General features: G+C 42.7%; 3 protein-coding genes and 2 long non-coding RNA genes across 7 annotated transcripts; 4 read left to right on the top strand and 1 right to left on the bottom strand.

Annotated features, from left to right (window-relative positions):
- Window positions 1–543: 543 nt before the first annotated feature.
- fam219aa (family with sequence similarity 219 member Aa) lies at window positions 544–17,519 on the top strand. Of its 2 annotated transcripts, none has more exons than XM_047025605.1 (6): window positions 544–808; window positions 7,841–7,940; window positions 9,507–9,603; window positions 10,910–10,990; window positions 12,765–12,840; window positions 14,052–14,379. In XM_047025605.1, exons 1-6 carry the CDS (start codon window positions 749–751, stop codon window positions 14,208–14,210), a joined length of 573 nt encoding a protein of 190 aa, XP_046881561.1. In that variant the 5' UTR covers window positions 544–748; the 3' UTR covers window positions 14,211–14,379. The 2 variants fall into 2 exon arrangements, with proteins under 2 accessions (XP_046881561.1, XP_046881562.1); XM_047025606.1 differs by having other exon boundaries at window positions 547–808; window positions 12,765–12,819; window positions 14,052–17,519.
- A 489-nt stretch (window positions 17,520–18,008) lies between these two features.
- zgc:109965 (Nicalin-1-like) lies at window positions 18,009–26,198 on the top strand. The gene is made up of 16 exons (XM_047025604.1): window positions 18,009–18,057; window positions 18,556–18,734; window positions 18,945–19,135; window positions 19,427–19,571; window positions 19,896–19,993; window positions 20,173–20,250; window positions 22,475–22,578; window positions 22,728–22,816; window positions 23,018–23,157; window positions 23,358–23,536; window positions 23,939–24,026; window positions 24,495–24,533; window positions 24,735–24,907; window positions 25,347–25,400; window positions 25,496–25,574; window positions 25,778–26,198. The coding sequence occupies exons 2-16, from the start codon at window positions 18,590–18,592 to the stop codon at window positions 25,832–25,834; spliced, it is 1,659 nt and encodes a 552-aa protein (XP_046881560.1). The 5' UTR covers window positions 18,009–18,057; window positions 18,556–18,589; the 3' UTR covers window positions 25,835–26,198.
- On the bottom strand, window positions 19,035–28,483 carry LOC124471202. Its single transcript, XR_006956497.1, has 5 exons — window positions 28,398–28,483; window positions 28,060–28,185; window positions 19,884–19,987; window positions 19,273–19,561; window positions 19,035–19,121 (listed from the first exon to the last, which is right to left on the bottom strand). It is a non-coding gene; the product is annotated as an uncharacterized LOC124471202 (long non-coding RNA).
- Window positions 28,421–29,416, top strand: LOC124471201. The gene is made up of 3 exons (XR_006956496.1): window positions 28,421–28,778; window positions 28,946–29,044; window positions 29,289–29,416. It is a non-coding gene; the product is annotated as an uncharacterized LOC124471201 (long non-coding RNA).
- Window positions 29,417–29,723: 307 nt separating this feature from the next.
- On the top strand, window positions 29,724–37,788 carry myorg (myogenesis regulating glycosidase (putative)). Of its 2 annotated transcripts, none has more exons than XM_047025100.1 (3): window positions 29,724–29,851; window positions 31,945–32,470; window positions 33,616–37,788. In XM_047025100.1, exons 2-3 carry the CDS (start codon window positions 32,205–32,207, stop codon window positions 35,411–35,413), a joined length of 2,064 nt encoding a protein of 687 aa, XP_046881056.1. In that variant the 5' UTR covers window positions 29,724–29,851; window positions 31,945–32,204; the 3' UTR covers window positions 35,414–37,788. The 2 variants fall into 2 exon arrangements, with proteins under 2 accessions (XP_046881056.1, XP_046881057.1); XM_047025101.1 differs by lacking the exon at window positions 29,724–29,851 and adding an exon at window positions 30,142–30,217.
- Window positions 37,789–71,396: the final 33,608 nt, after the last annotated feature.

Consider the following 71,396-nt stretch of genomic DNA (forward strand, 5'->3'; position numbering starts at 1 on the left):
CCTGGGCCTGCTGTTTCAACGAGGCAACAAAAACCTGTTTGTGTCACCTGCTTTTGGTGCACTTTTACCCTTTCTTTTCTGTGAAACTACCAAATTGCTCGCTTATTTCAATAGGCCTACATACAAATGTACTCATATTCAGCCCCTGCAAGACGCACATTGAGAGTTTGTTTACAGAAATTGTACTGGTTGGATTGTTTTAAAAAACAAATTATGTTGTGGGTCCATCAGACCCTTGAACATTGGATGAATAAACAAAAATCGACATTACAGGAGGGTGAAGGTCAACCTATGGGTGAACCTATTCTTCAAATGTGCAGTATGAGATTGATGTTCAGAGCTCATTTCTATATAATTTATATTCTATTGATCACTGACATAAAACAATGTACCAAAATAGATTCCAGTGATGTGGTGGAACGTAGAAAGGGGAATTGAAGAATCTGCTAACGATGCTCAGAGCAAGCATTGTCTAATATTTTGTCGATGTTGTCCCATGACCTTCATTTTGAAATTCTTTGGATGAAATAAACCGGAAATGAGATTACTGATTGAGGCTGGTTTGTGGCTTCACCCTGCACTGTTGAGTCACCTCTCTAGCGAGTGGATTTAAGCAAACTGAGATCATGCAAAATAGCAGAGTACGGTCTCAGCAAACTACCTAGTTGTTAATTAACCAGTTTGTAGTGTTAATTTATCCATAACTGTTGCGCAGGACTGGCGACCGTCAAGATAGCGCTTTGCCAATATGATGGAGGAAATTGACAGATTCCAAGTACCTCCAGTCAACGGAGAGACGCAGCCTTTGGTAAGAAATGTTGTTCATGAAATTATTTGATTTGATGTCAGCCAGTTTAAAAGACTGAATTGTATTAGCTATGTAGCATTAGTCGAGCCGAAATAATGTATGCTGGACAATATTCCCTGTCATAAACCTTATCACGAATTGTCATATTTTGGAGACCAGCCTATCCTACTTCTCGCTCATCCAATAGAGAAAAAGTGCCACGACGTTATATTTGACATTTTTGTCAAGGCTCACTCCCATCAATTCCATCAGTCTATTTCAGTAATAGCTTGATTACATTCTGTCTTCAAAATATTGATTGGGTTTTGTTAACCTAATGGGTGACGTGTTTTTTCATGTGACTTGATGTGGAGGACCGATCACCTATCGGCCTAAATAATCCTGCTTGTGTGAACAAACAAGCGCTGTGGCCCAGTTGATGCTGCATACCCAGTGGTTGAAAATGGGTGAGGGAATTACTTTTAACCGGTGTCTGCCACAATCCACTCGTAATGCGATGCGTTTAAAATTAAATATGAAGGTAGCACATGGCCTATCTATTTGTTCTTGTTATTTTGTGCACTCCATCACTGACACCCTTGAATCATTTAGCTCAATTCGGCAGTTCCTGTTGGAGCTGCGGGGTTCCACTTAATATGAGCTAGGATGGGAGGATATCCATATTGATATCAGCTAATGCTTTAACATATTGACTTGGGCTGCTGTACTTCCACACAGAGTTATCTGTTTAGCAGTTTTAAGACAAAATGGCAGCATTGCTAAAACATTTTTCCCTAAAGCTTTTTTTCCTAAAACCTTTCTGTCTGATAAGTCATTATGCATGCTTGGTTTTGAAAGAAATACATTGTTGCAAACATGTCTCACTTTTTTATGCAACCTTTTAATAGCAAGGGCACAGCTCTTCATGCAGAGTAGACCATTGACTCCAAATCTATGATTCATGTTTGCCCATCTTCACATTGTCCCAGTCATTTGAGCTCATACTTGGCTATTTGGATTTCTTAAAGCTTTTAGTCCATTGTCTAATGTTACAACTAAGCATGAGCACTGGTGTTGATATGATGCTATTAACTGGTCATTTGAGTGAAATGCAGGCCCATTGGAGCATTAGTGCTGCCGGTATATGTAATTGGAGAATAAATGTGTGATTATCTCAAATGACCAACTGTTTCTTTTGAATCCAGTCATAAATTTGGACTTATCTTTATGCCTAAACAAAATAAAGTGATCTCCCAAGTCTTTATAATAACATTAACATCTGCAAACGTCTTGCTAAGCTTGCATAACAGCCTGCCATTACAGTGAGATTGAGTATTGTCCAAATCATGCATGTTTGAAATTCATGGTCTGGTACTTCAAGTTGTCTGATGTTTATATTTACTATCCTTATTCAACCCATATCAGACAGTCTAACGGGCCAGCTGTTCTATTGCACAGGGCGCTATGCAAATGCTCTTTCATAATGCTTCGCTTCAAGGTCTAATTTCTCAGTAATCTGTGTTCTTCTAAAGGCCACTTTGTCTAAGCATGCATAATGAGGTTCTGATTGTATTGGGGAGGCTTACACTTCATCTTGAGGTACATGGCCTAAATATAGCGTGAAGGACTGTTGAATGATCTCCAGATATTTTCTTTACCCTCAGGAATGCCTTTACTTAACTACAGCCATAGAAAACATGGTGATCCAGCTGTTTCAGGTGACCTGGAGTCTCAGCCTTAACTGAGTAAAAAAATGAAGGTCACTCATCATTCTGAAATGGAGATCGCTGCAAACCAGCTGTTCACATGATTAATCTCTGTTTAACCAACCCCTCTGTCTGCCCAGAATGACCACATGCTGATTGCTGTAAGTCACAGCATTATATAAGGATACACTTCACTTTTGACACTTTTACTGCCATGCCCATCTACAACTCTTGGACACATCATTGGTCCCTCGGTCACCTGATCAATCAACCTTGCTTGCCATTGGTCCATCGTGAGCCGAGATGAATAAGCCTACCAATCCTCTCACGGATGTGCTGCATCAGCAAACCCGTGTCGTGGCTCTCCATCATCACAGGCATTAAAACCACTGCTCAGAGAGGAGACGAGTTCCTTGAGAACGAGACATGGAGAGGTCGCAGTTTTGATTAAAGGGTCATTGAGTGAAGGTGTGGATGTTTGCTGGTGAGGTCAGGGTTGTTCTTGTAAAACACACACCCGCTGACAGTAGAAGAAAATTGAAACATGTCCTTGAAGATATTCAGTTAGGATAAATGTCTGCAATCATGATTCAAAGTGGCATTAAATGCTATTTTAATAAGCACTAAGAATAATATTCCAACTACAGTAGCCTAAAATCTCACTGAGGAGTACAATATTGTTGAATACTTTCTCCTTTGAAACAAGTATGGTATCAATGACAATATTACCAGCAGTACAGTTTTCCTTTTTTTTTATAAAGGATATTCTTTGAAACTTGTAAAGGTGCTTCGGATAACAAAATAGACACTTTATTGACCCATAAGCTTTGTCATTTCTTAAAAACCATATCACCGGTGGAGTAGATGTATTGAGATGAGCAATAACACAGCTGGAAAATCATGTGCATATTTTAGTCCCAGAGACCCCTGAATTCGGTTCAAAGCTCCAACTGAGTGAGCACCCTGATTTGCATTACTCATTCTATCCTTTGAAAAGCACAGAATGGAAAATTACATTTTGGATTAATTTGATTTGCATCTGCCCAGGTGGTATTTTTGACTTGGAGATGGCTGCCGTGTGCAGAGTTCAGTCATTTTCAGCTGGCTCCCATCTGCTCTGTACAGAGGTTTTCCTTCTTTATTTCCCCTTTATAAGATATGAGCTGAATTAATATTTTTACCAAGCCATTTCGTTTTCTCATCCATTCGATGTTATGTTTTTTGCACGCAAAACCTCAAAACAGATAAGAAATGCTGTGTTATTTTCTTATTGAGGTACATGGAAAATGAATTCAAGAAGAAATGCTGTAGAATAACTAAGAAGTAGGCTAGTCTAGAGTCGTTTATTCCCTGGAATATAAAGAAAATGGATGCCACGTGATGAAACGCTGCATGACTATTTACCCCCAAATGTCAAAGGTGCTGATGTAGCGCAAACATGTTGTCTAGGCTATGCCATCTACTTAAATCAAGTATCAACTAGCCTACATTCTTAAAAGGTTTGGAACTTGCACCTTGGAACATGCAGTTGTATTGATTATTGCATAGCCTATATTTTCACCTTCCAACATTTAAGTTAGAAAGGTTTCTTAAAAAAATAAAATAAACAGACTAAATTATTGAACAGTACTACATCTCAGTTTTCATTAGAGGCTTGTATAAGAGTGAAGTGACTTTGGCAGCCTCAGTGATTATTCACAGTTTGGGTAATAGTGAGAGAACATTTGAAGGAAGCCACATTTAAGCTCAGAAAACTTGAATGTTCTAGAGGCTATTTGTAGTACATCACAGAACATAACCTAGACTCACAGTAAAAACACTTCAAATACACAAAACAACAATCATCCAAGATCATTCTGTAGCAGTCACACATAATCACAGTCCAGGCAGGCACTAAAGATACATATCCATAACTGTATGCCAACAATTGTGCAAATACAAAATAAATAATGTGTAAACGACACATCCACAATGTACGTATTCCCTACTCCATATATTTCCCATCCCATATCCCATCCCATTCTTGCAAGAAACGGGTAAGCCATCTTGGCAGGCTTCACTGAGACAATCCCTCCCTGCATCCTCGTAGGGATGGGGCTACTTGAAAACCAGCAGAGGTGGAGGAACTGAGAACTTGAGTTGGAGCCTGACTATTGTTAGCAGACCAGGAAAGGGCTGCTCCCTCTAGGCAAGGACTGAGTCCTTGAATTTGATGCAGGCTAAGGGTGTGGAGGAAGGATGTTACTCGGGAGAATTTAAAGAAGTTTTAAACACCACAGGCTGTGTAACATGTTGGGTTTGGGAGGCAGGCAGCCAGGCCAGAAGGCTGATGCTGCAGTCATCGTTGCAATTGTGTAGCAGTGTGTCTCAGCTGTGATCCAAGTCTCTCAAACGTGTAGAAAGACTCAAATATGCTGTGGATTTGAAATTGTTAGATTTTTTTTTTTTCTTGACTGCTGACTGGCAGTTACTGGGCCCTCCAGCAATAACAACAATATGACTGTTCGAGCTTGTTGGGGAGACTAGCCTTAGATTGAATAGATTGCTGCTCTGGAATGGAGTATAAAACTTACAAGATTTAGATTACCATAAGCATGACATTACCAGAAATGGGTTCAAATGGTAGTAATATGGGGAGAACAGACTGGGGGTCTTGTGTTTGTGAAAGCTGTGGATGTGGTCAAAGAAGTTGCATCCATGTGTGGAAGCTGTGGATGTGGTCAAAGAAGTTGCATCCATGTGTGGAAGCTGTGGATGTGGTCAAAGAAGTTGCATCCATGTGTGGAAGCTGTGGATGTGGTCAAAGAAGTTGCATCCATGTGTGGAAGCTGTGGATGTGGTCAAAGAAGTTGCATCCATGTGTGGAAGCTGTGGATGTGGTCAAAGAAGTTGCATCCATGTGTGGAAGCTGTGGATGTGGTCAAAGAAGTTGCATCCATGTGTGGAAGCTGTGGATGTGGTCAAAGAAGTTGCATCCATGTGTGGAAGCTGTGGATGTGGTCAAAGAAGTTGCATCCATGTGTGGAAGCTGTGGATGTGGTCAAAGAAGTTGCATCCATGTGTGGAAGCTGTGGATGTGGTCAAAGAAGTTGCATCCATGTGTGGAAGCTGTGGATGTGGTCAAAGAAGTTGCATCTAGCATGTGGGAAACAACGAGCACTCAGTACGTGGGGAATCTACACTGAAACCAAAAATACTATACTAAACAGAACCTTGATTTAAAAAGTAACAATCAAGCCACCAAAATAGTTATGTCTGAGTGTTTTTGCACGTTGGATAATATGCCGAGGCTACATGCTTTCCTACATCAAGTTGCCTGGAAACCCATTCATCACGGGCTCCCTGGTTAATCATGAATTCATATTTTTTTATGCAAATTTGCTGAGATTTCTGTTAACAGCATTAAGTGCTGAACTTCTATCAATTCTTTTCAGGAATGAAGATTGAAATGTTCAAGGAGATTTGTTTTTGCTTCTCCCTTCTCATTACAATACAATGGCTGGGTGTTCTCAAGTGAACCGGGGGGTTTGAAAAGCACGTGTGTCACAGAACCACAGGCTGATGGTAGGAATACCTATTCTTTGCACTTTCCCGTCTTCCACAATATTGCTTGGTTAGCACGACTGTCAGCGTTGATTCATTGTCTTGGCCTCTATTCAAGAGTGAGCAAGAGAGATTTTCGACAGCCAAAAACTATAATCTCTGCTACATTAAGTTATTATCTTAAAACCTACAATCATATGTTTGTGCTTTTATATCTTGACCTGTTAAAACACAATATCATTAAAGCCTCTTAAGCCTCACGATTATTACAATATATAAACCCTTCGGTCAAAATGCAAGCTATGTATCAAAATATAAATGGATGTGCAGAGTAGATTCTTATTTTATAGCTTTGTGAAATATGACACGGGTGGAGCCATATGTGATTGGATATGATCTGTTGGCTTCATAAAGCCTCCTCCAAAAAGAAAACGATGAATACAAGTAAGTTTGTCTCAAATATAATCTGTTACAGGAAGTATTGTTAATTGGTTTTTAGTCTACATGAATCCAAAGTAAAGTCTCTAAAAACGTATCTTTGGTGCTTTAGCATGTCCTAGGCTATATTGTCCAAACAGAATGCTTAGGCTGGTACTGTAAGTTAGCCTAATTATGCATTTAGCCCCCCAGCACTTGACATACATTGACAGCTAGTTAGACTTTTCCGTATTAACAGACTTTCAGCTCCATTCAACTGCTTTCTGTCTGTTCGGTGAAATATTATGGAAACATGGCAGGACCCTGAACAAAATATTACACTTATTCAGCTCTCACTCCCAGCATCAGCTCATGGACTGTAAACCATCTCTTTTTAGCACTACTTGGCCGACTGTGACAAGGCTAAGCTTGTGGTTGGGTTGAACATAATGCAGGGCTCTGTCAGTAGACGAGGCCAGGACCTTGTCCCAGCTCTTTTTAGAACCATAGGGAGTAAAGGAGAGGGGGGGGGGGGTGACTCAAGCTCCAACAGGAAACCCCTCTGTTCTTCCACAGCAAGCCCCCCAGGATGGTGTCATACAGACTCATACTCGCACACTTACACAAATGTGTCATTCACGCACTCGCTCACATACAAACATGCACATTCACACGGACAGAAAAAACCTGCACTTGTGACGCGGAACACCACGGACAACCCCCATTTGCACAGTCCTCTGCTTATCAAATAAAAACTGACAGGGAAATGCACTCAAGGCAATAAATCTAGCCACAAAAGTGTAATGTGGGACTAATGAAGATTAGTTGCTTATCTATTGGAAAGATCTCATAAAATGGAAGCCAGTTGGAAAAGTTGAGGCCAGCTGTTTGAGGCTCAGGATCATATAAATCTTCATCACAAAGTAAGCATACATGTTCACAGCTCCGCTAAGTCCGTACAGTTTCACGTCCTCAAATTCCCCCCCCCAATTTTTTTTTTGGCTTAGCCAGAAAGCTCGAAGTTGGCTACAGTGCCAAAGAAACATGAACAACATGGTTTCAAGAGATACTTGGGTAGATCTTTTCTGAAGGCCAAAAAAGTATGCCTACACAGAACTTTGAAACCTTGTCTTCCGGATTCAAGAAAGTGGGCACTTTTCATAAGGCACTGAAGGTATTCAAAAATTGTCAGTCATAAACGTTTTCCAGGGAAATGGTTAGCAATCACCTACTGGAAAAATAACCAGGCTTCGTTTTTTTTTCTTCTTCTTCCATCTGGCCCACTTCATACCCGCAGTAAAAGTACTACTTAATCTAGCATGTATACATTTGAATGTCACATCATGACAGAACACTTGTAGACTTCAGTGTTTTGTTTGTTTTGAAGGACCCAGCAGCCTCTTCCACCACAGAAGCCGACTCTGACACAAGAGAAGACGAGACTGTGGCCATGAACTACAAGCCCTCGCCACTCCAAGTGAAAATAGGTAGGTGCTTATCTGCTATAGAGCTATTGTCCATAAGGGAAACGATTCCCTAAGGCAGGTAAAGTAAAGATAGAACTTCGATCAATATGGTCTGTCTTCCTACTGTAAGCAAGACATTTGACGTGTGATGGCCTGTTCGATAGTCCATGCTGTGTGAGCAAGACCAGGTTACTGCGTTTCTTAGAAATGGACAAAAAAGGCAGAACAATCATGATCAAAAATATGTTTGCAAACAAATCTTTTAAGAGAACCTTTACAATCCATGAATAATAGATGACGGTTTACAATTGGCTAATTCTAAATCATTGTGGTGAAAAAAGTGACCGTACTCTGAAAGCATTCAAAAGATTTTCCGTAAGACCACTGCGTTTACCTGTGCTATTTAATACATTGTCTTTACTTGTGGTGTCTAAGATTGACAGGATATTCTGAAAGAGAGGCACTAACACAGGTAAACATGAAGTGGTCTTCTGAAACATGAAATAAGAAGAAAAATGAATAGTGAATAAAAACTGACTTAGAATCTTTCTCTAATTCCAGTGGTGGAATATTTTGATTTGATTGATGTGAGAATCTAACAAATGCTGTTGGGGAGACTGTCAGGAGAGAAAGATTGAAAACCACCTACTATTATGTAGTTGATAGTGCTCGGCCGGCTAACAAGAAAGTCCTGCGATTGCTTTTAAGGCCTTAAGCCTTTAAACCTTGATACTTCAGCTAAATTGACGCGTTCTTCAGATGATTAAATTATCATCCAATATATAAATTATCAAGCAATAAACCACAGGAGGGTATGGTATATAAATAAATAACCTATGGGTCGTGCAGGGGGCGGATCCATGCTAACGGAACTTGGCCCATGCGTGTCGGTCCTGACTGCATCACTGTTGTGCCAGTAATTGACGGTAAATCACACCCGTGTGATATCGCTTAAGTGGCCGACAGGCTGTTGCAGCCATACTTATTAGAAGCTTACAATGGCACGGTAATATGAATGGCTGTTGGCTACCCTGGTCTCCTTTAGCCTGTGTAATGCAGTCGGGTGGCATAATAGCCTTCTACTCAGCCACCTGAAGCTAAGGTTAGTCGTGTAACGCCTCTAGCAACATTGAAAGTGATGAAGTCACAGCGTGTTGTTATTACTGAGAGATGGAATAATAACACATGCTGATATTGATTAGGCTCTACATTTCCCTTCCATACTTGGAACCTCTGCTATTTACCTAGGTGTGAAGACGTGTGTGTGTGTGTGTTACTACAACACAAAGCCACTGTGTAGTAGTCTCACAGTCGTCAAGGCTGAAGTTGAAAATGATCAACAACAGTCTTAGTACTTTCTGTATGTGGTCCTTACATTTTGTCAAGCAGATATATACTATTTGCTATAGTTTAAATGTCATTAGTTGTACGATAGTGCTAAGTCAATGATGGGTTTGAAATAGTACAAAGGAAATGCTTTCCACAGAGAATACGATTAATCTGTCAGTATTTTAGTTTTTTGGAAGTGGTTGGGGTGATTTAAGTTGTTTGTTTCTAACTGATGACATCATATCCTGTTCTTGGCAGAGAAACAGAGGGAGCTCGCCAGGAAGGGATCAGTGAAGAATGGCACTGTGGGAAGTCCTGTCAACCAGCAGCCCAAGAAGAACATGGCTCGAACACGGTACTCTATAGTTGTTTTATTGTTTCAACCAAAAAGTATAATGTATTACTTAGTACCACATATAAGGTGTGCAGAGGTGTCTGTCTTCATGGATCCCTTATGTAAAAAAACTCAATTGGAACTGGAAAAAAACACCTGCTGTCTGCTCACATAAGACATAGCTTTGATTTTATATTGGCTTAATGTTCCGAAAATAAACAATATTATCGAACTGAAGAATAGTTTTTATTGGTAATGACATCTTGCCCTAATAGTTATTTGCAATACACACATTTTCCATTTTCCATAAAGAATCAGAAGTTCTTTGTACTTTGTTATTTTGGCCCAGAATTAGTTAATTAGTCTGTCTGGGGTATTGGCTGGCTCTGTGCTCTGTGCTTGCTTCATGTATTATCTCCATGCACATTTCCAGGGAAAACAGCGGCCAGGGTTTCTATAAACATTCATTAACCAGAATTCAAGAGGATTGGCACAGTATTGTGCATGCCATCTGATTTACAAATGTTAAAACCACAAAAAAAGACAGTCTGTAACAAAAGCAAGGCTTTATTTCTGAAACCAGCCCGAACCCGCTTTGTTCTACAAATGGTAATACAGTCCTACTCTTTTGAAAACACTGGGCTCTAATAGGTGAAAAATGCATCCCTCAGCTGGGGGCCCTCATCTGCCAATCACCACATGTCCCCGGGTGGATTAGTTGAGATGTGAGAAGCCCTCTGCAGACGTGAGAGAACCTTGAGCCGGGGGGTGAGAGATTATCTGCAGGCCTCTCAGCCTGAGGCCCGGAGATTAGCTGAAACCTCTCTACCAGGCTATGAGAGTGGCACTGCCCCCTGTTGTGAGCTCCCCTGCTGGTGCCAACAAATCTGAATGTCCCTCATCTTTTTTTTTTATTACTTTCTATTTTTTTTTTTTTTTTTTTACTTTCTATTTTTTCTTTTTTTTTTGCCACAAATCCATTCCCTTTTGATAGATTAGAGAAGGGATTTATGAATGAGTCGGTTTCCCTTTTATGCGTTAATTTATAGTCTTCATTAATGAACTTCAAACTTTTTTAAACGATAAAAGACAACTCAGACAACCTAAAGGGCAAACTATAAGCTGATGGCCTTTTGAGGTGTCAATGAACCTGAATACAATTTCACTTTGAATTTGGCTTTGAAAGGGCCCTTTTTTGTATGCTATGTTTATACCTGACAACAATGATGGCTTTATAGCCACATCACAGAATGTTGACTGTGTTGGCTTTTTAAATTCAATGTAATGACTGTTATTAACAGGTCCATTTTTACCTATGTTGTTTTAGGTTGGTCGTGCCAAACAAAGGGTACTCTTCTTTAGACCAGAGCCCAGATGAGAAGCCGTTGGTAGCACTGGACACTGACAGGTAACATTAAACACTGGGTTAATGGTTGGTTTGTCTCTAAACATCCTATTTTCGTAAAATTTTCAATTTCGCAGTTTCATGATTTGTTGTATTTGCTTACCTTTTTGATATGAAGTTAATATTTAAGCTTAACAAGAACTTTGATTACTTTAATTATTATCAATCTAACAGTCAAAACCATGTTTATTAGGCTGCACAAAAGCTTAAACTGACTTTCACAGCCAATATACAAATAAAGAATGCTTTCTGTTAAAGTCAATGACTTTTATAGTTCAGAAACAAACTGGTTTTGTCCTTGTTTCACAGAAACCCCGTCTAACCCTCCCTACCAACTGAAAAGTCTATTTAATTTTTACGATACAAACCGATGATTCAAACCTCCAACTGTGTAGTGTAAAATACCTTTGTGCTTTTGAAATAAGTAGCCTATTGGGGAAGTGAAAACCTTTGGTTTATTCTGTTTTGTAATTATTCTGATGCAAATGGAATCATATCTTGCCAGAATATTAAACTGGCTGAACAGGCTTGTATTCTTTTCAAACTCACCACTGGCCCAGACACTAAGCAGAAGTCTTTCAATGCGCAACCACAGTTCATGACTTTGACACTAGGCAAACTCTTCCCAGGATTAGAGGGTGACCTGCCATGTACAAGGAGGAGGGGAGGGAGTGACTTTGCTCTCTGGCAGTTTAGGTCTCTTCCAACATAGGCATGATCCCTAAAGAGGGAACATTTATTCCTGGGTTACAGAATCAGGGGGAGGGGGTTGGGATTTGGACAGGGAACTGCAGATCAGTGTCCCTTCCCTTCCTCCCTGTCCATTGTGGGGGCATCAGACAAGCGGTTCTTGCACCCTGCGTTTTTAATTGCTCCGGCGTCGCTGGCTTGCCGCATGGTTAACTCTTTCTCATAAATTCTGCTCGTTGGCAGCAAGTCAAGATAACGTCAGGGGTGAAGTCATCAGTCTTTTCTGTGACACTCTCTGACATACACACGCACACACACACAGACCCCCCCACACACACTGGTTTGTTCTAGTTTCACTTTCATGTTACCTCCTTTCACATTCAACTCCTTTGTGTCTTCCTCACACACGTAAACAGACCTTCATTCACATGATGTGCATTCAAATACACTACTGTACACATTGGACGATTACAGTAGAACTATGGACACCTTGATTAGTTTTTATTGCGCACTGCTGTGTTAAATTGGCAGTTGTCTCTACACTCATGCCATTCAAAAGATCTTTGTTCGAAAATGCATTATAGAAGTTCAGCTCCATTAGTGAGATGCCCAGTAATTCTTATAGGAATCCATAGAGGGTTCCAGATTGTCTATTCTGGTTCGTATAACAAATCAATCTCTTTGGAATGTCAGCTCCTTATGGTGCCTAATTAGTTTCTTGGGAGATGTTTTAAGATGTATGGCTGCTGTTCCAGCATATCCTGAAAGAGGGTGGGGGGGTAAGTGCTTAACACACAACCATTTGGAATGTTTCCCAAAATGTTTACGGTATGTTCTGTCAGCAATCAAAATCTGTTGTGTGTGTTTTATAACCTTGGACTGAAAACAATCAAATGTATTCAAATGGATATCATGCTTGAGTAATGATTCATACAGCCGTTAGGAATAAAGCGAAGACTTTCTCTCTGGTTTTGGTCTTAAAGTTGCACCGAGGGCTCCCATGACCCCATGGCCATCTATTATAACTATCATATTATTGATTCGAGTTTTAATGGACATCATTTCCTTTCTCTATCTTTGTTTCCAGTGATGATGACTTTGACGTGTCGAGATATTCCTCGTCGGGATACTCCTCAGCCGAGGTGAGAGGTCTGAGGGACCAGGTATCTACGCACTACAGCTCCTGTCTCCTCACACCCCACTAGCTGGCATAAGCATCACATGGCACACTGTACGACTGACATATCCGTCTGTCTGTCATCATCACCCCCTCTACCTTCCCGCATATTTGAATCCTGCGATACAAAATTGCACTTATTTCGACGAGGCTGACGTGGTTGTAGGCCTGTCGCAGTTATGGTGGAACTGTTTGAGAGGAATGCAATTATTTTGCACACTTATTCCTAAGATGTTTTCATCCAAGGAAAGAGTTTTGGATAATTTTTGAAGAGTTGTAATAGTCCTTATACTTGTTCTATCAGTTTGATGTGTCCTATCAGTTTTCTATTCTGCAACTAATTTACTGTGCTTTGCTTCTTTAAACTCAGTTAAGAATAGTTGTGCAGTGCAAATTGGTCCACAAAGTTCTTTGGTCATGTCATATTTGCCACATTATTCATTATTGAACAAACACATTTCCTGCAACTAATTAACTGTCTTAAACCACAATTTTGTTCTGTTAGAGCTACACATTCATTTTAGAACAAGCTTAAAAATAATTAGACGGGCAGCAAAGCAAAAGCAATGTGCAAACTTTTGGATTTTTTGCTCTAATGCTTTATCTCGGTTTAGCAGTTGTTGAAATTAACAAAATTATTGTCAGATGCAGCGGCACCACGGTGGGAACATTTAGTGTTTCAAGCCAAGTGCAACAAGAAATTCCAAGAACGTGGAATGTTGGATTTGTAACAGAAGTGTTCCATTCAAAGGCGCTAATGTAATTCCACAAATAATAAAAGGGAAAAGCTAATCACAATTAACTCGTCAAGTTAATCACAATTAACACAATTACCATGTGTTACAATTACCATGTAATACTGTCATTGTGACAGTACTACATGGTAGATATGCAGATTACTTTTCAATTTGTGTTCTGATTAGTACAAATCTGCTCCTTTCCCTCATCAATACCATTTCACTCTCACCGTTTACTAATACCATCATGAACCATACTGCCTGTCCTTGTAGAGGTTTGTTGCAATTTGTACTTCACATTTGTACTTCACTACGTTGTTCAACATTACCTTTTTGTCCAAGTTATCTTTAGGTTTTGGTGTATAATTGTAATGCTTTTAGGATTAGTAGTTATTATTAATGATCATTAAGTTGTTCTCTTTCTCTGCTGTTTCTGATGCTCTTTGGGTGAACCCTGCAGCAAATTAACCAGGATCTCAACATCCAGCTGCTGAAAGATGGCTACCGTCTGGACGAAATCCCTGACGATGAAGATCTGGATTTGATCCCACCAAAGTCTGTCAACCCCACCTGCATGTGTTGCCAAGCCACTTCCTCTACAGCCTGCCAAATACAGTAGCCTTTCCTTAACCCACCACACACACGCGCACACACACACACAAACCCCCCCCACCACCACCACTTCCTCCAACACACACACACCCCAACCATCATTATGAGTGTAATTGTCGGAGACATTCAGCTGAAACGACATTGGCCGGGAAAAGGTAAAAGGATCAATGGAAATGAAAATGGAAAAAGTGTTTAAAGGTTCAAAAAAATTATACTCAGTTTCAATGACTCCTCCTATGGAAGGATACATCTTCTGTTTGTGTAGCATACTGGAGAGGATTTTGTCTGACGATGGTATCCGCATACAGCTCTTTCTGACTTATGTTGGAATGAAACACCGACAGCGAAAAGGAAGACTTTCAAATGCAGAACTTTTGTTTTCAAGATGGTTAATTGTGAAGGAGGGTTCTCCTTTGAAGGAACTTCTGTCGTCCCTAGTTTTTCTCATGGTACAATAGCAGTGGCAGTAGTGAGTGGCTACTGTATGTCAAAGAACAGCTATTGTATTGAAATGAATGACGTGTGTTGATTGTCTCTCGTCATATCTAGAATTTAAACCTCTGAAGGGAATAATAATATATTGATGCTTTCGCAAAGGAATCACAAATGTTTGGGAGATAGCTCTTGGATCTGGATGCCCTTCATTCTCTGTGGTGAATTTGCAGTGACATTGGTCTCCTCACTATTGTCATTTCTTTGTTTAGTTTTTTACTCATTTTACTGACGCATATAAACCTACAAGTTAAGTGTGCAGACCTCAAGAATTGTGGGTTTTGGTAAAGGTAGACTACTGCTTACTATAAAATATTGTGGGACAATTGTTTACGGTTGACTCAAAATTCTATGATGTACTGGTTATTTTGAGGTAAAAAGCAATGTTGCAACTGGAATGGGAATAGACTATTATTGCAATTTAAACCCAACCAGCATGGTTTATTGTGATTTGTAGAGCTGTAATGGTACAGTATATCCACAGTTCAGTATGTACTCAAATGTTTAGACAACTTTGTCCTTGGTACAGCACAATGAAATACAACTCAAGACTACTGATATAGCAGTGCATTTGAACATAAATATGAAGCCATTTGGTCCACTTAATTTAGGACCATTTGAAAGGGGTTGTACCGAACGGTTCAAAAGTCAGAGATTTCTCAAAGCAGTATTCCTAACACGCAACAGTTTAACTGTGCCAAAATCCCACCCTGCTGTTGAGGGGTTCACCTCGGCACTGAGATCCCTCTACACACTCTCAATGCTGCCGTTATATGTACAACACTTGTTAATGAGCTGTAACTTTGTAGTCGGTGTCAGGTGTCAAATCGCCAGGTTAGATGTGTTCAGCCCTTGACATGCGAGTTTGTTCCTTAAAAGTGTTTTCACTGTTTGGTCACCATGTCTGGGGTTTGGTAGTCTTAGTACAATTAGAGGACATCGACAGCAGGGCATGTTGGCTACTGCACATAATTTGTTCTCTTGTAAGAAAACAACATAGATTTGTTAAGTTCTTTTAATTTATTTTTCTTTCTTTTATGTTTCATGTTTGTTTGTTTATAACTTGTGGTCCCTGTTGCCCACAACCCCATGTTGTTGAGTACACTGTTTTCCTCAGAGGCAGCTTACTCTGGAGTAAACACTACGCTAAATGTTTGGTCCTAGCACTAGTAGTTGGGCACTAATTTCATTTGCACATATGTAACCCCTTCTTTCCTAAATCTCCCATCAACTTTTATGTTTTGTGTCTAGAGTTGATGTTCAGTCTGTTGTGCTTCCAACTTTTGGCAATAGTGCCATCTGTGCTTTACTCACTGCCATTACAACAATCACTGGCTACTCACCAGGATGTGTGATATTTGGAGAAACGTTCCAATGATTGGTACCTAAAGCATTGTTCACCATCCCGCATTGGATTTCAAAACATTAGATGAAAAATCATCTGGATACACAGTCCAGCCCATGCCCACATCAAGTATATGTTTTCAAACACTATCAAATATGCTGTGAAAGGCTGCGTTCACAAAGACACTTGTCACAGTATTTTTGTCTTGTTGAAGGGAAAGTCTGGACACTACCTGAAAAGGGATTATTAATGTAAACATTGAAACAATGTGCACACACTTTCATTACTGTACTACTTTTTACAAGCTTTGTAAATGAAAAGTTATCGACCCAATGTGCATCTACTTTAGGGAACAGTTTTCTCTTTCGCAGGGGTGTAACAGCTTTGTTTATCGAGGGCTAACGGTCCTGCTTCTGATTTCGGTCCATGTTTGTTTTCAAAGGACTGGTCATTTCTATCTAGGAACCATGTTTGTAGAGTCTATAGTAAATCAGCAACAAAAAAGAAAGTACCAGCAAAAACTATATCTGTACTGGAAAACCTGAGACGTGGAAGCGGTGCTTGTTTTTTGTTTGAATGCAAATTGGGGAACCCTTGTAAATCTGGGGATAGTTTCCCATCTGTTCTGTAGTGCGAATTGTTTGATTGGTTAAACCTGATGAATGATGAACAAGAGAATTCCTAGTGTCCTGTTTGCTGTGAATAAAAATCTTTATCTGTCAAACTTCTCAACTGACAGACTATGTACACTAGAGTATAACAGACCAGGGTCATATCTGAATTTATGTTACTGTCAAAATAACTTTTGCTCTTTTTTATTGTCACATCCATAAAGGAGGATTTCTGTGGGATGTTGGCTAACTAAATTCTTAACATTATAAGTAAATATACATTTTATTTTTTACCAACCCTGCAAATCTCAAGCCTGAGATTCACAAAAATGACTCCTGCAAGTGGATACACTACGAACTAATGGCATTCATTATGAAAATGTTATCCAATAACAAGTAGAAGTGTCTCGTTAAAAAGTGTATGGGAGCATAAATATAACCATTTTAGGTTTGATTGAAAAAAAATTATCCTCAGTTGTCCACTTTAACCCTGAATGCAATATGTACCTGACCTGCTTTGGTTGTGAGTTCTAAGCATTAGTTTCCTCTCCGCTGTTCCTCAACAGTTAACACAGGTTCCCTATCGAGTGCACCTTTTGTCTGTTGTTAGGATGCCATTTGGGACGGAGAATCCCTCACCTTTTGAGTTTACTAAAGTAGAGTATTAAATGCCTTAAAGAATTGTATTTTAGCGGGAGATATTTATCAGCAGCTGTTTGTGTTTAAGTTACTTGAAAAATGGGAAATTATGTTTTAACATAGTCACCTAATATTTTATTTTACAGATGCTTGTTATCAAGGTTTTGAAAACTGTAAACAATTTCCATTAGTGTATTTAACAATGCTATTGTTCTGTGTAGTGTAACATATCAAGAAATAAATATTACAACTGAAATATAGAAACAAAACCTTTTTTGGGTGAGTGTAATTACTTTGGAGTATAAAGAAACATGTATAAATACAATGTTGTTATTTACTATCTTAGTTACTCGGAATGTACTGTAACTTATTTGTAAATTGTCGATACACACTCAATTGAGTTTATTTTACATACATTTTCTCTGTAACAGTGATTCAATAGCAAATTTTAACCGGGGGGAAAAAAAAACTTCACACAAATTCAACCAGAAAACATCAATGGTCTGTGTCTGACCAATGGCTGTCAGACCCAGTACTAAGTGATTACCTGTCTGTAAAGGACCTAAGAGGTGTGTGTGTGCACGCGTGCGTGAAGAGGGAGTTATTAGCCTCCAATCCCTTGGGCCAGATGGCGTACGGCAGCTTAACAACAAGACATCTTCAGCCTGTTCCTCTGTGGAGCAAGTTCTTTTACACACTGCAAGGAGCGGGGAGTAAGCGGTCTCCTACCTTAAGGGACAAGGCCTGGGAGAAAGCCTGGTCGACAGGTGAGTTGAGTCAATCTTGTTGATGGGGTGTTTTGATGTTGACAAAGGCTGCATTAGTCTTCTTATGAAACCGTCAGATAAATGCAATTGGTTAGTCTAAACTATTTGGTTATGACAGACCTTGAGCACATGGGACTTTAAACTGTGGAATGAAGTACATGGACATCTTCACTCATTTTGACAGATGGGATATAGTCTTGCAGAAGTACATTTAGTAATTATTATTATTTTTTTACATTATTACATTATTGGCCCTCTTTGGTCATAAAATGTGTCATTACATACATTACAGTTCTATTTCTGCTTAGGCACCGTGTCTAAAGCCATGTGACACTGGACCTAACTGTGCTGGACCAATATGAGATTACTATTACTGTTACTCTAAATGATTCAAGATGAGAATGTCCTTTGAGTTATACAAAGCAAATTGAATATCGTGTGTGTCTTTCATTGAATTGCTTTAAATCTCAAACGGTCAATCCCAATGGTGCTCCACAGATAACTACTTTTCAGAAACTGAGGAAGTGACATCATGTGGTTGAGAGTGTGGCCTGCGGTGGCTTGTCTGCTACTGCTGTGTGTCCAGCCTCTACACGCGTCTGCACTGCTCGCAGTGTCCTCTTACGAGTTCACCGCTTACAGGATGCAGCAATTTGACCTGCAGCAGGAAAAACATGGTAAGGTCATGGGGACACCGTAGTCAATCTTGAACATATTTTATATTAATCTTTGCATTTTAGCTGGCTTGTCAAAAATAATAGGCTTGATAAGAAACACAAGATTGGATGAAAGTGTACTTTTAGTTCACGATCATGTTTTGACAAGACTCCGAAGGGGCGCACTAACTTGCCTCTGGTGACCTTTGACCCTTTTGTTGGACTGTTGAGGTTGTCGTGGAGCCATTGTGATTGCGGAGGCGCGTGCGGCGGACGACTCGAGCCTGACGCGGCGTTGCGTGATCATGAAGCTCCAAGACTTCACCACGGAGCAGTACGTCGAGGCGCAGAGGCAGAAAGCCGCCGCGGTGCTCATCCTGCTGCCTCAGAACATCTCCGCTGTGCCCCCTGATGTCATACAGGTAGCCATGTTCAGCATCAAGGTAGCGCTCGAAGCCACAAGTGTCTTCTAGGATTAATTATACTTTAAATGATGGACAGTGAGAAGTATAGCTCTGTGTATTTCCCATTTAAGTATGCTGTTTATGTGTTTATAAACCTGAAAGAAGATGTTTTCAATTCAACCGTATCTCTCTTTTGTCGTTCAAAAAAGCCCTGGCGACAGGAAAAAGGACATTGATGAATCTTGTAGTCTATTTCAACTTTACAAGCGAGCACTGTTTTCGAAAACTGTGACCTGCCTTCCCCTCCAGACGTTCATGGTGAGTGAGAGCAGAGCCTTACGCAAAGAGACCATCATGCCTGTGTACGTGGCCCCCGAAGACGAGCAGCTCCTCTGCATGTACGAGGAGGTGAAGCTGGTCGCCAGCACGCGCACCTCCTCAATCCTGGTGCGAGGTGAGGGGGGGGGAGGGGTAGAGGATAAGGGGGAACAGTCGGGGGGGGAGGGAGATTAGAATGTTTGGGGTGGGGGTGGAGGTCCGGAGAGGGGAGATTAGACAGCAGAGAAGGAAAAGCTGGATGCGTGGGGGGATGTTGCAAAGTGAGTCATGGAGTAAAGGAAAAAAGAATGGCAGAGGGATGGAGAAGGATGGATGTATCCGAAAGTTTATAGAAGAGATGTAAGGAAACTACGTATATATTTGATAGGTACGTACTGTGTGTGACAGTGTATTGAATGTGTGTTGAATTGTATTTTGCACTCCCCACTTTTCTTGCCAGTTCTTCGTAGCATGGTCCTGGCCACCGCCTTTCAGATTCTTGTGAGCAACAGCAACCCTGTCAAGACCATCACCGATAACTCCATAGTAACACTGGAGGTGAGAGAACAGACACATTGTCACATGAAGGGGTGCTGGTGTTGGCTTCTGAAGCACCACAACCAAAGAAAAGCACAGACCAAAAGCGGACCAACGCACAGCCATTGGGATGACACCATTTGAAAAAGAATCAAATCCTTTGTGAGATCATTCAATGTGATTGGTCATTGCACTTTCAGGGTGTGCTTCCTGGAGCAGGAGGAGATCCGCCCACCATTGTCATCACTGCCCATTATGACTCGTATGGACTTGCCCCTGTAAGTCTCATGGCAAACCCTTCCATATACAGTGCCCTCCAAAAGTATTGGAACAGTGAGGCCAATTCCTTTATTTTTGCTGTAGACTGAAAACATTTGGGCTTGACATCAAACGATGAATGTGAAACCAGAGATCAACGTTTCAGCTTTTATTTCCAGGTATTTACATCAGGATCTGATGCACAAATTAGAAAATATCACCTTTTTGTTCGAACCCACCCATTTGTCACGTGAGCAAAAGTATTGGAACATGTGACTGACAGGTGTGTTTTGTTGCCCAGGTGTGTCCTATTACATACATTATTCAATCAATAAATACCACTGAATGTCTACACTCAGGTTCAGATTGGGTAAGATAGGTTTTGTCTATGCAGACTGTATTCAGAGGTGAAAACAACATGAAAACCAGAGCGCTGTCTTTGGGTGAAAAACAAGCAATTGTGAGTCTTAGAGAAGATGGAAAATCAATCAGAGCCATTGCAGAAACATTGGCCATAGCCAGTACAACCATTTGGAATGTCCTGAAGAAGAAGAAAACTACTGGTGTACTAAGTAACAGACGTCGAACAGGTAGACCAAGGAAAACATCAGCAGTTGATGACAGAAACATTGTGAGAGCTGTAAAGAAAGACCCTAAAACAACTGTTAGTGAGATCAGCAACAACCTCCAGATGGCAGGAGTGAAGGTATCACTATCTACTGTTCGCAGAAGACTTCATGAACAAAAGTACAAGGGCTACACCAGAAGATGCAAACCACTCATTAGCAAGAAGAATAGGAAGGCCAGGCTGGAAATTGCCAAAAAGTACAGAGATGAACCTCAAAAATTCTGGGACAAAGTTTTATGGACTGATGAGACAAAGATTAACTTTTACCAAAGTGATGGAAAGGCTAAAGTTTGGAGAAAGAAAGGAACTGCTCATGATCCCAAACACACAAGCTCATCTGTGAAACACGGTGGAGGTAATGTCATGGCTTGGGCTTGCATGGCTTCTTGTGGGACGGGCTCATTAATCTTCATTGAGGATGTAACACATGATGGCAGCAGCAAAATGACCTCGGAAGTCTACAGAAACATTTTGTCTGCCAATTTAAGGAAAGATGCAACCAAACTGATTGGCAGAGCCTTCATCATGCAGCAAGATAACGACCCAAAACACACTGCCAAAACAACAAAGGAGTTCATCAGGGGCAAGAAATGGAAGGTATTAGACTGGCCAAGTCAATCTCCAGACTTAAACCCTATAGAGCATGCATTTTACCTGCTTAAGAGGAGACTGAAGGGAGGAACCCCACAAAACAAACAACAACTGAAAGAGGCTGCAGTGAAAGCCTGGGAAAGCATCAAAAAGGAAGAATGCAAAAGTTTGGTGACGTCAATGGGTCACAGACTTGCTGCAGTTATTGAAAGCAAAGGATTTGCAACTAAATATTAAGTCTTATTCACTTAAATATGTTTTAAGTATATCTGTTCCAATACTTTTGCTCACATGACAAATGGGTGGATTCAAACAAAATGTGATATTTTCTTAGTTGTGCATCAGATCCTGATGTAAATACCTGGAAATAAAAGCTGAAACGTTGATCTCTGGTCTCACGTTCATTATTTGATGTCAAGCCCAAATGTTTTCAGTCTACAGCAAAAATAAAGGAATTCGCCTCACTGTTCCAATACTTTTGGAGGGCACTGTATATGAGAACCGACAGCATTTCAGCACAATTCCAACATCCATTCCACACTGTGTCTCCTAACCTCAAACCAGCATCATAGATCAAAGTAAAATAGTTCCCGGTAGGAACCCTCATTATTGTAAGACGACGGTCTAAAAAAGCAGTTCAATATTAGAATTCCTCAATCTTGGGTTTCTAGTGTCACTCCCTAAGGAGCATGGTAAGGCTCATCTACTGACTTACTGCTTCCTGTATTTCAATCAGGGGACTTATAAAGACATGGTTGGGGATGTTACAGTATGGTATTAAATATGGTAATATATGACTAACACCACATCTCCTTCAAGCATGCTCTTTTAATACTATTGAACCCTTCTTTGTACTGTCATAATCCATCTGGTAGCCCCAACTCCATCTAAAATGAAATCCCTTAGATCCCTAAGAATCTATTGTATTTTGAAGGGTAGCGTATAGGGTATAGTCACAATTTTTCAGAAACATACATTGCTGTATTGTACTCTTTCATATGTTTTGATGTGTCAACGCCTGACAGTGGCTGGCCTACGGCGCTGACTCAAACGCAAGTGGGGTTACCATCCTGCTCGAACTGGTCCGACTCTTCAGCAAACTGTACAGCAACCCAGGCACCAGGCCCCAGTGAGTTACAAAAATATTTGTGACTTCACCCCTCCCCTTCCCCTCACCCAAAAAGAAAGAAAAATAGTCTTTGCATTCTTTTATGACTAAATCTTTCATTTTTCACAGATGGTGTATTATACCGTTTTCTTGTTTTCTTTACCCTTTAGTTACCACCTTCTGTTTTCCTTGACTGGTGGTGGGAAGTATAACTACATGGGGACAAAGAAGTGGGTGGAGGAGAACATGGACCATGCGGGTGTGTTTAGTTTGAAAACATCTTGTCTTTCTGTCTTTGTTTATGCCTACCTTTACAGGCACAAGGCGCTAGACCATTGTTGTTATATCCTTAACATCTCAATTCCATGTCATGTACTGTATAACTAGTTACAAGTTTGGAGAACGTTTGGGATAGAATTACGTATTCACACTGTATTTGTCATCCCTTGAAACCAATCAGAATCAAGTCTCCTTCATGACAACGTGGCATTTGTTCTGAGTCTGGACACACTGGCCAATGGGGATGAGCTTTACATGCATGTATCCCGCCCTCCTAAACCTGACACCCCCCAGCATACCTTTTTCCAGCAGTTGGAACAGGTAAGACCTAATCTTGAAAACATTTGATTTGAATAAACATGACAGGTATAAAGAATATATTGACAGTACAGTTAACTGTTTGAAATGTACAGTATGGTTCCTCAAATTGCTGAATGTGCATCCCTACCCAAAGGCTTTCCCCAAGCATGGCACATTGTTGTGGTGTGGCATGGGCTTAAACCATACTGACTTCATCACAGGTGATCTCTGCCCGCTTCCCGTGGGTGAGACTGGGCATGGTCCACAAGAGGATCCACCTGGGAGAGTCCACTGTGTCCTGGGAGCATGAGCGCTACGGGTTGCGCAGGATCCCAGGGTTCACCCTGTCACACCTGGAAGACCCCAAATCCGAAGTCAGAGGCTCCATCCTCGACACTATGTAAGTTAGATTTACATATCTAAGTCTATTTCAAGTATCGACTCTAGGTTGCGGGACTTGACGTATGATGTTGCAGTTACATACGACAGTAGGCCGACATATAAAGGTCAGGGTTTGATTCTCAGCCCTGACAGTTTCTGTTTTTACCTGTTTTTACCCTCTCTCCTTCCTCCTTTTCAATAACGTGAAACTTGACAAAAGGGTTGATTAATCAGCCTATTAAAGATCTACCTTTTTCTTTCAAGTTGGATTAGCAGTGAGGAATCTGTTTTACAGGATAACTCAAACACAACATTATATTGGTCTTATATAAATTGTTATTTAATGGCAGTGTTATATTACTATTGATCTATATCATCTCACTAGCATACTTTTTAATTCGTTTTTTCTTTTGCAATCTAGATCACAGGTGGATTTAAGAAAGTTCAAACGAAATGGCATCATCATAGCAGAATCTCTGGCACGTTTTATGTACAATCTGTCTGATAAGGTAAGAAAATAGCCTAGCATACAAAATATAGTGCTTACCCACTGACACTGGCATGTAAACCACAGTCTAGGTCCTAGACTGTGGTTTACATGCCAGTGTCAGTGGGTAAGCACTATATTTAGACTCTAGGACTTGTAGCCTAGTTGCTATATGTTTCCACTATAAGGAACAGCCTAAAAAACACCAACACAATAGGCAGTAGGTGTGTTCATTTAATCTTAATAAACATAAAGGTTTTGGTCGCTTGAGGTCACATTGCATCTCGTTCCATATTTGGTGAATTTCACAGACCCATTATCATTTTGTTTTGGGCAACATGAATAATGTGAACATCACTATAGAGTCAAAGTCGCTGAATGACCATGAATAGTGGAAACACATGACTCATTGGTGCTACCAGCCCCCCAAAAATGCTCCTTGTTTTTTTATCTTATATTCTTAAATTTCTCTCAATCTGTTTTTCTTTAGGGTTCTGCTAAAGACATTCAAATTTTCAAAGGCCAAATGGTGAGATATTTAATGTAAACTTGGATTAAGTACTACATTTTGGGGGAAAAACATGGCCTACCGTAAGCAAAGGATCTAGCAACTTAAAGAATCACAATGCTCTCTAATGTAAAATGTTTACAAGAACAACACACCCACACGCACGCACACATCAACTCCCATACCATACAAGTGGTTGTGTCTTTACGATTTCACTTGCAGGAGTTCTTGGACAGCCGTTTGTCCACCATGATGTCCTTCCTGACCTCCATCCCGCGGGCCGCCCAGCTGCTTGACAAGGAGCCCAAGCACACCCTGCTGGTGAACTCTCTGGAACAGGAGCTGAGGCACTACCTGCAGCAGGTCCACAGACACACCTTCCGCCAGGACAAACGGTAGGCACACACGTCTCTTCTAATGACCCCTACCATTCCAGAGTAGCACGGACACATACACAAAGCAGTTTATTAACTGAGTCGTAGTTCAGAGTTGAATGCAGTTGAATCTATTGACTCGATGGCCTACTCAAATGAAATGCCACCAAAGCTGTTAATTTTTACCGTCAATTGTTTTGCATGTTTGGTGCTATTTGGGAGTCAGGTGGCTGAGCGGTTAGGGAATCGGGCTAGTAATCTGAAGGTTGCCAGTTTGATTCCCGGCCATGCCAAATAACGTTGTGTCCTGGGGCAAGGCACTTCACCCTACTCGGTGTAATGTCCCTGTACTTACTGTAAGTCTCTGGATAAGCAGTGTCTACTAAATGTAAATGTATTTAGAATGGGTTAATCCTTCATGAAAGAAAAGATAATCACAACATGTTTTTTTTTTCGTCAGGGACCCTGACATCACCTTTTTTGATCAAATGCGCCAGCCAATGACGATGTACAGGTGGGAGAAGACAGGCCTTAAACATGATTAATTAAAATCAAATGTGTGTAGGCTGCTGTATCTGTTGGTCGTTCATAATATGTGTCTGTCCACAGAGTGAAACCTGCTGCCTTTGACCTCTTCCTCGGTGGCTGCATTGCGGCCTATCTAGGGATCGTTTACTATGCCATTCAGGTTTGTCAATATCCAGTCTTCCATTTTGTTCGGTACTAAACTCTTAGATTGGCTCTAAAGTGTTTAAAGCAGTGTCCTCTCCCAACCCCTGTATCTTGGACATACTGTGTTCCAGCTGCACCTTTTGAGCCCTACTGGTTGCACTTTCATGAACATAAAACACAATGAACAGATTATTATTTCTATTTTTTTGCCTTTGTCAGAACGGCGAATATCTCTACACCAAACTCAAAGCAGCAGTGAAATCCAAAAAGCATTGAGTGCTTTGATGCTTTGAAGAATGTTTCAGAAGGTGGATGAGTACCTGCATGAGTATTGTTTTGAAAAAATGGGAAGGCAATTACCTTGCAATTGGACTTGCTTCTCAGTGGACATCAAACCCAAGATGTATGGGTAAAATGTTACTTATACGAATGTGTCCTCAAATTGGGCACCGGATCATTTGTACACCATCTGTATTTTATGAATAAAATTCCTGAAACTCTTTATGATTCCATTCTTCTTCTTTGAAAATGTTACTTAACTTTAGCCAAACATAGCTCAACACATAGCTAGGTTAAGACGTGACCTACAAGTAAAGTTACTAATGCTATAATTGTTCAATGTTTGTCCATACAGTACTGAAAATACAGTCTATACCATTCTACCCTGATTTACCTGGCTTTGCCCCCTCACCTCCCTGCCTAGTGACAGCCTGTTCAACAGTCCATACATGCGAAGACTCAAATCTTCCGTTCACAAATGTACAGTAGTTCTGTCCAACGGAATGTACAAAATATGAAACAGTACATGGCTCAAAAGCATCATTCTATTCAAGTCAGGCCAGGCTTTTAGAATGTTGTTGCTTTACCTGAATACGAATGGGCTTTAATTGGCCGTGTGCAAGCCTGACGGGGATACTGATCAGTTCCTGCACCAGTACCACTAAGGGACTCTGCTGCCAGCCAGAGAATTATTGATGAATGTGACTCCAGGCAAAAAAGGACAAGAAAGGTGACCCAGGTTAGTCTCACTGTAGGGGGGCCTGTGTCGGTAATAAGGCCTGTGAGCTTCAGAGCGATGTCTGCTCAGATTGCAGTGAGAGAGAGACAGCGAATGAGTGTGAGTAGTGAAAGCCCATCTACTGTATGCGGTAGGGTGACCCGATTGTTCTACTGATTGAAATAACACTCCAAGTAAAATAAAGTGAGAGAGAGAGAGAGAGGGGGAGAGGGGGAGAGAGGGAGGGAGGGAGAGGGGAGATTTTATCCGTCATTCGAGGTGTAAGCTCGCAGTAGTGTGAGGACAGGTAGAAGGTGAAGGGGGGTGTTCACAAGATGTGATGGCTCCCCTATTGCTTAGCACGTACACGGAGGAGTTCAACTGTCCTGGCCGAAGAAAACCAGCCCAGCCCAGACCATCCTCAGCACACCGCCGGAACAACCCTCACCCCAGACCGGTAAGAGCCCCAACACTGTTGTTGCCTGATGACATATTCCGTACCCAGATACAAAAAGAAATGTGAGATCACTGTGTTCTCTATGTACATTTGTTGTTCTGTCTTATGGCTGTCACTGCACAGTACATGTAATGCTTTCAAAAATACTTCCCACTCATTTTTACATACTGTCACTACATTATGGAGATGTGACTTATTCTACTATTTTGATCCAATAGGCATTAGAAAAGCACTTAACATAATCAGTCAGTCAATAAAACAACAACAAACAAACCTCAATTATTTACAGCAGCACATTTTTTCCAATCCAATTTTGCAGCCCAAGCCCTTTAATGAACAAGAACAAAACACACCCCATTACCTCCATATTCATTCACTTCATTACTTCAGGAAAAGGCCAGGTACTCTTATGCTAATTGGAGTTTCATCGTTTGCATACATCTCCACAGGTTGAAAGCCATCTCATTCATTATTTAGCTTTTCTTTCCTCTCCCTCACCGCTGATGGGATTTAACAAGTAAACATGGAAGCTATAACCCACCCATCACCACCAGCACCACCCCCACCACCACCTTTCTCTGTCCGCTCAGTTCCTGAGCTTTGGTTGTACATGGGTTGAAAGCATGGTTAGGATTTAGGATGTTTCTTTCAAACATCACGGTAACTCTGTAAGTCTACTCCAGTAGCAGTGAAAGTTCCTTTTTTACCTTCATCATCTCTACAGGCAACAAGAAAAAGCTAAAAGGCAGCTAAAACCATGAACGATATCCTTTCGTCTGAAATTCAACGATGAGAGTATCATCCCTTAATTGAATGCTTGTAATCTTGAACTGATTTCCCCGACCATCTTGTCCCTTCCCTCCAGGAAGGAGAGGCTCAAATTGACATCAGCTACCATGCTCTCTGCATATTGCTGCCTCTATTCATTTTACATAGCCTCAAGGCATCACCTCGGCCTCCTTCCATCCATCTTTACCACCCTGGGAGAAAGAGAACAGGTGTCTAATTTCCTCTCTCCTTTCTTATCTACTCAGGACTTCCTCTTACCCAGGAAACTGCAGACAGGCCACAGGTCATCTCGCTCAGTGTTTCAGGCAAACGCAGATCCCGTGAACATCGGACGGTCTCTTTTCCCTCCCATTCGACACCTCTCCTTCCACAACCAAGGTACTGCTGCAAACTCAAGAACACAATAAAGTATATTTCTATTGAATGTGGAATCTTCATTTGTTTTACCTTTGTTTATGTAATAAATCGCTGCTGTTCTTTTTTCTTTACAGAACGTTTAGTGTTGTCAAATCTTTAACCCCAACCCATGCATTCTTTTCCCAAACTTCTTAGATGATACAGTAGAAATCTAGTAGAGTTTTTCTTCTCCAACTTACATTGAACTACAGCCATGTCTAGATGTATTTCATCCCAATTAGTGTAGTCTTCAGTGTGAATGCATTATTTGTATGGCAACCCTGTCTTGTGCAGGTCCTCCACCAGATGGCACAAGAGTACGCTCTCTCAGTGCAGCACATGTAGACAAAAGAACGAGGGAGCCATCCAGAGTACATTTGCTGCCCTCTGCAGGATGGATGCACAAAGTACAGATGACTGAACCTTCAGGGAGAGACAGCCGATTGCAACCTCCCTTGAGAAATACACAGAGGTAGAGCAGTGCACTGTTTTCATGCTTTTGAAACGTTTCCCTTCTACTTATTGTCTGTATTAATTCACTGATTTGACTGGACCCAAAGAAGTGAACCCATATGGATCTTGTGAGTTTCCAAAAAATTGGTTTTTCCATTGTCCCTATCAAAGTGAAAGTATTTTCGAAAACAATTTCCGCACATTGAACTGTTTTAACGCATTCATGTTACACAAAAGCTTTGAGTTGGTCATTTATCTGAACAGATATAAAGGTTGTAGTCCATGTTGTTTACAGTCAGAGGGAGTCCTTCAGATCCTCACAGCAGAGGCCAATCCGGTCAGACTCACAGCAATATCCTGCTGACCTTAGCTCCCGTTTATCATCAGGATCCAGGTGAGAGATTCTGTGTTTGACCTAATGGTAGTGTGAACATCTTTTTTTAAATCTACATTTTTGCATGAATGGATATTTGACAACATTGAGAATGTTTTGTTCATGAGAAAACGAACAAACATATTTATTGTTTTGCTAAAAAAGTTTGGTAACACAACTTGTGTGTTTGATTCCCTTGCCACTTATGCAAAATATCCATGTAGAGGCTACATCCGTATGAACACTGTACGTTCACTTTTCCCAGTGCTGGATACAGCTGTTTTCATGTAGTGAAACCGTACCAGGCTGGATCCTACATCATTCACCCGGAATTTGTTTCTGAGTCTCAACGCTAAAACAACCGATCAGTGTGTCTTCTTAAATAAAGGAATGTGTCTGATTATTTGAAATGTGAGTTTTGTTGTGAAATACTGTTGTGAAACAACAATAATATTTTAGTGGAAGCATAGGCTACATTCTAAAAAAGTATTGTTTAGAATAGAATTTCTAAGAATAGTCGAAACCTTTAGAAGAATCCTGAAGTTTTACATTTAAAATGTGAATTAATAAAACGTTCCTAATTTATTTTTCGACTTATGAAATATACCATTCATAATATTGCATTGGGTAGACTTATTTTGCGGTGTGTAATAGAGTAAACGTGAACCGGAACATAAACCACATTTGCCAAACATCTCTTCAAGGAATCTTGCCTGCATACGCTATGCAACAAGATACCTCTTCATGCGCGTTCTGCGCCCAGCGCAGTCACGAGCCAGCAAAGTTTTTGTATTGCAGATAGAAGATTGAAGTTTTGCTGCTCGATCGGTAAGTAAAGCTTATGAAGAAGGCCATTCTGTTTAAGTAACGTTTTAATATTTGTTTGTTTTTTTCACACAAAGGTCAGACTAAACAACCACCGACTTGAGCATAACATGACTCAACAGAGTTGTGTCCCACATGAACGCAAACCAGTTTAGGCAAATGTTGTTTACCACACTCGAGTTCATGTTGACTTGAAAATATTTATGCAAGTAAAACATGTGGTTATTAAACGATTTCCTTATTGATACTGTATACAATATCCTTGATTAGTCGTCTGAAATGCGGGTTTTGGGTTTTAACGTTAGCGATAGCCAGTGGTATATGTTTACATAAGCTTGATCTCGTGCATGGGGAGAAGCAACTACAGAGGTAGGCTATTGCTTCCATCTTTTTGTCTGAACTCGTTGTGTACAGAAGGGTTATACCCGAGTGTTCTCTGACTGACTCAAATACTATTAAACCAGTTTAGTTTACAGTTTCGACGCTAAGGTGAGTGTCACTCAAGTTACTGTCTGCAGATCAAAGTTTATGCAAACAAGCTGATAACAAATCAACGGATGCGGCAAAGGGCCATTCATGCCTTGATTTGACATGTTTTTTTTTCAATCTCAATATCTAAAGTTGACTCGAGCTCTCTTTGGTATGTGTGTCTGTGGAAGGGGGCGGGGCTAGGTAAATTAAAGCAAGACTGGTTAAACACAGTTACATTTATGCATTTAGCAGACGCTTTTATCCTAAGCGACTTCCAAGAGAGAGCTTTACAAAAGTGCTCAGGTCACTGATCATAACAACGAGCATTGCGGGTAGCCCAAACATGAAGCATACATTGTGAAAACCAAATAAGTCCCAAAGGGAAGAACCATAAGACCATGTAACAAGATATATCTAAAAAACATGAACCTCAAAAGTGCAAGGGTGTGCTTGTGGAAAAAAACAGAATTATACGATAAGGTTGCTAATTAACTACTGCGTTATTATCCCAGCCATGACGGACAATGTAAGGATAAAGGCCCAAATAAGCAGTTAGAAGCAGCACACCAGCACAAGCAACATTTGTGTGTGAGAGCGACAGCAGAACCTTGGTCCAATTCACCTTCAATCAAATTAATCTCGCTGTGCTTCAGTAGCTAACATCAGCCATACTTGTTTTTTTGTATCAGCAAGTACAGTTTGTCAGCAGCGTAAGATAAGTATGTGTGTGTTTGTGTGCATATTTTTAAGAGATGAGTCGGCAAATGGCCTTGTTCTGCCTTGTCCAGGCTTGATTATTCCACCTACCCCCTATAACTGAGTGGGCTTGTTGCTTGGGTTACAAAACTCTCTGAAGTTGCAGTGAAGTACACAAGGGTGCCACATTGGCCATTAGTTTGACTTGGAGGAACAGAGTGTTTTGTATATGTGCAATCTCCTCACTGTTGGCAGAACATCACAACTAAGGGTCCAGATGAGGCCTGAATACTCACTAGAGCTCAACTACAAACTATTTGTGTGCACTGCATACAAATTAGTCTGAGACAAGCTAATGTTTAAAATAGGATTGTTGCCATATCAACCTCTTAAAAGCACTCTGGGCTTTATTCAATTACGTCAAGAACCATGGATAGCCTACATTTATCCCCAAACAACATTTGTTTTTTATTTTTGAGTCTTACATCAAAACTAGGTATCCACCCACGTTCAAGTGTTATGAGTTAGCCCAAACTATGATAAGTGAGTCATCTCTGTCTCATGGATTGTTATGGCAATTCTGTCTCGCCTGTTCTCTCACAAAGATATTAAGAGATCTCAGTCTGGTTCACTGCTGAATTTTTGTCTGTAAATGTTCAAACATGCAATTTTCAAAAGCCTAGGTAGGCTACTATTTAGAACTATATCACTATCCAACCTTTCTGCCATATAGTGCCTTTTAATGGAGCTATTTTATGCTGAATATCTGTTTTGAGATGTTATTTTACAAGAAGCCTTTGGTTTATTTATTGTGGTGTCTAAGCAATGACTTACACTTGTAGGATGTTTGGGGCTGTCACTGTTGTTGAACTGACTTTGCTGTGCGGCCTTAAATCTAAGATCCTGTTATCTTATTTCTTCTCCAACAGGTAAAGAGATGAAACCATTCTGCTAGAGGGCAACATCGCATGAAAGAAGAAAAACAAAGAAGAATTCCTTTCGAACCATCTTCAAGGTCATGCCTCAGAGAAGTGCCAGCATACTGACAAAAGAACTGTGTATCACAGAGCTTTGTGGGTGATCTCTGGGAACTGCAAAAAAGGGTCTCTCCTGGCTGTACCCCAAGGATTGACATCAGTTAAAGGATTGTTGAAACCTTACTTTATTGGTCGACTCAACAAAAGCTGTCATGTACCAAGTGGTACCAGGAGGTGCAGGGGGCACTATTACCAATGTTACCCCCATTAAGCAGAAACTGACCCGGGAAACTCGTCCACTAGTGGGAGCTGGGGTACTGGGTGTGGTGCTGGTGATTGCTGCTGTGACCTCATGGTGTTACTACATTGCCTCGCTGCGCAAGGCTGAGCTGTTGAAGACTGAGTTGCTGGATCTTAACAAGGATGGCTACATCATCCGCAACCAGGCAGGATCTATTGTCTTCAAAATGGCCTTCAAGTATGTACTGTAGGCTTCCTTCTGGAATTGAGTTTAATGAGTTCACAAACGTTCTGGGTCTATATATATGTACCGTATTTTTCGGAAATAAAACCGCGGCTTGTACCCCGATTTTTCAGTTTTCTTGTGGTTGTACGGCTTCTATTTCGAAGCGGCGTATAGCCTGGTTTTAGAAAAAATAGTGGCTTTGTCACAAGATCTCTATGGACCGTGCAGCTAATTTAATGCTCAACACTGGATCGGGCGCTTATTGAAAGAGGAATTATTTACTGTGTCTTCTCAGTTACACTATCAGGTCTTGGAAATATAGTGATTTGCTAAAGTAGGCAGATGGCTAGTAGAACATAACATTTCATAATAGTTTGAGTAAATCAAACAGCTGCAAGACCCAGAGAAATGTTATATACAGCTAGCAAATCAACGTTAGCTAGCATCTCTAACGACATTGACTAATTCAAGTTTGGTAGGCTATCCTCAGGATTTGCAAGCTGGATAAACGTATACTATATCTAAAATAATTTTGTAGACAACAATGGATTTTGCCACGCATGGACATACTATCCACAACCGAAGTGTCAGGGAGTCAGGTGGCTGAGAGGTTAGGGAATCAGGCTAGTAATCAGAAGGTTGCCGGTTCGATTCCCAGCTGTGCCAAATGATGGTGTGTCCTTGGGCAAGGCACTTAACCCTACTTCCCTCGGGGGGAATGTCCCTTTACTTACTGTAAGTTGCTCTGGATAAGAGCGTCTGCTAAATGACTTAATGTAAATGTGTTACGGCATGCTATAAGATCGCATTGCTTGGTATCATTGTTCCTGTATAAAGTGGGCATATATATCAGTGCGGGTTAAAATCTGATTTACAAACACAAAGCTCCCATTCTGGTGGGGTGGGGGTTATAGAAAATGCGGCTTGTTTTCCGAAAAATACGGTAATCATAATTCAACTCACGTTCAGCCAAATCCTTTTAGTTGGTGTTTTATGAATGACCATAATGCAATTTAACATTATACAACACAAGGTTCAGAACTGGTTTCTGACCTAATTACAGCTTGTGATGCTACCTAAAGGTAAACTTAGTGGTGAATGTACAATTCAAATGTATCTAGAAATCAAAATAACAATTATTTTATGTTGAATTTTAGGTCTGGGACCCTGGATCTGGACTCATGTACCAAAGAAGGGGAGATTCTAAGATGTGGGCGCACAATTGATGGTAAACTCATTTTCTTCATCCAAACGGTACGTCCCAAAGACACAGTCCAATGCTACCGTGTGCGTTGGGAAGAACTGGTTCCTGATCGACCTGTGGAGCATGCAATGACTTACAACGATTCCCATTGGTATGGTGGTGCCGAAACAGCCAAACAGCATTGGCCTATCTCTATTGAAGGGCAACAGGCTCCAAAGCCTTTCGTCACCAGCGACATCTACTCCAATCGAAATGACTTTGGTGGAATCTTGGAGCGCTACTGGCTGTCTTCCAATGCCACAGCAATCAAGATCAACGACTCTGTGCCCTTTCACCTCGGCTGGAATGAAACGGAGAAGACCATGTACTTCCAGGCCCGGTACCATGACAGCCCATACAAGCCAATCCCAGGGCCGGGGGAGACGCAGTTTGCCGAACTCAGCTATAGAGTTTGTGTAGGATCAGATGTTACTTCCATCCACAAGTACATGGTGCGCAGATACTTCACCAAGCCAAACAAGGTACCCTCCAAAGCCATGTTTCGACATCCAATCTGGTCCACATGGGCACTCCATAAGAAAGACATTGACCAAGAGAAACTGCTGATGTACGCTGCCAACATCAACAAGCATGGCTTTAATTGTAGCCACCTGGAGTTGGATGATAGATACACCAACCGCTACGGCGAGTATGAGTTTGACACAACCAAGTTCCCGAATGCCTCAGCAATGTTTCAGAAGTTGAAAGCGGATGGTTTTCTAGTCTCCCTATGGACGCACCCCTTCGTCAACTATGAATCCGAGAACTTCCACACCTGTGTGGAAAAAGGACTTTTTGTCCGAGAGCCTACCGGCCTATTGCCCGCTTTGGTTCGATGGTGGAATGGTATTGGTGGCATCCTGGATTTCACTAATCCGGACGCCCGTGATTGGTTTGCGTCCCACTTGCGGTCCCTCCGCTCCAAATATGGGGTGTCATCCTTTAAACTGGATGCTGGCGAGACAAACTACTTGCCGTGGAAGTTCAGTACGAAGATTCCCCTTCGTGACCCAAGCACTTTCACACGACGATACACAGAAATGGCAATTCCCTACAACGAGCGTGCTGAACTCCGCATCGGCTATCAATCCCAGAACATCTCTTGCTTCTTCAGGCCCATCGACAGGGACTCGGTTTGGGGCTATGAGCTAGGTCTCAAATCCCTTATTCCTACAGTCCTCACCATTAGCATTCTTGGTTACCAGTTCATCCTACCGGACATGATTGGCGGGAATGCTTACCTAAACCGCACAGAGGGAGGGCAACGTTTACCAGACCGTGAACTCTACATTCGCTGGCTGGAGCTGGCCGCGTTCATGCCCTCCATGCAGTTCTCGATCCCTCCCTGGGAGTATGATAAGGAGGTGGTGGAGATTGCCCGGAAGTACACGGCTCTCCACGAGAGCCTCGTGGCCCCGCGTGTTTTGGAATTGGCGGGAGAGGTGCTGGACACGGGGGACCCCATCATACGCCCCCTGTGGTGGATCGCCACTGGGGACGAGAACGCTTACAAGATTGATTCTCAGTTCCTGATAGGGGACGACCTCATGGTTGCTCCAGTCCTTGAGCCTGGGAAGCAGGAGCGGGACATCTACCTCCCTGCTGGGCGTTGGCGTAGCTACAAGGGAGAGCGCTTTGATATTAAAGAGCCTCTGCACCTCACAGACTATCCCGTGGATCTCGACGAAATTGCTTACTTTGTCTGGGTTTAATGTGGTGTACGTCGTAGAGGAAACGGTTGTCCGTCTCCACTAAAACGTATGAGACAACAAGCTTATTGGAGAGGGTTAATGCACACCTCGGCAAGAACTGTGGTAATGGCAAAGTCTCTCTCCGAGGCATGAAGGTCAGAGGAAGGATTTTGTAGAGAATAGAGAAAGCAAAAATAACAGGGCCAACACGTGTTACCATATCAGGATTCCTGACTCCAGTACTCGTTTCCACCCAGTGCCTAGAAGGCTGCTGCTCAGCCTACAGAATGTGTTTTAGGCCTGACTACTGGTAGCAACTGTTCTAAAAAGGACTGTCCTTGATACATTATTTATTACAGTAGGTACACATTAATGACTACAAAGATAGAATGTATGAACAGATAATAAGGCAACAGGTGATCTTTTAATTGTAATCAACATAAGCACAGGAAATCCTTGATTTATCCCGCAACACAACAACAATATGGGTGACTCAAAATCAATATTAACAACAAAAAGCATGTTAGATTTGCTGAAGGACAAAACCAATCATTTGATTATGAGGTGATAATGTTTTCCATGCATGTGCCATAAATGTCAGCCTTGTTATATGGTGTTGTAGTAGGTAATAAGCTAAATGGGAAACACATTTTATTTGAACACCATACCTAATATTATGATATCCCCTCATCGCAAATGGTAATTGTCCTCCAATATGTCCCATTCAGAAGACATATTGGTGGTACCAGCATCTTTTAGAAAGACAGATACTCAAATTATCATATTCGTTTAATAAAGCTTTTACAATAACAAAAGTGTACAATACGTGATAAAAGGGATGATGAATACTGTGAATTTTGAACATTTTGATTGTTTTGTATTTTTGCTTTGCTAATTTGCATTTGACATGAGTCTATACTTAGCATTCATGCTCAGCGATGGCTTTCGAAGACCTATGTTTATATTGTATTTTAATGTAGGCCTCAATGTGTACCTCCACAGGCCTAGCTTTTGTAACCTGAGTTTGGGATTCGCTAAGGCATGGTACTTGATGGTGTCTTGTCTGAAGTAATTTTCTTCTTGACATGGCTTATTCATAGCAGATATGGGCTGAAGAGGTAGATATATGATTCCATCCTGATGGAGGAGTTTGCTGACCTTGTGATCTTTTGATTCAGTCAAAACAAAAATAAGAGTATGCTGACGAAGGGTTAAGCTTTAGTTTTTCCACATGAATGGACTTTTCCTACTGCTGAGAAGCCACACAATGTTATTTGATAAACACAGCCATAAACTGTAATGAGTGCAAAAACATAACCAGTATGCAGGGGAATGTGTTTATTTTACTGATGAAGCCAATACAAGGATAATATATTACTTTGTTTTGGAAGATCAAAAAGGACTAACTATAGACTTGATAATTTTACTTGGGGATCTAGAATGTTGATTTACTTGGAAAAGGGTGCAGCCATACCACCATATACTGTAAATGCAAGCTCAAGGTTGTTGTGAAATGTAATAACCTTGTATGCATTCAGTTGGTTGAGGAGATAATGCTTCTTCATGAGATTGTGTCGATAGTGACACTTCTTTGAATGAAGGGAGTTGGAGGACTGCTTTTATTATTTTTGTCAAAAGCCTAAAACACAAATATCAGGGATCAAGTGTGTATGTATCTTCGGCCAAATATTTTACAATAGTTGTTATACAATAGCTCATCTTAAATAGGTTTTGAGTGTTCATTTCTTCATTGTATAACCCAACAAAGCTCATGTTGAAAGTGTGTAGATATCTTAATATTTTGTCAGAATAGCGGATTTCACGTACAGTATGTCTCATTGAGCAATGGACGGAGTGTAGTCTCTAAAAATGAAACAGTAACTATGGTTACTACTATAGTGTTAAGTGAAGCTACTTAAAAATGTGATCTAACTGAGTTGAATGAGACCCTACTGCAATGTTCCTATATTTGTCCTGTCAGCATTATTTTTATTCGTAAAAGTACTGCTTGTTTGCCATGTAGATTTGTACACCACTAGATTTGTAAAGCATCGGCAGAATGTTTTTAATAGTCTTTACTAAACCTTTGGTAAGAAATTGACCTTTGGGCCACTTTACTTGGCATGTTTTGTATCTATGGATACAAAACTATTGTATCTATGGATACAAAACTATTGACAAAATGTCAGCAAATGTCAACAGCAGCTCTTCTAATATGCAGCAACTATTCAAGGTGTAAGGGTTAGTGTGGGGATATAATGTAGTGGTAAATGGTTGATTGTCTGATGAACAACATGCATCCACTGTTATTCGCTGTCCAAGCCCTCTGTACCCTAAAGGGAAACCGTTACCCATTGCAAAGAAATAACAATAAATCTGCATGCTATTGCCAACCATTTCTGTTGTGGACGTCTCTTTGCATTGCTATTATTGTCAAAGAGTTCATGGTGAGAAAAGGATTCAAGGTAAAGGTTTTCATTACCCATTTCTCAAAAGAGATGATCGTAAACATCAACAGCAGCCCTTTCTTATATATCCGAGTGTGTGACAGAAAGTTTTTCAAAGCTTTACTTACTTGCTGAACTGACAGGGAGAGTTCATGAGATGCCTCTGAACTTCAGGTCGACCAGATGCTCTCTGACCACAATCAACAGTCTTCTCACCTCCCTGCAACCTTGTCTGAATTAGCAATTTGAGAAAGCAAATTTATCTAGGGACACACTGTTGAATGAAACCCGCCTTAGGGAGAGAACTTCTGGCCTTTTGGGTGCTCGGCTCATCATTGGGTGATGATGGCAAAGTGATGAGGCAATACAACAGGTTACATGGAGGCTGCCCCGATCAATAAATCATTTGCTAGCCCGGGGCACAGGGGCAAGGGAGCATGTGATCAAGCTAGATGGCTAGGGTGACCACAACACTGAGCAAATGAAAGTGATAATCCTCTTGATAAATTAGAGAACAGAGAAAAGGTATTGTTGGCGAGGCCAAAGAGCGTTCACCATTCATGATGGCGGGGGGGGATCTTTCTCCAACTGATGACCGGGATGAATTCTTTGCAGCCAGCACTGCACACAATCATGCCGCAGAGCTGCTCCACTCTGTCTGTCAATGGCTTCTCTCTCTCGCTAACATTGATCTGGACTCACTGGGGGAGACACGCATGCATCGATTAGCTGTCTGTGCGTTCCAAGGAATCAATACAGTTTCTAAGTTTGCTTTGTACAATGATATTGTTTTGCCCAGTTCATCTTTTTAATTGTATGGATGATAGACAGGCAATATTATTTCTAAATAAGGGGGGAAGGGGAAATGTACCTTAAACAGGGTCTTTGTGTCGTGGATCCAGTTTTAAAATGAAGGCAATGGTATTCTGAGCAATGTATAATTGTGGCTTTCAGCTTTAGGGCTGTTGCTAAGTAGTTGCTACAGCTCAATGTTTCTGTGTTTACAGATCGTTCCATAGCCCACTACATGATTCAAGGGTAATTATAAATGAAACAACAGCAGATTTCTTAACAAGCCATACTGTACAACAATGGCATGCTTTTCATAATCATCCACAGTCCAAATAGTCAATATTATCTTACATTATAGCCGTCTTCAGTGTTAAAAAACAAAGATAAAGGCCCCAACATGTTTCGGTGACTTTGCATGTGCTGCTCTAGGGTACCACTGGAGTGCAGTGTAGAATCATGGCTGGAGTCTGGCTTCAGACAGACACCGTGGACCAAGGTCCAGATGTGACAAGCCGAGCAAACCCCCCCCCAAAAAAACACAACAAAACAAAAAAACACACACACACATTCATACACACACCAAGCAGCTCGGAGGACACAAACCTGGCAGAGCCCCCTACCCACCCTCCCCCCACCTGTGTGCCCACCTGTGTGCCCATCTGCGGAGGAGCGGCGCCAGTTGTTCTGGTCGTGTGCCAGTGTGTCTCAAGTACCAACCCAGAGACCTCCACACCCCCCTTTTTGGGTGGCTGTCTTTCTGACTGAATTTCATGGCTCATGCCCCTCGGCGCCCGGCTTCACATGGCAAGCTGTGGATGTATCCCACTCCAGAAAACGGCCTGTAAAAGTGATAACAATGTTCCGAGTACTGTTTTCTGTCTGGGAGTTAGGTTGTGGTCATTCTAAACATGTCAGATCGGTGTCCTTTTGCTTTCAAATCAGGAATGCAAAATTCATAGACCGTTCAAATGATGACTGACATATTATGTGAATACAATTTGGCTCAAAACTGACGACGTTTTGGCTTGGTATCATTTCATCTTCATTTGCACTTTAATGTTGTGAAACTCAATTACTGTCAATGATTGTAATTTAGACCACATTAAACATCAGTGGCTCATACCAAAGATTTATCTATAACATATTCTAACAAAAGTGTATATGAAACAGAGGGAATATTGCATAAACTTCTGGCCTGAAACACATTGATTTGCTCGCAGCAGGGTCTGGAAAGTCAGTCGAACTGCAAAGTCCGCCCTAATTCATGATAAACAGACCACTCATTTATCACTGATACGATAAGTGGAATAATTTTTCTGGAGCCCTCCTAGCTCACTAATATCCAAGTCACGCAGACTATAATTTCTAATCCCAGACTAAAGAGCCAAGTTAACGAGGCGTACACTCCCCTCTTTTCTCTTCCCGGGAAAAGCTCACTCCTTAGTTAATCTCAATCAAGATCTTAACTTAGAGCTCCAACTCTGTGAGTAATAGTAAAAAGGCCTTTGCAGAGATCGGTCGACCAAACGGAGTTGTAGGAGGCTCAGCATAGCCCTGTTCATATTTATTGGTATATGAGGTATGACTTGGGGCCTAAGGATCCAATCTCGTTCGCTTCATTTATAGCAAGACCCCCTGCACTGATATGAAAAGGCAGATAATGTATGATGATATAATGTGTGATAATGAAGATTATCGACACAGTAGGCCAGTCAGAATGATGGAATTGCTGCTGTAATGTTCAGATTAGCGCTGACTACGTATGTTTGCTCTCAGGACCAGATATTCATGAGGGATGATTTTGATGGCTCTTGACCTATTTTCTGTGAATCAGTAAATCATGAGTGACACACTAAGTATGCATGTGATTGAACACATTTTATAAATTCACATTGCGGCATGTTCAGTTAATGATAATTCATTCTCTCAAAAAACCTTTTATTTTATGTATTTTAATAGTAGTACAATAGTCCATGTGTGCAAAGCATGCACAGAATCAACTTTACATTACATATGAATGAGCCATATTTGTGAAATATCTGGTTATTACATTGAAGGTGGTTATGAATCTTCACATCAAGGCTGGCCATGTATGAAAGGCAAACTGGTTAACAATGACCTTTTACAAGTCAAAAAGAACCACCATTTGAGAGATATAAAATGATAAGGGAGATAAAGGTTTAAAATGTGTCAAAGCTAGCTTGGGTACCTTTGATTTCATGTGAGGAGTGGCGTTTTGTGAAAACCTCGGGGGAAATAAAGAACCTGTGGCCGCTGTTGTCGGGGGTTTTGAGGCGAGAGCGCTTAAATCCTTAACCCAAGGTTCTCACGCAGCGACTGGAGTGACCTCACATCTGGCGCTGCTGCTTTCCGTCTGAGGGGAATACATTCGTCCTCGCCAGGTAACAAATGAACCTGACACTCTGGAGACTGTCGGGCCCTCGCATCTGTTTATCTTTTTCACCCCCCTGCCTGTCTCTCTGCAGCACCAGACTGTCAAGCCCCACTCTCCAACCCCCCTTTTTCCATTCCGTGTAATGCCTATGGCCTCCGTGGATTTAAGGTGATGCCTTTTGGGCTTGGTGGTGTTTGCAGAAAAAGTGGACTGTCTACGCCGTCCGTGTCTTCCAAAGTCAGCTTTGCATGGCAGTTAAGCTTTGATTTGGCGTGGGGGGGGGGGGGGGGGGCGGTTGACGAAAGATGAGAGAAATTGGGAAAGAAACAAAAATGTGTGAAGAGGGTTATGAAAAGGATGAGTTGCTTTGGTTGATAAAAGATGCGCAATCTACCAACGGTGCCGAGGTTGGGGGTGGCAAGAGGTGGGACAAGGCTGTCTGTCTCCGAGGGAAAAGGGAGTATAATTGAAACATTGGATTGCTGCTAGGGGGCGTGCTTCGGTGGTGATTGATGCCGTTTTGGAATACCCCTGGCCTCTTGGGGTGCAGGGGTGGCTTACCTGGGGGATGAACGAGGGGTGGTGTGTGTATGCATGTGCGTCGGGTTGGGCGAAAGGAGGAGAAGGTGCTTAGGTGGCTTATCTAGGTTTGTGAGGAAAAATTGGTGCCATCCATCACGCGCAGCGTTTAACAAGCGGCAAACGCCGGGTGCTGCCCAACAAAGGATTCTTATTTAAGGCGGTGAACCGTCTAACACGTGAGGTGCGGGGGGACTGGCGAAGGTCTATCAATCAGCCAGTCAGCTCCTTTATTTAACAAGCAAGGGGCATGGACCCTGAGGGCGACTCTTCATATTCCGGCCTGTTGGGCTCGCCGTCGTCCTCCCTTGGAAGGAGGGGAAAAAAGGAGTTTGGAGAGGAGTGTGAAGGGAGGCAGACAGACAGGGATGGAGGGTAATAGGGGAAGGGGGAGAGGAGGAACACGAGGGGGAGATGTGTAAGGGCTTTGGTGGACGGCTTCCACTGGCGCTGCCGCTCTTCATCTTGCCGGACGCAAGGACCTGGAACTGTGGCTTGATGGGATTTTTCCCTGCCCCGTGGCCTCCACACTTTCTATCCGACCCCCCCACCCCCCACTGGAGACCTGCGGGGCGGCACAGCGGCTGGATTCTCGGTGACACGCCGACACGGTGTACAAAAACCCGGGCAGCGCTGCAGTCCGTCTCCCAGATTTGGAACTGGCTGCTCTGTGCTCAGTGGACGGGTGCACACCGAGGAGCACTTCTTCCCCCTGTAGGGGACACGCCACTGATCTGAGGTCTGCTGTGTGCTCAATGGAGGGGCGCAACGCCCCCAGCGTGGCAGCTCCCGTCCAATCACCAATTCTCTGAGAGACTGAAGTAGAACCGGGACCTAAGTATTCTGCAACCCTAATGATGTGGAGAGAGGGGAGGGGGAGGGGGGGGGGGGGAGGGTGCCCAGCCTGTGCTGAGAAGAAAACTGTGATGGAGAGGGAGAGGAAAAAGCCATGACTGTGGAGATAGATAGTTCATGTTCTTCTTCACCCAGCTTGACCGAAACCTCCCTCCCTCTCTCTGTCAAACTATTCAAAGTTGCTCAATGGTGTTTTTGTTTTCGAATTTATACTTTACTTACACACTCAAAATAGCTGTATCACTTCCTACTAACACACCAGATGCTATGGAGGGTATGTGCCGGATAGTAGTAAATAAACAGACCCAGATCCAATAAACTGCACAATTCACATCCAGAAAAACTTTATAAAGCACATTTAGATTTAGGCCGAGAGACCCAAAATTCATTGCCTACGTTATGCAGGTTCATGAATGTATTCAGAGGAGAAGGATGCTTCTTTTGTGAATGTAAATACCATCACCCTGCCAAGTTTGCCTTCACGGAAAGCGCATCTTCCCAGCTACCAGTAGTCCTGCAGCCTGAAAGCATAATTCACTGTGAAGCCCAGGATCAAGGTCTGCTTTCAATCCCCTTTAGCACGATACCCCTTTCATCCCCAGACTAAAGACTATTCCATTTCTCCTTCTATTTATTTATCATATGGATTTTTTACCATCCTGTGCTCCAATAAAACACCGCCCACATAGACACCGAGGAGTAAACAGCATTGGAAGTGGAGGGGGGGGGGGGGGGGGGGGGGGGGGGGACAGAGTGGCTGGGCCCGCTCAGACACCCAATCAATTCTGATCAATGTTTTATAACAGCAACATGCTCCTTTTTCCCAACCCGGAGAGAAGAGACGAGAGAAGCCGACGAGCTGTTCCTGTTCTGGGAGGAGGACACTCCACTGTCACCTTATCTTCGACGCCCCTCACGCGCGAGCATGACGAGCGTTGGAATCACCATGACCTGCCTGCCCGTGATAGATGTCGTGCTATAATCCGCTACATCCATAAAAACCGCAATTGAAACAAATCAATACTTACAAGCATAATTGTATCCTATTTCAACCATGCTCGTGGTCGAGGGAGCTCCACATGGCACGCTGCCCCTTTTCTGGCCACGCTGGGCTCCACTTACGGGCCATTGTCCTTTTGGTAGCTTACTTCTTTACCAACGCTAACGCTAACCATCTTAGCATATCTAAAATGACTGCCCATTTTAGCATTGGCAGTTATCTGAAAGCGTGCCGCAGTCCACCCACTCTGCCAGTATTCAAATCGAAAAATGCCATTTTGGGCATAATCGCTGAAATGAACATATGTTGCTAGGCATAACCCTCTCCACACCCTCTTTGCATCCATGTCGGTCTTTCCCCTTGTTCTTCTGTCTTTTCTACAGAGACTCGACCGTCGAAAACAAATGAGAAGAAGTTCAAACCAACTAGAATGGCTTTTCTCCCAAACTGGCTGAGCCCAGCCAGACAAACCCATTAGCATAGTCTGTTCTCTCTAGACGCCTCTAAATTTAACGGATGCGGCCCAGTAGTGGGCGAGGTGGGCAGACGGTCGACTGAATAAATAAACAGAAACCGTCTGAGGGTGACACAGGGGCCCCCACCTGCCCGCCATCAATCAATATTACAGCATTTCTCAGGCAGGCCAATTGCCCTTTTATGGGCATGTGAAATGATCAAACATCTGTTCATAACCATGCCTCATATAGATGCTCCGTACATACAATATCGAAGTCTAAATGATGATGTCAGTGGACGGTGTTTGGTTTTGAAACCTTGTTGCCGATATTACAATGCAGAGTTAGTTTTTCTGCAATCATGGATGCATGACATTATGCAGTTACAACATGGTGCTATCCGGTTTTTATCTCTGTGGCCCTGAGACAGTAATACCTCTCTCGACTGGTCTACCTCTATCTCTCACTACAGCCAGATGGAGTACCATTTTAGAACATGTACTTTACACATGATGGCACTGAGAATAGTACCATTCCATTCTGGTAATGGCATTTTCTGTGCTTTACTCTGCTCTGTCCTGACACTCAATGTTTTTCTGTGGCAAACCTTTGTCTGTGCATCCAAACAAAGTGTCTAACTGGAGATCTCTGGAAGAGGAGTATGATTAGAGCTGGGAATTTCAAAACCCCTGAGCTGTATTCCAAATTGAGCTCCTGTTAATAGGCGGATTGTCCCTCCTCCCGACCCACCCCACACACACATACACTCACTTGTGCACACACACACGCACACACACACACACACACACACAAACAGACACACATGCACACACATGGATACACACTCTTTCATTCCTCTTCCCTCGTGCTCGGTACACACAAAAACACACTTTCATTTTGTTTCGCTCACAACGACACACACACACACACAAACCCGGGCCCCTGCTGCTACCCCTGTCTGTGATGGGGCAAAGCCGATGGTTCTTCTTCTTCACCGTTGTCTTGGAAGCAGGCTCCCAACGCACTTCATTAAGCATCCTCTGGTACTTAAGCATGGATCTCATAAACAACAGCAACCAAGCGCACCAGCAGTGCCCAGGAGGGGAGCTGTCTAAGGGCCCTCCAAAATGTCTGGATCAATAGGCCTAAAATGGAAGCATGCATTCTTGATTAGATTTTTGTGCCTCGTTTTCCCTCGGTTCTCCTATTGTCTCAACGCCACAAAAGAGTTGTGTTGTTTTTCCTTGTACTTACGATTGTTCTCAATCCTCTGGATGGTTCTGTTGTGGAGCTAAGTGACGGGTGTAGCCTTATTTAATGTTGAGGCGACGCTTTGGAATCTCAAGTACAGACGGGCGACACAGCGACTTAACATGTTTACGGTGCTGGTGGCCAAAATGGATGAGGGCGGAGGCCATCAGCACGTTCAGAGAGTTGAGGGAAACCATTCCAGGTGTTTCAAGGTTAATGGCAGCGTGAAGCAAAATGGATTCCATGTCAGAGGTGGTCTGACAGGTGATTTGACTTGAGTGAATGCGGGCCATCAATCTCTAGCTGGCCTCTCTGACTCTTACCCCCCAGTGTTGGCAGCTAAGGGGCAACAGGTGCTAGGATGCTGTGACCTGCCCAGGTCCCTGGACGGCACTGCCGCTGTTTCACTCAATCCCCAACTTTATTCGGATTGTTCTAATAAAGATAACTTCTATCAGTCAAAGCTATGCCAGACCCGCTAAAGAGTGCTTTTTTCTGGATACTTCCCTGGTTAAAAGTTAAAAGTTCGTACGTTTGAAGATCAAGCCTTGGTGTGTGGATGCATGGGCATTGCTGTGTTGCAAATGTTAGTCTTCAAAAGCTCTTCAAAAGCTATGGAAAACAAAACTTTGGTGTCAAATTTATTTCACCAAAAGCTGAAACCCGAGTTGTTACAAAACAACTATGATTCTAACCCTGGTCTTTGGTACACCTTTTTGTAGTAGAGTTCAAAACCTTTGAAGATTTGCTGAACAGCTGATATGTGGAATATTTGAGCAAAGTCCAAACATTTTCATCTAAACTTCAAAGTTTACAAAAGAACAACAACTTTGCTAGCTCATCCTCGCTACCGTCTTTCTTGAAGATGGATTCAAACCGTCATCCTGACTCAAACAGTAGATAATGGGTCTCACGCCGAGTATAGTAGTGTGTCAGATTCTCTATTTAATGACACAATAGATTTCTCTCTGTCCTCAGTTGCTCCTTGTGCCCTTTGCTCCGACTCCAATCAATCACAACTGTTTAATGGGAGAGATAACAACACAACCTTACTCCTGCATCTTGCCAATGCATTTAAATTCACCTTAATCAATAAAACCATGTTGACTGTGGGAGCCAAGCGACTCCAGCGCACCTTAATCAAACATGCTATCTCTTGTACTTGAAAAGTGCTGGGTCACATGTAAGATAAAGTGGCTTCAATTTCACTTTGTCACAGGGAATTTCAATTGGGTTGATAACAGTTGTGTAATTAAAAGTAGCTATGGGTCAACTTAGCTTGTATTCTCCTTGGAATGTTCTTTAATTGCACGTGCAGTATACAGTAAGTCATTACATTTCGCATTACAGTCCAGCTGAATAATTAATTCATTTGCCAAGTAGCGGTTCTGGCAGATCTTCACATAGTTTCTAAGTCTGGGATGCAGACCTGGTTCAAAGCTACAAAGATAAACACATTAAATGTCTGTTCATTTCTGTGCTGTGATGTTGTATGGCATACTGTAACCTGTGGACAATCCCTGAATATTCTCCTATGCCATGCAAATGCCACAGGGTTATTTTGTAAGTATCAAAACATGTTTCTTGACACAGATTTGAAAAGAAAAGGCAAAAGATGAGTTCTCTGTGATATTGTACCTTCTGACTCAACCAACACTGAACATTTTAGGGAGTCCTGGTACTGTAGTTTATTGATGGGTCTTTACCTTGTAAAATGTTTTGTTGTACATGTGTGTTTATGCACTTACAAAAACCAATTACCTAAGTAGGATTTAAACAGTCAACTTCCCCCAACCTTCTTTCTGCAAAGTGTGTCAGGTTAGAAGAATTGGGTGTTTAGTTGTGTGCATAAGTGTGTGTGTGTGTACGTGGCGCATGTGTGATTGCCCCTCTTGTCTGAGCCTCAGCAGAATCCCTGGAGGGCTGTGCCTCTTGTTTAAACCTGACACAAATTCCCTGTCACAATGCTCAGGGCGACCACGCTTGTAGGCACAAAAGCAAATATTTCCTTTTCCGATCACAACCAATCCCTTCAAACCATCCCCTCCCAATTGTGACACCGACCACCCGCCCCCCCCCCCCCCCCCCCCCCCCCCCTTCCAAATCGCACTCCTCCAACGCACCTCTACCTCCCGACTGAACCCTCCCCACCACTGCAAGCAAGCCATTTGTCACAAAGTAATTATAGAATTATCGATTGGCAAGCAATTAACGCTTTTTTCACTTTTTATCCCCCCTCGCCACCACCACCACCCCCCCCCCCATCCTCCTCCACCTCCTTCCCTCCCCCTTCCCATCTTTTAATTTGCAGTCAGAGCAAGAAGAAGAAAAGGGAGGGGGGGGGGGGGTCTTTTTTTTCTTCTTTTGGACTAACACATTTAATCCCCTTGGCATTTCCTTATGTCCCTCAGATTAATGGAGGGACAGAGACAAAGGTGTTTTTTCCTTCCTTCCTCTGCTCCGTGTGTTCTCCTCCATGCCGAGCACATCTAGCAGTGTGGTGCTGTCGGCTAGGGGAAGGAGGGGAACTACATCCATGCGTCCTTAGTTTCCAAAAAAAACGTGCTTTTGTTTCAACCTAAACTTAACCCCAATTGAATCTAACCTTACCCTCTATCTTATTGTGTCTACCGGGAATGTTTGATGGAGCAATTGAAAATTCCGTTTCCTAGGCACATGCATTTATATCCAATAAATAGCCAATGGATAGACTGACACAATCTAGTGATTTTAGTTTCCAAAAATGGGTAATACAAACATATGTGAATGATTAATGTCTTATGAAATGTGCAGTTCCTAATTTAAATGGCAGTTGAATTCTGAACTAGAACTTCTGCAGCTTCTGATTCTTTTGGTCTCCCTTCCTCTCTCTCCCATTCTACAGATGCCAGTGTTAGTGGCCCAGATGGACAAGCAGGAAGACCAGCCCGAGCCACAGAAAAACGCAAGACGACCAGATGTCAAAAAATGGGATCGATGTCATGGAACATCACCTTGATAACATATGGCCACTGCTGGGGAAGTTGATTTCCCTTCTGGCGAGTTATATAACTCATCCTTTTCTCAGTTTTCATATTCTTTCAGTGTGTTTTGTCTCTCCTGTCTGTATAGACGCAGACACACAAAAGGGCACGCTCACGTGTCTAAGATGCTCTGCAAATGGATTAGATTGAGTTGGTTTTCCCACTTTGAGTGAAGAAACAATATCAGACCAATATTGCAATACTATCATTTGTTCCTAAATATGTGTGCGTTCTGGTGAGAAAGCGTGCCATTCTAAATGGCTGTTGTTGGTTGGTATGGCATTGAGATGGGGGAAATACCGATCAGTTGATTTACAGAGCTATTGAAATAGATCACACCGATGATAACAGTATAGGTGATATTGAGCGAAAAGATGATTATGATAGTTACAGCGCTTACTGAAAATATGACAGTGATTGATTCTCAGGTAGGAAAAAATTGGGTTTGGTCTGAAAAAGTTTCACTCAGAGACAGATAGACAGACACACACAAACACACACACACACATTCACATACTTAAAGATCAAAAAAGGCAACACTGGTGTGGATGCTATCCCTTTGTCAGCCATTTAGAGAACAATTTGAGACCTCGGAGACTCCCTCCCCATCCTCTGCGTATCGTTAATCAATATTTCGCTGCAGGATGTTATGCAAGCACACATACAGCAATAGAGATTCATGAAAGACTTGGCCCTATTGACCAGTTTTTCCCTCCCCTCCAGCGATTCTCATTTTCTCGGAGACAAAGTTCGGACCCAGGGAGAAACAGGGTTTCAGCCCTGTGGTCAAATCCACGGATGCTCTGTCAGGTAGGAAGTGATACAAACATTGTTAAAAGGTGTGAAAAAATCTCTTTGACAGGCTCTTCAATGGGGATTTTGTTGGCTGTTTGTCGTTTACCTTTTTAGCCTTCGAGGGCATTATTTCATGGTTTTGAATGTATTGTGCCTGGAGACAATTACTTAGATTTGATGGTGAGGTTGCTTTGTATTTCATTTTTAGGGGCTTTGTGGCCTTGGACTATCGCCCAGAGACTGGAGGGCTGAGAGGTCCAACCACAAGGAAGTTGCACCAGCCTCTTTAAAGATGTGACCCAATGCCTGTCTAAAGAAAAAAGCTGCATGGCCCTGCAACAAACTTCCGTCCTAACAATGATTTGCAACAGAATAGTTCCAATGGATTTCAAGTCAAAACGTCTGAATACGTTTCGCATCTCTTTTTAAGTTCATGACGTGTGACAGTTGTTCATATCTTTCCAACCTGTGTATCTGAGGTCGAGATGTGGCCATACATTCAAGTCAAAGTCGAAAAGGACAAAATCTTGACAAGGATTGGAGACTTCAACCGCCATCAACTCTCAACTAGATGGTGGACTGTGACCAGAGCAACAGGCACATAGCCTGAACAGGAAGCAGGGGGAGGTTGGCGTAGGGACGAGCACTTGGTGGTGGCACCGAGAGGGGGTGAAAGGGAACTGACCTGGCAGACGGGAGGGTCGCCACAGCGGTGGTCTTGTTCCCAGTCGGACCAGGACCTGTGAGCGCTGGGCGGACACCCCTCATCAGTCTCCGTCGCCTCCCCCACACTCCCCTTCCAAGTCCTCATTTTCTACATGATTAGGCCGCCACCTGTCCTTCGGCTGGCCCCGTGGCCTCCTGGCATCCCCCGCAACACGACGCCATTTAGCACGCCAAGTTTCTCGCCGAGTCACTCGTCAACTCAATATGGACAACTGGAGAAGCGAAAAAAAATCTGTCTTTGCAAAGGAAAGATTCATTGGTTTGGCGGTCGTTAATTCACATGTATCCGCGTCCAATCATGGCCGTAGCGAGTGAAGTGTGCAATCCACTTTTCTTTGAATATGTGCCCTCACTTTATGATGTGGATTGAAAGGAGAGAGGGAGGCTGGAGGGAGGAGGGAAGGGATCAGAAATAGCAGAGAGAGCCTGAGCCGGGTTCTCAGGAGAGCACGTTTGTTGGGAGATGGCAGCGTGACCGGTGACATGATGTTCTGCACACAGTCATTGTAATAAAACAGCAATATATTTTGGAATGTATTAACTGCTAATTATGATTTGTCATAACACTTTCTAGTTGTGCTGTGGGGAAATTGCACCCCGCAAAATCTCCCATGTCTTTTTCTCCTCACTGTCCAAAACACAGTGGATATTGTTATCTTATGTCTCATCAATAGGTCCTTTAAAGGTACAATAGATTTAAAAGAATTAAACGTTTTGTCCTCCATGATCATGTTGGGCAAGCTAATGAGGCCCTCTGAGAGTTGTTTAGCAACACAAACTGCTCAGTGCTAGTGCACTGTCAATTTCTAGTTTGGAATGGCTCGCTACTTTCCAGCCAGTCAGGTTCCAGAAATCATGTTTGAGCCAATCGCCTTTGGCGAGGCGGGCCTTTGTCCTCGGCTTATTTTGTGAAACCACTGTCAATAAAACTTAATCTGGAAAGTACAGAAGTTCGGACAACAATTGGGGGCGCTGTTTCTCATGTTGAATTTATTTTAAAATGTGCCTATTGCAGCTTTACATTAATGGACCATCACTGTTTTTAGTTACTTGCTAGTACCTGCAAAATTAGTATTGTAGACAGATGGACAGACAGACGTAAAGACAGACAGATAGACAGACAGATAGATATTTCCTTGGGAAGATTACATTGTTACAGCTGTGTATCAACCACAGTTGAACACAAATGACAGCATTTACACATTGTACCCAGCACTGTTTCGAAAACATCTATACCCAAAGAATGAAGGACAAGTACCACAATCAGGACAGGTACAACACAAGCAGGGAAATGAAAGCCATTACACGCCCCATTGACCTGTTTATAGTTTTGTCTGTGAAGAAAGTTGTGGTAAGAATATCTTATTTGTGATCAGAGAATAAGTAAAAGGCTATTTGAAGTCAGATTTGTGAATGATCTTTCACAACCTCCATTTTAAGTCAACTTGCTGGCAATAATGTAGTTTTCCTATGTGCCAACGGAGGGCGATGTTGACTACAGAATAACCGTGCGTCTGGCTGTGCCTTGAATGTCTCTGGAATGAAATAGAGCATTATACAGCTCACCTGCTGCAGCAGATGAATCAACAGATTACAGCCAAATGCGTTTCAGCTTACGGCTGTGGTCAAGGTCGGCACATGCATAAATGACTCATATCCTGCGCAGTTTTCTGTCCCAAGGAGGAGCCTGGCTAAAGACAGGTGGGACAGAATTATTGGTGAATACTGGCAGTCTTTCAGAGTTGGAGGGGAAAGTCAAACTCCAAACAGCAAACCTCGACGAGTCAACATGAAAGAACGCCTATGAATTGAAGCCCTTGGTGAATTAGTCATGATAAAGTGATATTAATCAAATGCTGGTGAGGTTACATTCGAAAAGGACATCAAAGACGAGCATTAGAAGCGATGCTGGAGGAGGGGGTTCTAAAATAGAATGATGAGATGGACTGAGATAGATCGAATAATAACTCTCACATCCCCATCTCACCCCCCTTCATCCCCAAAGTCCTCCATGCTTCTAAGTTCATGTGATGGAAATGGGATGGGTTAGGGTTAGGGCTGTTTCCTCTCAAATGGGATGGCACGTTAAAGGTATTCCGGCCAACGTGTGCCGATAACAGCTAGATTTGTACCGTTGCGTCCCCTGAATACATTTTCCACCTGTTTGAGTCTGTCGTCCGATACAAAGTGACGCGCCGCGACACACCGTATTATCCCTCCATATTTTAGCCCCCGCCGGTGGCGTTTATGCTCTGTCAGAGCGAGGGGACTGGCCTTGACCTCCGTCGGCAGCGCCACTGACGCTGGTGGCTTTGGACAGCCAGGAGAGTGTGTGGTGTGTGTGTGTGTGTGTGTGCGGAGTATGAGAGTAGGAGGCTATGGTGTGTGGCGGGTGGAAAAAAACAACCTCTTTCTTCCCTGGAAATGCAGATGAGCCCTGTTGATTTATCATGGAACTCTGCGTAATAATTTCATGGCTGGCTTCTATTTTCTTCCCTTCTCTGTAAATCCTAAAACAGATAATAAGACCACAGAAAATGCCTTCCTCTCTAGCCGTCACAGAGTTTTTAAGGCAGCTGGACGCATGCATGTTTGCTGGTCAACACTCCGTAACACTAATAAAGGCGAGTGTGTGTGTGTGTGCATGTACTTGTGTGTGTTTGGAACAATGGATTCCCATTCCGGATTCAACCATGCATTATCAAGCACTGAATGCCTGTAGGAGGGGAAGGTGTGGGTTTGTGGTAGCAGTACTTTCATGTGTAGAGTATTGGCGGTGGGGGTAAAAAAAAGCTAAGCAAGAGAAATAACAAGAAAGGCAGGAACGTACGTGTGCTTGAGGTCGAGTGATGGATTTTCTGTTTGAAACCATCCTCCTTGTGCCCATGGTTTGAGTGCCCACTACATAGCTGAGTGTGTATGTCTGTGTTTGTCCACACCCCACTCAAATGCAACTCCTCAGCCAGTGAGTGAGGGAGTGCAGGGATGATGAGTGGAGGAGAGAGAGAGATAGAAAGAGAGAGGGAGAGGGAGGGAGAGGAAGGGTGGGGGGGGGTCGCAAGAGAAAGTTTTTCGAGTCCTCCCCAATATACATGCCTAATGAAGCTAGGCGGGAGTTAATAGCGGGTGTAATGCCTTCTGACTGGCCGTGCTCTGACTGGGAGGGCCTAAGGAGCCAGGGCACTAGCAAGCCGAGGGGGAGGGACAGGCAGAAAGCCCCCTTTTTCGGAACCGCTAACAGTGATGAAGAACAGCTAACAGTTGACCTCGCAAACAACCGCTAACATTTAACCTCACAATCAGTTTACTTCACAAACAACTGCAAAAATGTTACCTTACAAACAACTATTAACAGTAACCATAACCACTCAAACGACCCTTGTGACATGACATGTGTACTGGTTGAGCATGCTAGCAGTTAAGCTGCTGAGTTGATGTGAAATACGCAACTATTAGCCTAACAGCATTATGTTCTTAGCACAAGCTATGTCGGGAAATTGGCATCTGTCATAAGCATTTTTTACAGGGTTATCATGATATAATAGTTATCATCCACTTGAATTAGAATGGCATAGTATGGCATTTCAAATTAGGTATGTAACACCATTGACACCGTTGATTAATTACTGTAACGATATATGAAGACATTATTTCAGCAATATTATTATGCTACGATATATCAAGACATCAAAGACCCAAAACTCCATCCCTCATCTGACTAAGGCAAAGAAGGAGTCTAATCTGTGTAAGATTAAAATGCTATTGGACTGCGTCTCCTTTGTACCCATGTTATCTCTCTACTTGCAACCTTTAACGACCAATCTCTCTGTTTAAAATGGCAGAAGACAAGCCGTATGAATTCTATTGTTCAGGAAATTGAGAAGAATGAGATGCGAGTTGTAGTCGACCTTCTGGAAGGCCAGTTCTCCCTTTTCTTGTTTGAAAATGTGTTGTTCTTCTTAAGGGATGCAGTGTGCAGTCCTGACTAATGTCAGTCTCGCCTGGAGACAGTCATGTTTGAATTCTGTGGGACGAGAAGCAAGATGTCATTCATGAGAAGCAAGATGTCATACATGAGAAGCAAGATGTCATAAATGCACACAATATATTTTTAACACAGCTGGAAAACCTTGGTGTTGTCAGACAGGATATGAAAAACCCAAATCAAGGCTATAAACTACTAAACGATGCCTATGCAATTTATCAGTGAATTTATATAATTGTTGTGACAAATCTACCGATTATTGTAACCAATATACTTAATATACCACCGCTTTCAATATTTCGATGTCTTGGTGGTGGTTTGGTTCGTGTCGCCCTTCTACAGCCATGCATCTGTTTCTGACACTCTCGCCCCTCATGTCTGAGCTGCTGTCTTTTGCCTGGATTCCTTTGGCACCGGGGCACAGAGATCTCTATTGGCTTCGCCCACGCCGGTCCACGTGCCAACAATTCTGGAGCGGCCCCCCCCTCCCCCCTCAGCCCCCCCCCAAGCCCTCCCAACCCCGGCCCTCCCCCCCCACACACAAATACCACCACCGCAGCAGCCGCCACTCGCTCCTGACGGCCGCAGATGTAGCGTGCCCAGACCGTCTCCTCCAGGTGTTGCTTCATGGCAGAGTGTCACTTTGAGCCGACTGTCCCATCTGCCGCGGCGAGGCCTGGCACGGGCTCTGGCTCACGTCTCCTGAAGCCTCTCCTACGGTCCCCTTCTCCTCTCCTCTCCACCCGCGCACCCTCTCCTCTCCTAACCCCTCCTCCCCCCCCCAGCCCCCCCTGACCCCTCGACTCTTCTATCCCTGCCGAACGGTGACATGTTCTAGTAGCCCTCCTCGGGGTGGAGGAGTCACTTGCCACAGCTGGCGGGACGCTTAAAGGTTAAGCGTTGCTTTTCGACGACATGCAATATTTCCATGCGTTTAGATTGGGATTATATAAGTGAGAGAGTTGAATGGGTTCTTCAGTTGGATAGGTTCTTCTTAGAATTCTTCATGTATACGTTTCACTGAAATGTTATTGTTGGTCTAGTAGAGAAAGTTCCAGACACACCTAATTATTTTTGTCTTCTGGAGGTCATCCTAACCCTGACCTTACCACTAAACAAAAACCTCCTGGTGTACTTCCTGCTGGGCTCCCCCACTATCAGGCAGCGTGATGAGGTAAAACTCCTGGCCCTGCATCTCAGAGGAGAGTCACATTGCTTTTTTTTTTTTAAAGCAAAGTTCTTTATCATAATTAATCCTGCTTGGAAATTCAACCTTAACATTGTTTACCTGCAGTGCCAAGACTGGGACTTGAGTCACAGCCATCTCATAATAGCATTGTTTTAGCACAGTGATTCATCATCTTACCCAACAGTTAATATAATAGTGAGGATACTACCGGCAGCGCAATTAGGTTTGTGTCGAACAGTGGGGGGTGTTTGTCTCCATCTCTACGCTTGCATTTTTAATCACCTGTTGTCTATTTTTGAAATGGGTTGCTCAGTGACGACTAATGCGGTTATTTATTTTTCCAAAAGGGCTAAAATGGCGACCTCTGCAAGTGCACAAAGTGGAGGTGAGATGAAATTCATACATATTCATTAATTCTGCAATTAAGTCTAATGAGGATTTGATCAAGACCACACAACCTCCTTAATCAAGTTTCCTGGAACTTTGAGCAGACCAAAAAGGGCACTCAAAAACGCATTGCACCCAACCGAGAGCTTTTGTTCATATTTTGATGGAATCTCAATCGAATCAAATCGAATTTATCGCACAGCATACGTTACGCTATTGGAAACACACTTTGTGGAATCTTTACTTTACTTGTTACAGTATTTGATTCCTGTCTTCCCAAAGCTATCATACTGAATCATGTGTTGTCAGTCTCCCTGTCAATTTGCTTTCGGTCGCAATATGTATGTCTGTCCTTCTCTGCCAGGCCTTTGACCCGACTTTCTCAGATCTGCCAGTGTGAGAACCTGCTCATCTGTCTCTTCCCCTCTTTGTCATTCTATCCATCCGTAGCTCTCCTTCAACGAGGAAATGAACCGTCCTCCTTAGGCAAGTGTCCCCTCCATCCTTAACTTCTTCTCTTTGCCCGACTCGCAGGCATTCTCTCTCTCCCTCTCTCTCTCTCTCTCTCTCTCTCTCTCTCTCTCTCTCTCTCTCTCTCTCTCTCTCTCTCTCTCTCTCTCTCTCTCTCTCTCTCTCTCTCTCTCTCTCTCGCTCGCTCTTTTTTTTCTCCCTGTCGTTCCCTCTGTTTTGGCGCTTCCATTACTTAAGAGGTGACTGGTGTTCCTCTGTGTTCTACCTCCCTCTGCTCGTCTGCCAGTCTGTCTCTCTCTCTGTATCTGTATGTCCCCTCTGTAGCTCCCCCCACCCCTTTCCTTCCCTCCCTCCCCCCCTCCCTCTGCACTCCCCCCCTCCGTCACGCGGAGATGAATGGTGCTCTGTCACTTGGGCCGCTCTTCAGAGGGGCCGGCGCCCCGTGTGAGGAAAGTGCCAGTCATTAACGGGGGAGGCAGGATGAAAAATGAGTTCATTTACGGGCAAGTCCTGTGAGCCGCGTAACTTCAGCTTGCCCCCCTTTTTTCAAGAGCCCGGGAACGAAGGAGGGAGTGTGTGTGTGTGTGTGTTGCGTGTGGAGAATCAGTGCGTGTGTGTGTACGAGGGTGAAGAGTTACTCAGCAGATTTCGAGGCTGCGCCACCGAACGGCGAAACGACACTTCCTGGAGAAGGCTGCCGTGGAGCGAGGAGAGAGGAGATGGAGAACAAGTGAACGAGGTGAGGGAATGGGAGAGGAAGGGACGCGTCAGGGAGGGAACGAGACCAACAGGATGTGGTCTCATTAATCAGGTTGAGGGGTGGGGGGCCTTAATGCCGGGTGCCAGAGCTCGACACCAACCCCCTCTTGGGAATGCCACTCCTTTAGAAACTTGTCGCTTAACTAACATGAAATGCTGCCTCACTGCTTTGTGCCTTCTGGAGCTAAAAAGCTATCACGCAAGCCCACAGTGAGCAGGAATATATGCTGCCTCACAGCCTTGCGCTGTGTGCTTCCACACATTCAGTCTTAGGAGCATGCTAGGACGCAAAATGCTAACTCCCCATTGGGAATCCCCAGACAAATGCTGTGACAGAAATGACGCACTGTCCCAGTCCAAAACAAAATAAAATGCAGTCTCACGACTTTCAGCGAAATATATTATTAAAAGCCATTTCTCAAAGCTACCATCGTAAAACAAAAAAAAAGCCATATTCCATCACTACAGAATGTGTAGTCTTTACTGGCTGCATCTGTCTAAACCATATTTGCTTTCTATTCAGGATTGGTAACTACTCTATACTCTACTCAACACATTGCTCAGCACTTAATGGTTCACAGTTAATTGAGATGACCTTTTTGACTGGATTGATTGGATACCAGACTGGTTGACTGATGGATTGATTTACTGATTGGAACCCTGACACCACCACAGATTTTTATTGACTCTCATCACTCATTAAAACACTGTGATGCAAGTGTCAAAGTCCAGTCATACACTCCCCGCCAAACACACACACAAATCGTAAGGATATTTGCTAATTCTTATAGCAGAATCCCTTTGACTTCCAATGACAAACCATTCCTCACCACACTGGGTGTTTCCCTGCTTTGCATGGACACAGATAGGAATAGTTATTAGCAAAATTCAGTATAACAAACCTATGATTCTGACTCCTTTTTTTTTACCATTGGGTCTACCTAGGTTTGGTTTGAGTTTATTCAATAGAAGACAGAGAGAGAGAGAGAGAGAGAGAGAGAGAGAGAGAGAGAGAGAGATAGAGAGACTATAATACACTGCAGGGCTGTGGAGTGATTCTACATTTGTTGTACCCTTTGTGTGGGACGGTGTTCCCCCCCGGTAATTTAATTTGATACATCATAAACGCCGCTGAGCGACGTATTCAGGCGTGCCGCTACGTTGAGGCGGAAGTCATAAATTAAATCGAAGCCTTTTTCCTGTTCCCATCGCCAACTCCTATCCTTATTCACTTTGCTTGGGTGGAAATTACTAAGAATGGTGGAGGGCTGATTAATGTTTCTCGCAGTGTTGAGAAGAGAAATGGTGGTTAGTTCTCACAACCAAAAGAGAGAGAGAGAGAGAGAGAGAGAGAGAGAGAGAGAGAGAGACAGACAGACAGACAGACAGAAAGAAAAGATATAGAGAGATCCCAGGCTTGAAACTGCATTTCGAAAAGGTTCAGAATGTCAGCCCTGAACCACGTTTGAATAATGTACTCAGTTTTACAATTCTCTTTCATTCTGGTATCTTCTCTCACCACGACTGTTTAACAATTTTCACAGCATTCAAATACAACACTGTGTTTGGAAAATTGACACTTTGGAGAACCAGTAATGTTGGAAGAAAATATGCAATATTAAAAGAAGAATATTGCTTTGTGAGGTAGTAAGTCGTCTCTTCTAGTTCCTTCTTTTGACACCCTCCGTGCTGCGTTGGTGTCGTTGCTCTTCCCCTGCAACCCATATTGTCTTGATAGTTCAGACATTGACTCACGCTGCGGAACTACAACTACTGTATCATTCCTCTATGATTCTCTTTGTGAAGTGGCTTCCTTTTGTGAGCATTTGTCCAAAGCAGAAAGAAAGAGTGAACTACAGTACTACATGAATGTAGATGCATTGCCATTAAGCCAACAATTCGGTGCTGTTCAGCATTCTCACTTGTGTTTTTTGGGGTTGGGGGGAGGCCAAAAAACGACATTACGGTTTACCAAGCCTTACTATGACAATAAAAAGAACATTTAACACATTTAGTAATATGTACATAAGCCTAAAAGAAATGCATTGTAGAATACATACTGTGTACTGTTAAGACCCTGTCATTTTATATGTGTTCTTTCTTTCTATGTATATAAACGTCTACACATATATGGGACCAAAAACCGAATGGAAAGAGAAGAGTGGCGCTCAGAATGCTGCATGACGGCACGTTGGCAGCTGTTGTATATGTTCACAGGTCGTTCCACAACATAACGGCAATGTCAAGTCGGTTACATGGTTTATTTTACAGTACTGACTGATGCAATTACATTGTAAGAAGGACGCTAACGTAAAGTGGGAAGCAAACGTACTGTATACAGTATGCACATGATTACTTTCAAGATTACTTATTGTCTGACAGTACACTATAGTATATAAACAAAGTGATACTTGGTAGGACACCGCAACCCTGTCAATCTACATCCTCCATCTGCTTTTTAAAATCTATTACACACTGTGCTTCCTCATAACAGATGGGTTGACCATATAATATACAACGCACACCATCACATTCAATTAGCTCACTTGTCTTTGCAATGGACTGGTTTCTTTAAACATGGAAAACAGGCTGCAATCCAAGGCTGCTACCTATCTTTTGTGTTCTGAAACAAATAGTTGTCAATCACTTCTAAACAAGTATTTATTTTCCAGTAATGGCTAACAATGGTTTATAACTGAATCCCCCCCCGCTGACGCCCCCCCCCCTGTCGCCCCCCCTGTCGCCCCCCCAGGCTTTTCCATTTGGTGTTTGTGATTTCCTCCAGCGCCATTTCATTTCAGGCTCCGATTGGGAGGTACGAATTAAAAGTTAATGGTGAAGCTGGTCATTGATTAAAAGATAAATAACAGGCATTATAATATAGTCTAGCTTTGATTTTCGTTTACCTTTCATTACCCTCTTCTTCTCTTACATCCCTTACTGCACCCTTAGCCCTCACCTTTTCCTCCTGCTACACCTCCCACCCAGCACTCCCATATATCTTTCTTTATCTCCTCCAGTGTATTTTCAAGCATCTCTTTCTTATCTCTATCTCAGCTCTCTCTACTCTATCTATATACAGAAGTGTTTCACTCCAAAACCCTATATTCAATTGAAAAGCAAACAGCCTACTGTCGTTTTTTGATAAAAATCTTTTTGATTAAGCCTGCAAATAGTCAGAAGAGGCAAAGGGAATTAATTAATAGGTAATATGTATTGTGGTCCGTTAGTCATTCAGATGGTGGATATTGAATTTTGGAATAAATCCACTTAGTTTGAAAGGAATTGCCTTTTATCATACTTATATACTCATGCAGTACGTCTCTAAAATAATTTTTTTTCACAGACAGATGAAATGTATATTATGGTAGTTATTTCTTCAACAACCTATTGATTATTTGTATTTATCTTAATGACCTGTTCTTGTTGCTCTTTCTTTCCAAATCAAGACAGAATCTGTACTGTAATTTTCTAAAGAACATCTGTGTGAATATCTATGTGAACATCCATAGGAACATCCATAGGAACATCCATAGGAACTTCTATGGGCTCAATAGAAACCTGGAATACCTTGGACAGGTATGAGCTTCTGGTTCTCCAATCAGACTTGTGTGTGTGTGTGTGTGAGTGTGTGTGTGTGTGTGTGTGTGTGTGTGTGTGTGTGTGTGTGTGTGTGTGTGTGTGTGTGAATGTGTGTGTGTGTGGATAGCTGTCTGGTAAACAAAGAACCAGGGCAGGTTTGATTGAATTCAGCAGCTCTGCCTCTCTGAGGTGGTGGAGGCCTTTTGTTTCTTCTCTGGACTGTACAGCTGTGGCTCTCTCTGTGTTCTGCCTCTGCCCGGTGGCCTGCGAAGCAAAGCAGGGGGAAACGGTGGGAGAAATGATTATTTATGATCTGCCACCTCCCATCCTTAGACCCATCCCCAGCCTGGATTCATTACTGCAGCAGGCTGTCGCTGGGCTTTGACGCTTGCACGCGCACATACACACACACATAGACACACACACTTGCACACACGCATAAACACCAGCAAGGACCTGCAGTTACACCAACTGGAACATCCAAGCACACACATAGACGCACACACATTATTTTGGAATAGTACACACATGGTATGCCTCATTGACACGCACACAGATATGGAAAACGGCCACATGCCACTGCAGAGGCGCACTGGAAAATACGCTCACACATGCTGCTATAATAGCAATCTACCCCGCGTAAGAATGACTCCATATGGGACCCCAGTCAATGTCCTTTTTGAGGAAACGAACGCCATAATTCAAAGAGAACAGGCAATTCACCTTTTCAAATATGAATTCCATTCATTTTAAATGAACTTACAGGAAGTAGGGAATCAATGTTATCTATTTTTCTCGTGATGGAATACATTTTACATCTCCATGGATGACATTTCCAGGCAACACCAAAAGGTTTCTTACTGGTCAGACGGTACAATATTCGACAGGACTACTTTTCAAATCTTTACAAAAATTTTACTAAAGTAGTAGAAGTTGGTACATGTCCTAGAAGCAATTTTTTGGGAATTGTTAATGTGTGTTTTTTACGAGAAACAAAATAAATATATATTTTGTGAGTAGAAGTCCACAGGGAATCCAAACAAGTGTGTCCCTGGAAAACATTCACTATTTTATCCTCCCTCACTGGCAATATTAAAATATGCTAAAATATGTCTGCCTATATCTCTGGAGGATGCAAATTCCCCCTGTCCGTCTCTATCTATAATTACCTGCTTTGAGACACCTCTTGCAACTTCTTGCATCATTTCGCCTCCACTCATTACCCTTATCAGCGGATTCACCTTCCTATCACCTACCACTATTTAGATCAATGCAGCGCCCCGTCGACTATGCACAGTCACACTTCTCAATCAGCGGGTCGAACGAGAGGCTTTTAGGACTGGCTAAAGTTTCAGGTTTTCGAGAATTATGGCTGGCCATGAGCCATATACCTAAAGTTGCTTGGTTGCGCAGAGGCGTATCCTGGCGTGCGCTGAGAGTGTGGGGTTTCAAAATTGCTACTCCAGTGACATGTGTTGGATGGATTCCCTGCCAAATTTGTCATTAGAACTGAAGTGGTCATGCCACTCGAGTACCAGCTGTGAATTCTCCACATCTAAACAAATCCTACTGCCTTTTTCCATGTGGAAAGACTCAACTCTGACCTCCTTTGTCTTGTGACCTGTGCTTATGATGGTTGGCTATCTTGGATTATTCTCCATGCTATGGTGATAAAACGTCATAGATACAGTAGCAGTGACTAGCAGTCATACTTGGGAAAACTGAGACAGAAATATATGCGAATCAAGAAGTGTGTGAAGGCATATAAGCCTTGTGTTGTGATGGAAACTCTACGGTTAGTGGAAAAAGTCCCAGTCAAAATCAACTTTGGGGGAAAAAACTTATAATTATCCTTCCAAATTGACCCTTGCGACACACTGAGACAAGTGTGTCCGTGTTTTGACTATAGTGTCCCGCTAAACGTGACGACTGCACACATCAAGGCGGCACAATGGTAAGTGGTGTAGCTGGGGTCCCAATAATCAGCTGAATGATATGCATTTTTTTTTCTTCTCCTGATTATTCGGATGTAACGGCGTGCATACAACAAACGCAGCCCACAACAAACGATGCATACAAAGAGGGGGAAAAAGTTCCTTTCTCTGAGTCTGTGTGATAAGAGCGTCTGTATTTCCTCTCTCCCTTTATCACTCCCCATCCCAGACAATGGATTGAATTTCAAAAGCCAATAAACAAGGGAGATGTCCATTTTGCGCCGCAGTTATCACAAGTTCCACATTCCCTTCCCTTCCTCCCTTCCTTTTAGAAATGAATAGAAAAGAGGGGATGGAAATGAAAGGAGAAGGAGTGAGACAGAGAGGGGAGACGCCTTCGTGCACTTCTTTTCATTGGAACTGAAAGCAGGCTGCATGCCGGTTTGATGTTTTTTATGAACCAAATGAGGGGTTTTTAGGGTGACGGTGAGCGTGCAGCCTTCCCATCAGTCGGTCAGAGGACTGGGAACAGGGGAGTGGTGTGTGAAGAAGATAATGAATATTCTTATCGGTTATTGTTATTGTAATGTGACATGACTGTAGGGGAGGGCGGCGACAGTGGCCGATTCATAACAAGTCCGTTTCATTTGCCTTGGGGAGCCGAAGTGACTGGGTTCTGTGCTGCCGACGTTAGACAACAGGGAGTTGGGATGTAATTATTGACGGTTCTTAAGAGGAGACAGGGATGGAGAGACAAGGTGACAATGAGGCCTGCTTGCAGATGTTTGCTTTGAGTGCCTGAAACAGGAAATAAGGAAGAATCCCATTCTGGAAGGGCAATAACAGGGCACATTATAATACAATATTATTGCATGAAGAGAACAAAGAAGTGGATGTAACTAAATCTAATATTTGTAATTGATGCCCAAGGAGCTTTAACAAAGTTCTGAGTGGATTATAAAAATCTTTTTTGTGGTTGTAATGGGGTATTGTGTTGAGATTGGTGAGGGCATGTTATCGAAAATGTGTTTTTGAGTAAGGTTTTAACGTAAAACAAAAGTGATTAAAGAAAAAAATGTCTGAATGCAGTGTACATGATAGATGGTTGTAGTAGTAATAAACCTATTTCCTTTGAGCCTCTTGTGTTATGCTCTGCTGAAACTTGAGTTCACCCTTTCACACCAGCATATCTGTTATTTATTCAAATCAAATATCAATACCTGCTGGCATGGTTTTTGTCCTCTGTATGGTTGCTAGTGTTTAAATACTTGCATTTGACATTGCATTTGACTTTTTCTTGGTTTTTGTCTGATCAAAGTAACTTTTTGCAAACAGATGTGTTCACAGGCAACTGCCAATCGGCCTAAAACCCTTTTGGGAGTTTTCAAGTCACAAAAATGTGCTTTCTGATGTTGCTTTACTTCAGGAAACGAAAAACATGAAGAATATAACAACTAACTGCCTAATTTAAAGATGGGATGTTTCAGGCATTCCTAGTGGCATTCAAGATTACTCCCAAAAATGCCTCCCAATTTAGCAAAAGTGATGGCTCCCTAGTGGTCCATAATTTTTTTCAGCTTTTCTTCAGCTCCTCAAATAGATAAATATTGGATATATTGATTCATCCCCCACCAACCCTTAATATTCTCCTGTCCATTCTGCCTTTAATGGTTTGCTCATGGACAGTTAGTGTGAGTTATCCACATCGGTTCCTCCTATGGGTACTTTCACACTGTGGACTCCATTGCCCAGTGGACAATTACTGTGTCCATTGCACACCAATGCATTTGAAGCTAAATGGACTACCTGTAACATATCACCTCAGCCTTGGGACTTCTAAATATACATTTTCTTAACAGGTTCTTGAAGTATGAGATGTATATTCCGTTTAAAGCACCCCCTAACTCCAGCCTCAATGGACAATACACCATTTAAGACTTTTTATAACATGAATTGGCCTGTTCTCCGGGTCTCTGATGCTAATGCTACATCGACGTAGCTCTGAATCTTTGTTTTGTGCATCACTGAGTCTGATGAGAAGGTTGTCTCAGGTAAGAAATGTGTTATTTGCCATTCAACAAAGTTAAGGAGGGGGTGCCGTGTGTGTTTACTTGCCTGAGCATGCAAAAAAAATTCTGCTTGAGTCTTTCAATCTATGTGTTTGTATTTCATCATTGACAATATGGAAGTATTTCATTCAAAAATGCAGGACACAGCCCCCTTTCTATCTTATGGAGATTTCCTTTGTGTTTGTGTCTGGCAAGCTGACTGCCAGGCTGCATGCACAGTCTAATCAATTATTTAAGATACCCTGAGCTCCATGGATTTCCCCGAATTTATTACGTCCAGCTGCAGGAATTTTGACAAAAAGAGAAAAGTCATGCAAAAGAGATTCTCTGACAAACACAACAGAGGATTTGAAATAGAGATAGTGTGCATCGTGTCAGGGGCAAGCAGTAAAAGCAAAGATGTTGTTTGTTGCATGAAAATACAACCTTTCTTTTGTTTATGTGAGATGGAGGCTATGAAGTAAATTCGGTATAAAATCTGCTTTGAGCTTAGATGGCGCGAGGGGGGGGGGGGGGTCACAGACATGTGGGCGGGACAACACACAGTTGTTGTCGGTGCTGGGCCCAAAACTGTCTCTCTTGAGTGTCAGAAAGCCCGCGGCCTCACAGCCTGAGCCACACACAAATGAACCTGAGCACTTTACTCTGTGCCTCCCTTTTTACATTCATGTCTAATTAATGAGCCAGCCTGAATAATGTGTGTACTACTTAATTATGTATTTCATCTGAGAGGAACAAACCCCAATTATATCACAGCAGGTTGGAGTGCAGCAGTGCAATACCTTTTGTACTACAAATACAATCTTCCCCATGTATTATGCTAAAATGTCACAGGGTGGGTATGGTTTCAGATAGTCAACCAGGCTGTGTATTCAAGAAAGGTCAATGATGTGCTGTTATAATCACGTTCATGGCATTAGTCGCCATACAGATGTTGCGTGTTGTTGAGGGTAGCTGTGTCTGTAGGATCAAATATCTTCTATTGGTGAAAAGCTCATAATCTTTGACTTTACAATACTGCATGCCTTCTACAGTACACTTTCACTTCAGAGGTAAACCATGACATTGGTTGAGTTGACATTATAGTAGTTAGTTGGGTCTTATTCCTATAGCACACACTGTAGAGCAACAAGAACACATAGCCCAAAACAGTGTCGCAAAGTCAAACCCGTTCACACCACGGTCGGGGAAAACACTACTTTTCCCACTTCATCAGCTTTGTCCACTTTTTGGTGGAGTGAAAACAGTGTGGCCCCGATTGCTTCCTCTCCGGTACAATCAATAGGGTATGGTTCTTTAATGTGAACCATTGATTCCCAATTTGCAGTTTGTTGTCAGGGTCTCGCCATGGATTGACCCCAGTGGCCCCCTCAGAACTCAGGAGGAATCCCATGAAACTGTACCACATCGGTCCTGGCAACATCTTTAGCTAATCCCGACAGGCCCATATAGTGCCGAAGTTGTCACTGGTGTCCCATCTTTCTTGCCTCAGCATTGATCTCACTCCACAACTTCTCTGTTGAACGCATAGAGGTCATACCGTGTAATCACGACAATAAATGAAGTTAAACAGATGAGTAAATCACATGCGACAGAAGCCTCAATGCTGGCCAGCTGCATAATGCTGTTGGAATAGTGTATTACATAAAAGACTACCTTGGGTTCAATATACAATGCTTTCACGGCAACATTATGTACCACAACTCTAGGAATTACGCAAAAGGGTGATAAAGAAGAAAGAGGAATCTCAATGGAATTCACTTCATTTGGATGAATGTGAGTCACAAGGTGCCCAAAACTACAAGGTCATTCAAAATGCATGAGTGAACCTGCCTCTCTGTCAGAGTCGGTTGTGATGTCGGTACCCGTCCTTAAATAATGGCTGTGCTGGTGTTGACAGCATCCTGCCCACTGTCTGCAGTCCTGCTGCTGTTCCTCTTTCCTCTGCTGTGGGGCTCTGTGGTACAGGAAATCACATTGCTACCCTCGCTCGCTCTCTTTCTCACACTGTCTTTCTTCTTCTTCTTCTCTCCTCATCTCCAGCCTCCCCTTCCTTAACTGTCTATCCACCCCTCTGATCTGCTCATTTGCTCAGAGAGAGAGGCATTGTTAGAGAATGGAGAGAGAGAGAAAGAGAGAGACAGAGAGAGAGCAAAAGAGAGAGACAGAGAGAGAGAGACAGAGAGAGAGAGAGAGAGAGAGAGAGAGAGAGAGAGAGAGAGAGAGAGAGAGAGAAAGGGCAAAAGAGAGAGAGAGAGCAAAAGAGAGAGAGAGCAAAAGAGAGAGAGAGATGGGAACGGGTGTGAGAAAGTGTCTGCTCTTCCCAACTGCCAAATGAACTGGTCCTTGTCATGTCATAGTTTCCCTCAATCACTAAGGGATTTGGCTATGAAGATCATGCCATGAAATATCATGTATCGTGACACTGCTTTGAATATTTAGAGTCTCTCATTTTTACCATTTTATCAACCTTGCAATTTGTCATTGTAACACATTTGCCTGCACTCCACTACAGTGGCCCTGCTGAAATACAGAAATACATACTGTAGGTCATATTACAATTTATTCACTTTGCCCGAGTCCAGTAAGATCTAAACATGTTTCCAAAATGTAATTAATCATCGCAATCATTATTTTGTCATGCTAAGGCGTTACTATTGAAGGGTGCTAAAGTAGGCTGTAGTGATTGACAACAAAGTGTTACATATGGTTGGTCATATTTTTATGAAAGCACCCAGGTAACCACCAATCTGTTCTCCTACTCTATTACGTTGGTCGCCAGGCCAAAACATGTTGTGGAATTAACCGTGGGGCCACATTAATCCTCTCTTTATTTTTCCCATCGACAGAGGCACAACAGGAAAACAAGCACGTCCCTGCGTTAATTACGTAAAGTTCAGTGGTGCGCTATGTGAAGGAGGCCATTTGTTTTCTCGGCGACATCAGCGGTGAAACGCATTAATTAATTAATCCAAGATGATAAACACATGTGAAGCATGTCGTCACGTTTCACCCAGGATTCCCGAGTTTCAAGGTTGCTGAGGCCCCGGTGGACAAACACACACACCTCATGCACGATGCACACAAAGAATAAGTAGCGCGCGCACACCACAATGCACACACAGGCTTACACACACTTTTCTCCAAGATCTAATTAAAAACACAATTGTAAATGGATCTGATTTCTCAGTGTGGTTAACAGTCCTTCATGGATTAGTAATGAGTTGCTGGTGATGTAAGGAGAGCTTAAGTAGTCTGGCTGACCAAAAGTCTCAATGGTTCAGCATCTAGTCGGTACCTTAATGTCATTGTTGGTATAGGAAGGGAGATGTAGGAGTCAAAGGAAATTTTTCACTTAATTGATCTAAAAGGGGCCCATTCCATGCGCTTTGTGTTGTGTATGTTATCGTAGTTCATCTTCATTTATTAACATACGCCATTTTGTGCCATGTCGGGTAAGGACACTTCATTGAAAGAAATGAAGAAAAGGGATGGATATTGAAGAAATGAGACAGAAAAGACAGACAGAGAGGGGAAGACAGATCCCCATTAGGGAATCAGCCTCTGTGGCACCTCGGCTTTTGTTTTGGCCCCAGCTGCCTTCCGATGTGAAGATTGATTGCTAGGAATTTTCTGGAAAAGCCCATTGACAGCGGGGCAGGTCGAAAATAGGAAAAGAAAGAAGGACAATCTCCCGCCTGCGAGAGGAGATAAAATGGTGACTAGGGGCTGGCATGGTGATTCCTTTAACATATTTTCTCCCTCTCTCCCTGTCGGAGCAGCAAGGCCACTTTGATCAGAGTGTTATCTGTGCCACTGAGGCCTAATCCGTGTGTTTGCTCCGAGTCTTAGCTGGATCACCGAGCCCAAATCAAAGGGGTGCAGAATCAGATGAAGAGAGGAGAGAGACATTTTGGAAAACACACGCTCTTAACGTACGTATGCATCAATATAGAGACCTTCTGTGCAAGGGCAGCTAGGTGTGTTTCCACAGATGTATGCACACACACAGCAACTGTGCGTGGATGAACACATTCACACAAACATGCACACACATGCACACACAATATGTGTGTGTGCAGTAGCCAAGCTCAAACTCAGTAGCCAAGCTCTGCATACTAAACTTTGGAGAATGCATTCTGTCTATCCGTTTTTATGCCGGGAATGCCTCAAGGAAGCATCGTGGGGGCCCTCCCATTTGTACAATAACAATGACCACCTTCCCAGCAGAAGATGATGAGCATCACTGCTGCACCAGGAGAGGATAATGCAGTAATGTAACCCCTGTGAATAGCGCCAAATGTTTCTTCTTAGAGTGCGCTTTGGTGACACCAAGAGACAAACAATTCATCTCAATTATCTTTCCGACACAGCAAAACGTAGTTAGAACAGCACAAGGGATCACACCATCACTTTTTAATGTATGTATGACAAGCTGTTTGCTCACAAATGATATGTCCAAAATCTGATCACTGGCTTCCTTTCTCCTATAACCTCTGCCATGGGTGTATCTAGCCCTATTTTGGGGGGGCTGGAGCCCCCCCCCAAAAAAAAGATTTTTCTTTCATATTTGAAATCTAAATGTGTTAATTTCTCTTCCTAAAACCCACTAGAGGACACTATTTAAAAGGATATTTTCAAAAATGTCTTCTGGGGGAACATGCCCCCACACCCCCCTAGTTTTGCTGGGTCACAGGAAAAATTATAGGTTTTATCTAGGGGCTTAGCCCCCCCAAAAGTGGGAACCTACGTCCGCCCCTGACCTCTGCCAAATGATAACAAAACAAACAAGGATGTTGTTCAGAAAGTATAGTTATATAAAAGCATGTCAGTGAGGTGGGGTTTAGACAGTTTAATTCAACATTTAAACAAAGAAAGACTTTGACTCGTATTTGGCAGGTGATTCTAGCCACGTCCCAATGACCTCTCAGAGGAGGAATTACACAGAGGGAGATATAGAGAGAGGGAAGGGGGGGGGGTGAGAGGGAGAAGGGGGAGAGAGAAGGAGCTCTCAGCTCTGGGTAGATAATGAAATAACTTATGTAGATGTGTCTTCTACTTGGAGACTGAGAGGTAATGGCCCTGGGCTCCGATTCTTCTGGTGAGGGGGTTATGGGTAGAGAACATTTCATTATGGCTCATCCTGATGGACTGTGGATGAGAGCAGACCAGACAAAATGGAAGACATGATTTCTCATGGAGGAGGAAAAAGCTACTGTATAGTAGAATACGATTAACAGTTGTTGTAATCGGGTTACAAACAACCTAACTGGAAATTAGACCGTAATTAAAACTTCTACAAGCTCTTTCAACAGTGAGCTGAAGCGAGAAGCAGGTTTAATCTGGTCTATGTGTGGCATGGGATGCCGTTCTGCCCTTCTTCAGTTTCTTGCACTTAGAAAAAATACTCAGACAACAGTGCCACCTGTTGGCTCGGAGGACTTATCAATTGCCAATCTTAGATTGTAGTGTGAAAACATGTTGAGTGCGGGGACCAACTTTGAAGCCCTGCTTTTTGATCCCCTTTGAGACTGAGATTTTAATAAGTGAGAGCTTGGGCAAGGCACTGCTTTAAGTCTATACATAATGCATGAGTCTAGAGCAGAAACGTGGCATAGCACTAAAAAGGAGGAATCATCTCACCAGGCAGGGGTAGAATCCAATCTAAGGTCCATTAGTCTGCTACCAATCCTATATTGAGAGGTGGGCCTCTATAGGTTCCATAGGGGTCTTAAGGAAACCATCATGGAATAAAAAGGAAAGCAAAATGAACGATACAGATCACTGAATAAAACGCGTCTGAACGATTGGGTGCAACCACACCACAACTGAACGCTGAAGTGGAGGGGTCTGGTGTGGGAGCGGGAAGGACCTATTCTTCCAAATGTGTGTGAAGGACTGAAGCTAAATGCTTCCTCTCCCATTCTCTGTTCCCATCTACTTCTCCAATTTACAATGCACTGTCGTTTTCTATTTAGGAGGATCTAATGTTGTTAAATGGATGTTTAATGGGGGGGGGGGGGGGCGGGGGGCGGTGGGGAGGTGCAGACCACAAAGGCCCATTACTGGGGGGGATCAATTTTTGGTGCGCATTAAAGCTTGCATCACTTTGTTACACACGATGCATCCCCGCTGAGCTGGACATGTGTAGCCTCACCTTAAAATGGTCTTGTTGGCGGAGAGATTTTACAGTCTGAGGCGTGATGACGGCACGGAATGATATGTACAATCGGTCCGTTTGGAAATGATTCCCCCTCTGACTGTCGGATTCATCAGCGTCAATACCCGTCTTCACAAACAATCTCCTAAATGCTAATTGAGGTAATTAGACCCGGAGCCTCCAGATATTGGAGACAGAGGAAACATGTGCAGGTGTTGTGCATCACTCAAGACCTCCCTCCCTCCGTCACCTGGCACCCCCCCCCCCCCCCCCCCCCCCCCCCCGCTCGTCCCCCCCCCTCGTCCTCTCTGTCCCTTGATGTGGTGTCTATCTCTTCTGGTAAACAAGATAGACACGGGCAAGGTCGCTATTGAAATGCACGCTCCAACCGTGGAAAGGAAAAACAAGCTCAAAATGAACGTCGGCTGATGAGCTGTGGCGATGCTTTTGGCGTTGATGAAGTTGTGGAGACAGAAGACGTGCGTCTGTTTCGATGATGCTCCGTCATACCTCCCCGAGTGTCTCGGCATTGAATTGGCGTGGGCCGTTTTGTGTCTTCAACTGCTGCAAAAATAAAGTAATTCCTGAAAATGTATTGAGTATTTTGGGGGGGGGGGGGGGGGGGGGTAGGGGGGGAATCATGTTCTGCACAGTTACTTTCAGGGAAGGAAAATCAATGTTGTGGTGTGAGACATGCAGGAGACATCTGTCAGATAAGATACAGAGAAACAACGTTCATTAAGAGACAATGTTAAAGAGGCAGTTGTTCACCCCCTTCTGACAATTAGTTGCAATTTTTAGGAAACGCTAATACCCCATTCTAAATGTCAGAGTTTGGGGGGGGAAGGGGGTTGACATATGAGCACAAACCCTATTTATGTCAGACAGTGATTAGATTAATACTCATTAGAGACTATCGCTGTCTGCCTCCTTCCTGTCCCCTTGGGCACCATAGACACGGGAACCATGGCAATTAAAAACAGGAAGCTGTCATCTTCCATCACTGTGGTGTTGTGTTGGCCCCTGGAGAGCATATCATTTTTAGTCTTTTACCTCTGCTCCCCCCTAATTCCACCGATTGGTGGTTTGTTCTTGGGTGTTTCTATGAATGTACACAAAGATGCAAACCTGAGAAAATGTTGGAGTGGGA

This window comes from Hypomesus transpacificus, chromosome 9 (genome assembly GCF_021917145.1).
Source record: "Hypomesus transpacificus isolate Combined female chromosome 9, fHypTra1, whole genome shotgun sequence".
NCBI lineage: Eukaryota > Metazoa > Chordata > Actinopteri > Osmeriformes > Osmeridae > Hypomesus > Hypomesus transpacificus.

What these genes read in the sequence shown, in the direction of transcription:
- fam219aa (XM_047025605.1), top strand. Translation starts at nt 749, where the DNA reads ATGATGGAGGAAATTGACAGATTCCAAGTACCTCCAGTCAACGGAGAG. An exon ending in ACGGAGAGACGCAGCCTTTG is followed by an intron (nt 809 to 7,840) that starts GTAAGAAATGTT and finishes TTTGTTTTGAAG; the next exon opens with GACCCAGCAGCCTCTTCCAC. An exon ending in GCCACTCCAAGTGAAAATAG is followed by an intron (nt 7,941 to 9,506) that starts GTAGGTGCTTAT and finishes TGTTCTTGGCAG; the next exon opens with AGAAACAGAGGGAGCTCGCC.
- zgc:109965 (XM_047025604.1), top strand. Translation starts at nt 18,590, where the DNA reads ATGTGGTTGAGAGTGTGGCCTGCGGTGGCTTGTCTGCTACTGCTGTGT. An exon ending in CTCCTCAATCCTGGTGCGAG is followed by an intron (nt 19,572 to 19,895) that starts GTGAGGGGGGGG and finishes TTTTCTTGCCAG; the next exon opens with TTCTTCGTAGCATGGTCCTG. An exon ending in CAGCCAATGACGATGTACAG is followed by an intron (nt 25,401 to 25,495) that starts GTGGGAGAAGAC and finishes GTCTGTCCACAG; the next exon opens with AGTGAAACCTGCTGCCTTTG.
- myorg (XM_047025100.1), top strand. Translation starts at nt 32,205, where the DNA reads ATGTACCAAGTGGTACCAGGAGGTGCAGGGGGCACTATTACCAATGTT. An exon ending in GTCTTCAAAATGGCCTTCAA is followed by an intron (nt 32,471 to 33,615) that starts GTATGTACTGTA and finishes GTTGAATTTTAG; the next exon opens with GTCTGGGACCCTGGATCTGG.